At 37.9% G+C, this 72,089-nt stretch overlaps 1 protein-coding gene and 1 pseudogene across 1 annotated transcript; both read right to left on the reverse strand.

The window, feature by feature from the left end:
* Window positions 1-2,681: 2,681 nt before the first annotated feature.
* Window positions 2,682-3,500, reverse strand: LOC111888063 (putative coatomer subunit beta'-3). Its single transcript, XM_023884172.3, has 3 exons — window positions 3,375-3,500; window positions 3,035-3,103; window positions 2,682-2,937 (listed from the first exon to the last, which is right to left on the reverse strand). The coding sequence occupies exons 1-3, from the start codon at window positions 3,425-3,427 to the stop codon at window positions 2,682-2,684; spliced, it is 378 nt and encodes a 125-aa protein (XP_023739940.2). The 5' UTR covers window positions 3,428-3,500.
* Window positions 3,501-17,875: 14,375 nt separating this feature from the next.
* LOC111891084 (1-aminocyclopropane-1-carboxylate oxidase homolog 1-like) lies at window positions 17,876-20,544 on the reverse strand (annotated as a pseudogene).
* Between the last annotated feature and the right edge of the window lie 51,545 nt (window positions 20,545-72,089).

A 72,089-nucleotide genomic window follows, 5' to 3' on the forward strand; every position in this document is an offset into this window, starting at 1 on the left:
AAAGCTATCAACAATGATATTCACAATGACAATCTTTGATCATATAAAGTAGAGAGTATATCATCACAATTCCATCTAACACCACCCATTAGAACACGTAAAGCTACTCAACCAACATATCATGTCATGTAATGTATTTTTTGTCAGTATATCTTCACATAGAAAACAAAAGTGAAATAAATAAAAATAACAACCTTCTCATTTACTGAAAATGGATATTGTTCACAAATATGGGAGCCATTTTCAGAATTACCATCCCCATTTACCTGAAATCATTCATGCCATTTTAACTCAAATAATTTATTTATAGTAAAAAAAAATATTTATAATTATAGTGTTTTGATTATATAATATATACCCATCTGTCATTGACTCCTCATTCGTCATAAGAATGAACAAATATTTTAATTAATTACCTTGAAATGATAATAATATAAATACTATAACACCATGGCATGGTATATTTGAATAATACCTAGTGTAGCATCCAAGATAAGACGTTGACTTGTTGCTTGAGCATATTTTGCAGTGTATGCTTTAAGGGCATCATCCCACCGTTGCAGCTTTTCATACCTTGTATTTGGAAGCAACATAAACAATTAATATTTTGAGAAAATAAGACAATGTAAATGATTTCAGGGTCCTGGAAATATACCATGATTCCTTCAGTTGTAAATCCAAACAGCATCCCATATATAGTTATATACTTAAGAGAGTGAAAAAAGGAAAGTGAGCTAGTTTCTATATATGCTTACCCTCCAAAAAGATAGAAGTGAAAGTATCCAAAAGAAAGCACTTATCCACCTTGATTCCTTATATGCAATCCACACCTGATCAAAAGAAACAATCAAACATTATTGTTATAACAAAAGTCGAAAAATCTCCTTTTCACTATATTTGGAAAGTATATAATAAACAAAGACTTACTGCTACAATGACAGTACAAAAATAGAAATCGGTTGTTGCTATCATGCACCTGTGAGCATTTACAACTATGTATGAGCATTTACTATTACACTTTTTTACATAAATTAAATAAAAGGGAAATTTTAAATGGTACCTTGATAATACATTGGCATTGAATGTAGATCCATCAACGATAAGCACATAAATAAAAGTTCCCAGCATCAAGTAGCCTAGTGCAGAAATGATTATTTTTGCAATTAAAACAAAATGTCCCCTTTTGTATCCCATGGCATCCCTATATAAGCCAAATATATAATAAAATTACAAGCATTTTAGCAAACATTTTTACTTGATTTTAGTTTTTGTTATCGTTAATGGACATGTCCCTCAAAAGATATAATGGATCCTTTGATGATTCTTCTGGTGACAACTTAAAGAACTGCAGAGCCATGTATCATTTGTAATAGGGCTGTAGAAGGAATGAAAATTTACTTAAAACATGTTACACTTGTAATTAATAGTAATAATAATAATAATAAAGTTTAATTACCTTCCCGCAAAAAGTACAACAGGTATCAATACAGCTGCCTTGATCCATCATGATTCCTTGTAGACTAGCCAAGCCTAAGATTGCAAGTATATACACAACCACATATAACTCCATTTGATTCAACAAGCTTGTAACACCATGGTCAAGATCAGTTCCAAAATCCCCAGTAAACACGCCACCTGAATAGAACTGGAAACCCATGCCACTGGCATCAATGGCAACTGATACGGGTTGATTAGCGACTGCCTGTAACAATGCGGATTCACTGTTGGCTGGCACTTTTTCATACCCAGTAATGGTGGCAGCATGGACAGCTTCTTCCTTGGTGTTGCAGGTTCCATCTGTTGCCTGATATGGGTAAGCCACCTCGGTGTTGATGCCTTTGTTTTTAACGATAAACTCAAAGCCATCTTCCATCTCGCCACCATCACATCCTCCGTTTTGTTTTTGGGGGGTTTTGATTGGTGTTTGTTCCTTTAGGGTTCCGTTTTCAGAATGGTTTCCTGTAATCAAAGATTTTGATATTAGTATGGAATTGAGTTCCAAATATTCAAATTGCAGTAGAATAAATGATCTTACTGTTACCGTTTTCCGTAGAGCGACCATTTAAAGGAGGGGAAGAAGCAAACCCAGTGTAATCACCTGAATTCAAATAAAAAAATGAGATAAAAATGATTATTTTTATTTTTAAGGTAGCAGCAAAAAATTAGTTTACCGTTTGTTTGTGCTGGAGAAGATGCGTTTTTTAATTTTTCAGCAGATGATTTGCCAGGCCATTGTTTAAGAGGGCGAATAACCAGAGCTCTTGGATTCTCCCTTGGAATAAAAAGAGCATCTGCTTTTGGTGTGTTGGTAGTCTCCTCATCATCACTAAAAAACGAAACCTGTAATTGTAAAAAAAATAAATCAAATCCATAAAAAACAATAAGGGCAAAATAGTCAATATAACAACAGATATTACCTTTGGCCCATCGTTTTTTGGGTGATACTTTCTAGCACCCCATGAATTTTTTACCAACCAGTACTTCATGCCAAAGCTGTGTATATGATGTATTCACCATCACCACAGACAACAACATACCTCCTATTTGGGTTGTGCTTCAAGCTCTGTGGAAAAATAGAAAAGTCAAAGTCCATATGGTTGACTATTTTCAGTTTAAAGGAAGGTAGGAACAAGCATAACTCACTTGTGGATAAAGATCACATGTTCCTAGTTCTTTAACTGCTAAAGGCAGCCTCTCTCCATCAGAAACCTGAATAAAAAATAGATTTTTTTTCCCATTTCATTGTTAACATAACATAACATGTATATGGGCTTTAAAGTCCAAACCTCATGATCAGCTCCCACACTCTTGATGTTAATAGTTTGAATTTCATTATGTTTAGCCCATATAATTTTTCCACTATTGTCCATGCTGGCTACAGGCTCTTCACGTCCAATTTTCACCATTATGGTTCCTTCATCATAGCCAATAACAATCCTGTAAAAACAGTAATTAAAATAAATCCAGATGAATGAAGAAGCATCAAGATTCAAGACCCACAAAACAAAAAACAAAAAGTGCTATACAAACTTACCGACGTGAACCTTTCATGTATCCAACAGCCCAAACCCTTTCAAGTCCATAGTTCAAGGTGTTCTCAAGTCTGAATAAAAAAAAAAAGAGTAGCATAAAGTCAAAAAGTTTACATTTTTAACATATGTATAACGAGGGTATTTTGGTCTTTTGATAGGAAATGAAGAAAGAAATGGAATTCCTTCCATCCATCAAACATGGAATTTGAAGGAATCCAACAAAAATTGAATTCCATCCATTTGGAAACCAAACACACCATGGAATGGAATCTAGCATTCCGATTCTTTTAGAATCTACAAAACAAACACACCCTTAAAGGTAAAAAAAAAACAAGAGCTCACCTGTAAGTGGTTGAATGCCATATACGGACAGTACCATCTTCTGAACCTGTCATTATTATTGGAAGCTCAGGATGGAAACATACAGCAGAAACATTGTGTGTGTGACCTTCTAGAGTTTGGACACAGGTTTTAGTTAGCAACTTAACAGTAACAGATCACAGTTGTGACCGTATTGTTGGATTCTCATATTGAGATAGTAAAGGGAATCAAATCAGTTTAGAAATTGTAAGTAAATGAGATTCAATTCCTATTACATAAATTAAATTCCAACTCCTAAACACTAAATTGATTTTTTTTATCGTTATCAAAACACAATTGGCTGATTACTACTCATGTGTATGTATAATAATAGTAAATTGAATCTAATAGGAATACATAAATTTTTATTTACCTGTGAGGTTGTCACTGTGGCAGGTTGCTTTGAACCTTGTTCATTAATCTTTGGACAATCCCCTTTTGGTTCAAACATTTAGTCAAACACCTAGTGTGCATAAAAAAATCAGGTACTTATATCATAAAATATTAACAATTCCATAAAAATATATGAGAGAGGGTAAAAAGGCACAAAAAATCGTCCAAAAAGAAGGACCAGTAGGACATGAAACAGGTAACTATGGTTGAAAAAGGAAGAATTACCTTTGAAATAGGCATACTACGCAGATGAAATAGGCAACAGTGGTGGTATAGTGGTGGTTCTGGGCTGTTGCGAAGGCAGTGTGGTGGTGGCTCAGGGCTGGTGTTGTGGTGCGATGTTGTAACGGTGGAGTCTGAAAGCAAACACAAATTGTGATGGAAGCTATTGTTGTTGGTGATGTCCGATTCATCAAAAGAAAATCATTCTTCGATCAATCTTCTATTTTGTGAAAGAAGATATTACTATTTCAAATGTGTTATGTTTGATTAGGGTTTGCACATAGAAGGAAGTGAAAGTCGATCAGAGAGGAAGGGGTTTGCAGAGAGAAAGAAGGGAGAGAAAGAAGTCGATTTTGGCGGGTGTAGAGAGTAGAGAGGAAGAGGAAGCGGGTGTTCAAAATTTTGGGGGATTTAGTTTCCCCCCTTACCTATCAAGGAGTCCCAGAAACGCGCGTTTATTAAAATTATAAAGCGACATTTGTAGAGGACGCCCGTTTTATTATAGGTGCCCTCCGTGTTTTTAGTATTTTTACATGAGACACTAATTTAAGGGCACTCAGTAATGCGCGACCTAAATCCTTAAAATTTTTGAAGAGATGACACTTTTTTAATGTCGCTCTCTAATGCGTAACATAAATCAAAGAGCGTCGTGTTTTGCGCGTCGTAAAAGGCCTTTTTTCTAGTAGTGATTTTATTTATGATCGACGTGTAAATCTCCTTATCACTCCAAAAAGTTACATGCCACTTCTAATACCGTAACTAAACGTTTAGAAATCTAAACACATAAAGTTTCCAGATCCGGTCGGCAACAGACCATAGATCCAATCATACATTTAGCATCGTAAATCATTTAGCACATAAAAGCATGTTAGGCATTTTCCCTAAATATGCGAGTGCTTGTGTCTATTCAGGTGTATTACCTAAGACACACTCCTCACAATCATTGCTTAGCATTCTAAGTTTAAGTCTATAATAAATCCATATTCCTAGTTCGCTTAAACTAATGTTCTTTACCAGCTGTGACATCCCCATTTTCACGGCCAGAAAAGACCAATTTTGTTTATGCTTTATAAAAGTCAGACTACCTCTTTTAATAAAAATGTTGCGGAATTTGTTCCCAGTAAAATGTGATAAATATGTTATCAAAGCATTTCCAAAGAAAAGTATTTTTATTCATTTTAAAACATTTGGGATGTCATCGTCAATACAGAAACATAAGCATAAACAGAACTTACATTCATTATCACTAGTGATTTATATCTCCTTAATCTCTCAGTGTAATGTGACTTCATATCAACACCTCTGATATAAATAAACTGAGTGGGTCAGGTTGGGAAACCTGGTGAGTACATAGGGATTTCAATCCCACAATGTTATACCATATATATAGTTTAAAACTCACAAAATATACAATTTCACCATATATATATATATATATATATATATATATATATATATATATATATATATATATATATATATATATATAAACAACTCTTATTCCACCCCGTCGATCCTCACAACGAGACTATCCATACTCTCGGATCTAAGATTAGCCGTTTTACCTAATCCATACTCCCGTATCAGAAATGAACGAGTTTACCTAATCCATACTCTCGGACTAGGGACGAATGACTAATCCATACTCTCAGATTAATGATGAATGATTATGCCTAATCCATACTCTCAGACTAGGGACAATGAGTATGTCTAATCCATGCTTCCGGATCAATGACATATACTAAGGTTTTATTCTCTAAGTATAATTCACTTGTACTCGTAAGAAAACACTACCTAATATTCCTCATAATTAATTTAGGTTTACTCTTTATCCTAAATGTTCATATATAATCAGGTATGTTCTTTAACAAGTATCCCAGCCAACATCAAATAATTCGCACATAAACATATATTTAATACTTCAATCGATACTTGTATTAAAATCATGTTCATGAAAGGGACTACGCACTCACACAAAAACTCGTCAACAAATATTTAACTCTTTAACATATATTTAATACTTTAATTAATACTTGTATTAAAATCATGTTCATGAAAGAGACTATGCACTCACACATAAACTCTTCAACAAATATTTAACTCTTTAACATATATTTAATACTTTAATTAATACTTGTATTAAAATCATGTTCATGAAAGGGACTATGCACTCACTTGAAAAGGTGGTGATTTCAAACTCAGGCAGCGCTTCGCTTCTTAAAAATAATTTCCTTCGACGAAACCTAATATTATTACCACTAGAGTTTAGTCTATTATTTGTCGAGACTAATTAATAGTCTAGCTATTATTACTATTATATAAGCGTTAAATAAATACTAATATAACCCATAATAATAGCCCAAGTACTTATTATAAGTTCCTAATAATGTTACTATAATTAAATAAACGATATATTAAAACTGGGCTTTGCTTGGAGCAGCGTTCCCGAGCCGAAAAGCTCTTCTTCTTGGAGCTGTCGAGCACTCCGGGGCTTCCGCCTCGTGCTAGGGAGGTTCCCTAGCTTTTTCGGGGGGTTTTGGGGCTAGAGAGAGGTTCTAGAGAGAGAATAAAGAGAAGAAAGAATGAGAAAGGTGTGAAGAAAACGAGAGTGGGAGAGGTTTTATTTATAGGGTGAAAATGGCTGAACTTGGTACCACATGTCACCATTTAGTGGTAAGACCTGGGGAGAAAGCAATGGCCAAGATTGTGCCACATCACCCATATTCGCACAGCACACTTCCGAATTCTAAGATCTACAACTTTCATTTTGACTCTGTTGGCTAATTCTCGACCGATCTTAAATTTAACAATACGAGGAGATTATACTGTTAAATATCCGCGAAAAATTCATAACTTCTACATACGGACTCGGTTTTTGTCTGTCTTTTGACCGCTGAGTTCATATTAATGAGATCTTCAATTCTCATTTAGGTCGCGTAGGCCAGAAACTGCTCGAACTAAACGTTTCAGGGCGTGCACTGCTATGCCAAATCTTAGAAAATTCATAACTTCGTCATACGACGTCAGATTTGGGCGTTCTTTTTTTGTATGTTCTCGGTTTAACATATACTACAAATTTTATTTGGATCGATAAGGCTAAAAAGTCCCTTATCAAAAATTCACTATTTACGTCTCCCGGTGTTGTGCCGGTTTTACCGTAAAACTTCGACGGGCCATAACTTGTTCGTTATAACTCGGATGTCGGCGTTCTTTATATGTGCGGAACCCTTGTGACATATACTATAACTTGGTTATTATTAATCCTTCTAAATAATATTCCATCAAAAACTCATTTTTGACGCTCATTGTCTCTAACTTGACTAGCCCGAATCTGCGGGCGTTACATGAACTCACCAGCTTTATTGCTAATCTACTCTTTCAAAATAACTTGTATTCTCAGGTCACCAGTAGACAGGTACCGATGACCAGTTTTTTTAAAAAGACGGAGCTTTCAAGACTTGTCTTTATTTTGATTATTCATTTTTGGTGTCTTATAAACTATGCGCAGAACACACTTATATTAAAATCATATTATTAATTCAATGGATGATGTTGTTGCTTGTTTACTATTATGCATTGTTGTGATACTGTACATGACGTCCTCCGCCCCAGAATGTTTCCGCCGTTCCGGTTTTGGGGTGCGACAGATTGGTATCAGATCTTTGTTTATAGTGAATGGAGTATATCAACCCATAAAAGATATACAAACTATAAACACAAAGGGATTAAAATACTCTGACCAAGAGTTTATACTTTTAAATATTAAAATATTTAACCGAAGTATACATACCTGTATTCATACTAAAATCAGTGTCACTAGGACAGAACAAAAGTATTGTGGTTGTTGGACAACACAAGTAGGCTTGGGGACATATAATCAGATCTGGGAGTGATATAGCCTGATCAACTATATCTTTCCGAGAAGTGATTATCATGTGCCTAGGAATGGTTGTGGTGTCGCAACAAGTCTAAAAACTTACCAACACTACTACAATGAAAACATTAGAACATAACATAAACTTAAAATACTATAGGAGTATTTTGTGTTAATATAATTAGTTATTTGGGAACTAAAGGTCTTTATTAGTAGGTCAATAGTTGCTAGGTGGATACGCTAAGGTTATATGTGACTAAGGTGTCACAGACTTAGAATCTATGATCTTTGCTTTATTTCCTGTTCCTTATTTGGTTGTGGATTTGGAGTTAGGGTCACTTATTCGATGGTCTATCCTACTTTGATTTCATGTAATTGGTATGCACTATGCAAGTATTGAAGTAACTGATAACGATCATCTTATAATTATCTTAATTAGTGCGTCTATTAATTAATTCTTTTACTCCTATTCTCGCGTAGATAATATGGTTGGATTCAATCTACCTGGCGACCCGTACTTCCCCAACCAAGGCAATGATGGATGGCTCGATGAAGAGCCATAAGAGAATCATCCAATCCCTTTGGATGATGACTTCATAGAGAACTTTCCGGAGGATTCTGACTCCGAGCCAAAAGTCAATGATTTGTCTTTGGTGGCTCCAATCCCGAATCCTAACCCTCGTCCGTTTTTTCAAGGCCTGACGCCTCTGTGGGCGGAATACTTGGGTGCATGGAGTCAGGAGCAGGGTCAGACTATGCCATACAATGGAGACTGAAGCTTCTACAACTTGAGAGAGGGAGGCTCAGCAGACAGAGTCCTGCCCATTCTGGTCCATAGGGTTGCTCGTAATGAAGAGCAGGGTAGGACATCCATCCACCGAATCATGGAGGCTGATGCCAATGTGGCAGTTGGTACAATCCGCATTCGTCGTTTGGAAGATGCTCGTGAGAGAGCTGAAAGATACAATGAGGTTCTACAACAACAATTGGCAGCAACTCGGGCTAAAGTCATAGAGCTCCGGGTACGCCAAAGGGTTTATGAGCGACACCTCCTTCATGTGGAGTGTCATCTGGCTGACTTGAGGGTTCGCCCGAGGGGTACCCGTTGCCGGTAGAAGACGCTTTACCCGTCCTTTCTTTCGGTTTAAGGAATAGCCTTCGTTTCTATGCTCTATGTAGCACTTGTGCCTGTAAATATTCCTATTTATCTAGTATTGTTGCTAGGTCTCTATGCTGTCAAAATTTTCTTATTGTGCTTTGAACTTTAACCGTAGGGTCCTTGCTATTTCTGTTAGGTCTCCTTTCAATTTCTTGTCCGTTACTTCTGTTTTAAGTATCGTGCATTGTCCGGTGTCGAGTGTTTTGCTTTTGTAGGATTCGCAGTATTTGCTTTTTTCCTTCTCCGTTCGCTATAGGGTTTTTTCTACGGCATGTACTTCTGAACTGTGGCTCCTAGGATCGTCTCTGACGAATAGGCAGAATCTACGGGAGGAATGTCCCGAATGTCTAATCTGTTTGTCGTGGTTTCCATCATTACGCTCTTTATGGTTGTGGCGGCAGTAGGAGTTGGCTGATTCTTGTTTAATATAGGTGTTCGCTACGGCCTTCAAATTTGCTTGTTTGCATTCTTCTTCTTCGACCTGTCGGAGGTATTTCTCGACCCTATATTTAAGCTCGTCTCAAGATTTTAGTACTATGCCTTGCATTTTTCTTGACCGGGGGGCTGGGAGTAGCCCCTAGGCGAAGATGCCTGTGACTAAGAATTCTTCATGGCTTGGGATGCTTAAAGTTGCTAAGGTGAACCGGTCATAATATACTCAGATGGAATCTCCCTCCTTTTGCTTGCATTCCATGATCGATTTGGCATCTCCTTTGACTTTTCTCAACTGCATGAAAATTGTGGAGGAAGATGTCTCAATTGTTCGAAGCTGGAGATACTTCCCGATCGTAACGCCTTGAACTACTTGCTAGCGTTTCCTGATAGTTTGATCGGGAAGTAGGTACAGGTGAACCTCTTGTCCATCCAGAGCGATGTCATCGTCCATTCATAAGTGTTTATATGTTCGTTGGGATCTGTTGTGCCGTTATATTTTGGGATATTTGGGATCATGGATGAATGTGGTATTTCGTATCGTAGGACCTCATGGCAAAATGTCAAGCTAATTCTTCGTACCTAGTCCTACATGTATGGATATGCAGGTGCTCCACTGGCCATTGCGTGCTGCATGTGATAGGGGCTGGCGTACCAATGACCATATTCGTAATGGTATCTGTGGTTGTACCCCGACGTTTGTGGCACCGTCCCAAATGATAATGCCAAAGATAATACTTAGATGACAAAGGACTCAAACGAAAAGAAGACAAATCAATGTTGGAGGTAGCAATAGCATATACTTCAAGAACCTCCAAGACATACGTGTAACATCGTGATTTTTACCAATTTTTTTTCTTTTTAAAACAATTATTTAACAGAATACGTTAGCAGAAGACTTAGTTTTTTTTTTTATCAAAACATTTTCAATACCACAACGTTACTTCAAAAATTCAAACATAATTCCAAACCATTAAACTGTAAACAAAAGTATTTTTAAAGTAAACAATCAAAAACGTGTCCAAGAGTGGTATCGCTAATATAAATCTACTACCCATAGGAACACCTCTCACCAAGGCCAACCTTCTAAACTGCTTGTACCAATCGTAAGACACAAAAAATAAAAGATACAAGTATCAAGACCTGCTGAGTGAGTTCATAAAGTTGCACATAAAACATACAAACCCTAAATGGGTCAATCATTCATTTTATGATGAAGCATAAAAATCATAGACAAATACCACTTAGAAAACAACCGCATATCATAACTATACAACGGCATATATGCATATATGTTTAATCACAATTCTACCACATAACATATATGATCAATCAAATACCACATAAGCAACTGCATAGGATATAATTAATCACATTTCATATACAAGCAACCTTCAAATGTTCAACCTTTTATTAATAAGAAACCTTTGATATATATTCAACTTTTTAATATGCAACCAACCTTTTGTTACATGTTCAACCTTTTGTTAATAATCAACCTTGTTATATATTCAACCTTTTAATATGCAGCCAACCGTTTGTTACATGTTCAACCTTTTATTATATCTATCTAACCGATTGATAGAAAAGTGTCTTTTAGTACTACCTAACCTAAGAGAAACACCCCGTTCACTACTTGTGTGCACGGCCAACCGAATGCTCTAAGTGGCTCATGACTTCCACTCGAAACACCAACCCCGTGACTCCACTTTCGCTACTCCGACTTTGCAAAGTACAAGTACCCCACGGTGTCGTTCAGGATCGGTACAAACGGTGCCAATTCCAAAGATACACCTCCCGATTCCCACGTGATGTTTGCGCTGGCTGCGAACGAGGGACCAACATCACTCTAGCCCACGAACACCAAAGTGCCCGCAAACCATGTGTCACACGGTCATCTAGGAAGATCGGCAACTAATCACCGTTGTGGCTATAGCTCTTCCTATAGGTACTCTTTCAACCTAGTAGGCACCCTCAATGATCCGGACAAGGTTTTAGGCAAAGATCATGAACTACCTAAACCATCTACGTATAACCCCGCAATGTCATTTATAAATTAAGCAAGTCATATAATGCATACCATATGAATGTGTATTAAACATGCAATGTATTCATAACCATCACATCAAAACGTAACCATGCATCATATTTCAAGCAACTTAAGCTAGCATGTCATATACATCAAGTACATCAAAGTGTAAGCAACATAGAAATTACGTCATATCATGGCATTAGCACAAAGCATATATTAGCATCACAAATATCATATCCTCATCAAGCACAAGTAATGACATGGTCGTCCTAAAGTGAATCAAATCACCATCTACGGATTGCACGTTTCAATAATGCAACCTTAGTGAGTTAAAACTATGAACTCACCTTTAGCCTTGATGAAATCCTCCTTCTATTCCAAGTATTGAACTTGATTGAAGTTCTCAAGTCCCCACCTAAACACCAAACATAACAAGCAATTAACAAACAAAGTATATGTTTCAAAATTACTACTTTATTCTAACTTTTATATTATTCTTATAATTTCCCATCCCGACCCCTATTCCGTGATTTGGGCATAAAACTTAATTTGTAACTCCGATTGACCTGAATCTGGACTTTCCGAAAACCAGACTCGATTTTCTACATTTTATACAGAGAGGGGTATCGGCCAATTCTGCTTATATTAGCAGATACAGCCCTCACAAGATGGGGAAAAGTTTATGTTCAGATTTCCAATAATTGCCAAAAATCACCATATGATTCATGACCTTGGACAAAGGATTAAAGCCACACGATTCGACACACCAGAAGCTTGAATGAAGGTATTTTGAAATCAATTATTTGGTTTAAGAAATGACCAAGAATTGACTAAAAGATTATTGAAATTAGGATGCCCTTATACACCAAACACCAAAAATCTACATACACCAATAAAGACTTTTATTAGTGCAAGATCAAGATACATGTAGGGATGAACTTTGAGTGAACTTTAGACACACATTAAGTAGTATTCAAAGTTGTTATTTCAGCCTCCAAGTCATGGTTTTGAAGACCAAAAATAAAAACAATACTATCAAGAGTTGTGAGGGCTTTCAAGCTAGACTTTTGACACAATCTTTGCTAGTCACAAACAACATCATAATTACCCACATATCAAGGCCTCTATGGGCTATTTTGAGGGTTATAAAGGGTGCTCAAAACATGAATTCTATGCAGGAAATTATTCTCAAAACTTGAGGATAAGAAAAGCAAGATTCACCCCAAAGCAATTCAATTAGTCTCCAAGATTGAAATCAATTCATGGATACCAATTCCAATATATGAGGGAACATTATTAGATATTCAGCAAAAATCAATTAGAGATAAAATCACAGTGGTTGAAAATCGATCATACAGTACACTATGATTGAGATTATGTACAAGAAGAGAATTTTTGTCAATTGAGAAGAAATTCAACCCAAAATCAAAATCAATTGCAACCCATTTGAGGAATGAACATAATAGAAAGGAGATACAAGAAATTACCAAGATGTGTGACCGATCCAACAAATTTGAAACAAAAATCGGAGCCCACAACCCCTAGCATAGATGTATCAATAGCATACATAACCGAAATAGATAACACATGTCACAAAGAAGTAAATGATGACAAACGAGGAGTCATGTGATAGGTTGCACCAGAATCTAAAATCCACAACGATGAAGGAATACCTGATGTACTGGATGAAGTAGAACAAAAATGAGACATAGATGCAGACATGGTAGTGGGATTAGAGGCCAAATACTGTTTAAAACTCTCAAAAACCTTGGGATCCATTGCAGATGGTGGCATACTTCCAACATATTTTGTGTCAACTGGAGATGTAGCAACATTAACAAACTATCGAGGACGAGGTGTCCAAGGAGGTGTACCAGAAGAACGTAACTGAAACTTCTGTTGAACAAACCTATTTTGTTGTCCTGACTGAGGCTGACTAGATTTACCCTTGTTGACTAACAATGGACACTGAGCTTTCTAATGATTTTTTTGTTTGCAGAATGCACACTCATCATAAGCAATTCTTGAAGTATGTCGAGACTGATTAGAGGAAACAACAAGCACAATAGGAGTGGAAGTAGGAATGGGGGTTACTTTAAACCCTTTATCCGCATGAGACTTGATACGAGTCTCCTCAACAATCAATTCATGAACAATAGAATCCACTGAAGTAAGGGAGAGCGATGAAGAATCGTTCCGACCTTCAAAATCAGAATGCAAGGTCATCAAGAAATGGACCAAACGTTGTTCTCCCTTCTTAGCAATGTAAGGCTCAAAATCTTTTAACTCTTTAGATTCAGTAAGAGCCAATTGATCCTACACATCAGACATAACAACATAGAAATCTTGAATGCTCTGGTCATTTTGTTGAAAAGCACGAATATCATATTGTAACTAATATTGTTTAGCAAAGTTGGACTAAGTATACAGTCTCTCCAAGTGATTCTAAACTTCCTTTGCTTTTTCATATTTAGCCAACTACATACCAATATATCGAGTAACAGACATATTAATCCAAGTAATGACCTTGGAGTTATCAGTCTCACAAGTATCAACCAACAAATCGAAATTCTCAGCTTGAGGTACTGAGGGTTTGGCTTTAGTCCCAGTGACATAGCCCCACATATTCTTCCCACGAAGGAAGTTCTTCATAACATAACTCCAATACATATAACTCTTTCCATCTAGACGAGGACTGATAGACTGAAGGGAATCATCCTTTCCAGTCATGTTAGCAATGAATAAGTAACCACAATAATAGTATAGTCATATGAGAATGAAAGGAGTAACAAACCAAGGGAAGAAATCAATCGAACAACAAGAAATCGAACAACAAAAACAACAAACGAATACCAACGAACAAAAGAATATCACCAACGAAGAAACATCAATCCATGCCACAGTTGGCTGCTACAAAGTCTTCTAACAACATATCAACCCTACGCTCTTATGTCATGAAAACACCATTTTCGCTGGATCAGATCTTCCTTGATTCCTTCAAGGTTGATGATTGGAAGACTGTGACCTGGTGGCGAATTTTGGTCGGAGTTTGGGTTTTCAGGTGAAGGTATATAGAAGATCTGAGACACCTCTGTTATGCCAACATCTACAAGTCCTTTGACACCGGATTTAGTTTCATCAAAGGCTATAAGCTAAGCTTTCCTGTCGTAGTCAAGTGTGCATGTAGCCAGATTATCATCTATAACGACCACCTTTTCTTTTAAGGTATCAACAACATCGGTCTTTTCTTTCAAGTTATCGACAACTTCCATTTTCGCTTGAAGTTATCGACAACGTCAGTCTTTCCTGTCAAGATATTGGTAACGATTTTTTCTGTGTTCTTTTGGAGGCTACACTGCCTCAATAAATACCAGAATATACAAATCAATTAATGAAAGAGATAACATGCAATATATATATATATATATATATATATATATATATATATATATATATATATATATATAACAATTAACAACAAATATTTCAATGTTAAGTGTGAATGCAAATGTGAAAATGAAATTATTAATTAAGTGCTAAGAGATCATTCAAATTGTGGGAACAAGATTTTACACGAAGAGTCAGGCGTGGGAGGTGATACACGAAGGTGAAGGCAACAAAGGTCGAGACAAGAAGAAGCGGAGAAGTGAGATTTTTTAAAGTGATATTTAGTTTGAAGAGAGGTAAGCGTTTTATAGTTGCAGGGAGCTTGTTTTAGTGATTTGTCCCATGTGCGAAAACTAGAAATCTCATGATTTTTTTTCAACATGGTTCCAGTAGGCGATTAAGCTAGACAATTTTTTTAAGTATAAAACAAGAGTTAGGTGGTGCATATGTATCCACCCAAACAAAGAGCTCGGTTTATGTATCCACCAAACAAGTCTCCAATCCATTAGTGGATGCTAGTCATTCACTGTAAGGAGATATTTTCAAACTCGTAAGTCTTGTATTAGATAAGACTTCAAAGGAGAAGCAAATCCAACCGCAAAATGCAGGCAAGAAGAAACAATAGAGGAGATGGGAGGGCTTTGAGTTACTCTTGACTTTTGTTCTTCAAGAAAGTAAAACCTAGCATTGGTCTCCCATGACTCTTTGCTTATATTACATAAGATAAGACAAAATCCATGCTTTTATTTAAGGGAATGGCTAAATAAACACCCCAAATTACTATAAACACCCCAAATTATTATTAATTAAGTGCTAAGAGATCATTCAAATTGTGGGAACAAGATTTTACACGAAGAGTCAGGCGTGGGAGGTGATACACGAAGGTGAAGGCAACAAAGGTCGAGACAAGAAGAAGCGGAGAAGTGAGATTTTTTAAAGTGATATTTAGTTTGAAGAGAGGTAAGCGTTTTATAGTTGCAGGGAGCTTGTTTTAGTGATTTGTCCCATGTGCGAAAACTAGAAATCTCATGATTTTTTTTCAACATGGTTCCAGTAGGCGATTAAGCTAGACAATTTTTTTAAGTATAAAACAAGAGTTAGGTGGTGCATATGTATCCACCCAAACAAAGAGCTCGGTTTATGTATCCACCAAACAAGTCTCCAATCCATTAGTGGATGCTAGTCATTCACTGTAAGGAGATATTTTCAAACTCGTAAGTCTTGTATTAGATAAGACTTCAAAGGAGAAGCAAATCCAACCGCAAAATGCAGGCAAGAAGAAACAATAGAGGAGATGGGAGGGCTTTGAGTTACTCTTGACTTTTGTTCTTCAAGAAAGTAAAACCTAGCATTGGTCTCCCATGACTCTTTGCTTATATTACATAAGATAAGACAAAATCCATGCTTTTATTTAAGGGAATGGCTAAATAAACACCCCAAATTACTATAAACACAACCTTTACTAAAAAAACACTCCTATTAATTAGGGAATGATTAGTCTATTTATATCCATCACAAAGTCTAATCATATCTCCCGATTTTAATATTATATAAAGTTATTTATTTTATATTATTATAACAAATAAAAGCTATATTTATTATTATTATTATTTATTATACTTATTATATTTATCATTTATTGTTGTTTAACAGTTATTATTATTATTTTTATTATTATTAATATTACTTCAATTTGCAGAAAAAATATACTTATTATATTTATCATTTATTGTTGTTTAACAGTTATTATTATTATTATTATTATTATTATTATTATTATTATTATTTATAGGTATATAATAATATAATATAAGTTTTGTTATTCTTATTAAATAAAAACGTATGCATGTATATTACTTTATTATAATAAAAACAAGATAAATTTTATTTTATAGCAAATAAAATATTTTAGTATTAATTGTTGAAACAACGTGACAAAATATATACTGCAAAAAAATGTTAATATTCAAGCATAAAATAAAAAAGAAAATATAAATAAAAAATAAAGAAAATCAAAATCAAAAGAAGAGGGACGTGAATTAAAAAAAAAAAATCAAAAAATTGGGTTAGTGTTTTGATTTGTACAGGGGATAGCCTTTATTGAATTAGGAGTATACGGACTTCAAGAGAAACACAGTGTTCAATGTAAAAAAGTGTTCAATTTAAAAAAGTACTGTTGACTTTTTTATTAGGGTGTTTATGATATTTTTAGAGTGTTTATTTAGTAGCTACCTTATTTAATTTCTCGTGTATTTACAAGCAACAAAGAATGGGCAAGTAAAGTCAAAGCAAACAAACTATCTCCCACACCATGTGGTTGACGATTTGATGATGTAGAGGGTGGAGTGCCTAGCACTCCATCTTATTAATATTATGTACACAAGTAGTTATTAGTCTACTATATGTCTAATATTTTGTATATAACATATTAATCATACTATATAATTAAAATATAACTACTTGTACTTTGTATTATTGTTTTTCCCAAAAACAGTAATTTCCTAATTAAATACAAGTTATGATTTAATTAATTTATAATCATATTACTTAATAAATAATCAATTATTGTTTATTTGTTATATGGTGTAATTTTATAAAATCATATGTTATTAGTAAATATCATTTCATAATAATCATTTAGCATAAACAACTTTCAGTAAGTTCTTAAAAATTAATTGGATTCTTATCTTTTAATAAAAAAAGCTGTTGAAGTTGTTTATCTTTGAGTTTTTTAAGAAATAGACTTTATAATATGTTTTTGAACACTAGGTCACCAAAAGATTAAAGATTGTAGGATTCAAAATTAAAACTCACTATATTTTGAAATGTTTAATATAATATATATTTGTATTGATTAAGTTATAGTTTTGCGTGACTTCTCTAACATTTAGGAAATTTTTGTTGTTATTAGTGGTTTCTTACAAATAAGCACTTCAAAATACATTTCTTATACTAGTATTCTTTATACGAGGGAGGAAAAACCGTACACAAAAACAAATATATAACAGAGTTCAACAAGTAATTTCACCTTTACGGTACTTGGAAAGAGTTTAACGTTTGACATTACATTTGATTGCGTAGTGAAGCACATACAATATAGCAACTAAAATTTTTTCTGAGCTTCTTATTATAACATAATACTTTATTATAATGCAAAGAAACAATTTTATAGACAGATTAGGTGACCACAAGTAGAACAAGAAAAGGAGACCTTCATATTTGAGCCAATTCAAAGTCATATAATTGAGCTAGATCTTGAAATGCATCAAAGCAGAAATTTTAGTAAGTCCTTTCTGATGGTAGTGACTCGAAAATTCTTTTTCTGTTGTTTCTCTATACTTTGCTGGATTATCTTCGGAAAGCAACTCCTTAATTGGTCCCAACACCTTTCCTGTATCAGTCAGGTAACTTATAAAGAACGATGCCATTGATATCCTTGGACCAACCTTGTTTGCCATCACTTTGTGTCGTGAACTTACAAAGTTGTCATTTGTAACTAGCTATAAAATTTCAAGGAATGCTACATATTAGTACACGGTACACTTAACGATTTAAGGACAATAAACTATATTGGAGAGAGAGAGAGAGAGAGAGAGAGAGAGAGAGAGAGATGCCTGTAAAAGATCTCCAGCATTCACTACAAAGGCTCCCGGTATAGTTGGAACATCGGTCCATTCGTTCTGATAAAAGACCTTAAGGCCACTGATATGATCTTGTTGAAGAATGGTGATGAAACCGGCATCGGTGTGTTCAAGGGTGCCAATCGTTAGCTCAGGTTGTGGGCAAGGAGGATAGTAATGGTTACCGATAGAAAGCCCTTCTGCACATCCCAGATCTAAAAGGTAATTTGAGTCCAACCCTAGAGCCTCGGACATCAATTCGAGAACAGAACGTCCGAGTTTCATTACATGGTTTGAGTACTCCAACAAAATATCTCTGCAAGTGTACATATCTCCCAATCAAACAAAAAATGCATATCATGCGAAAATCCATGTGTAGATATGAATTTGAATCGATCCAGAAATATGCTCAAAATGGATCCTTAAAAGATTTCAAGACCGATGGACTGTTTGGCTACATATGGTTTGGCCGTTTAAATAAAGCTTATACACTTACGGTTAATCATTACTTTTTATATATTTGTAGAAGTATTAAACATTGAAAATGTAGAAGAAACAAACGACAAGTTGAATATATGTTAATTATCATCGACTAAAATTTATAAAAAAAGAAATTACAAATAAAAGATCTGAAGCGATCATATTCTTAAAAGCTTGGACCGCTATCTCGGACTTTGTTAATTAATGCCATCGTTGTCAACAATAATGATTAATAGTTTAGTTGACAAAAATTAAAAATAAACCAAAGGTCACCTAGGGTTTTATTTATTAGAAATATGGTTGAAAAAATAATTATAATCAAAATTAGCCGTCCTGGCAATGGTGACCAATAATTTATGAAAGTACAAATATTGCTACATAACCCAAAATTTAACTCTTTGTTTTTACATTTTAAATTGTTTTATTCATAAAAGTTATATAATGTTTTTTGTAATTAATAATGACTACTTTTAAAGGATTTTGAAGAAATAACATACCCAAAAAATGTGGTTGAGATCAGAAAAACTCGACTTTACATGTCTTTTATAAAAGCGTTACTTTGATCCATTGAATTTGAATGATGAAATTTTTTTATTGAAATAAATATATTGAAAGTCAAAACCTGCATTGAGGAGGCAACTCGTCTGGCTGAGGAGGATTAGGATACACGGTGCACAAGAAAGTGTCTCGCCAGTTTGTCACCGGAGCAGAATACAAGTCGAAATTGCTGTTATACACCACCCTCGTTTTCCCACTGCTGTCTCTTGTATACCACTGCTTCTTCACCTCATTATCCTGTTCAAAAAACCCTAAAACTCCTTTTTTCATTTCCTCCATTACGCTAATCGGAACTCCATGATTCACCATTTGAAAGAACCCCCAACTCCCCAACGCATCCTTGATTTCCTTCACTACCTCCTTTCGCCGGATCGGATCTTTCTTGATTCCTTCAAGGTTGATGACCGGAAGACTGTGCTCTGGTGGCGGCTTTTGGTCGGAGTTTGGTTTTCAGGTGAAGGTAGACGGAAGATCCGAGGCACCTCTGTTATGCCAGCATCTACAAGTCCTTTGACACCGGATTTGGTTTCATCAAATGCTATAAGCTCAGCTTTCCTGTCGTAGTCAAGTGTGCATGCAGACAGATTGTCATCGATAGCGACTGCCTTTTCTTTCAAGGTATCAACAGCATCGGTCTTTTCTTTCAAGTTATCGACAACGTCGGTCTTTCCTGTTAATTTATTGGCAACCATTTTTCCTGTGTTTTTTTGGAGGCTACACTGCGTCAATAAATACCAGAATAAATAAACCGATTAATGATAGAGATACCATGCAGAGTATATATACAACAATTAACAACAAATATTTCAACGTTAAGTGTGAATGCAAATGTGAAAATGAAATTATTGATTAAGTGCTAAGAGATCATTCAAGCTGTGGGAATGAGATATTTTACACGAAGGGTTAGGCGTGGGAGGTGAAATACGAAGGTGAAGGCAGCAGCGATTGAGACAAGAGGAAGTGGAGAAATGAAATTTTTGAAGAGTGAGATTGAGATTGAGGAGAGGTAAGCATTTTATAGTTGCGAGTGATTTGTCCCAAGTGCGAAAACAAGAAATGTCAATGATTTTTTTTTTCTTTTTCAACATGGGTCCAGCAGGCTTAAGCGTAGACAGTTTTTTAAGTATAAAACAAGAGTTAGAGTTGGGTGGCGCATATGAATGTAGCCCTGTGGAAAATACCCGATACTCGAATTACCGTCCGATTTTTTTGGGTATCGGGTTGTAAATCGGGTATCGGGTAAATTTTTCCGGGTAATCGGGTTACCCGATTTTTTTCGGATCGGGTAAAGGATACATTTTTTGGGTTTCGGGTATACCCGAATTACCCAAATTATTTTAAAAATTTATTTTGTTTTGTAGAGCTTGTACTATATAGCAGATATTTGATCACGCTTAAACTAACTATCATTATTGTAAAACATAAATATATTTATTATGACAATACAACACTAACAACATTAAAAATAATTTTTATATATCATCATGTTCTTTAAAACTTAACTGTTTTCTATATTATAGTTTTTATTGCAACTAACAAACTCATTATCTTGACGAAACTTCAGAACATGGCAAAACTTATGGCTACATTTATCTTAAACATTTTAAACTTTTAAATTAAGATCTTTAGGTATTTGTTTTTTTAACATCTTATTAGATTAGATTAAGTTGTTAAAAAATTACTAGATATCTTATGTATTATTGACTAAAAAATTTCAATGTTCAAAGCTTGAGTAACATCGTTTATGTCTCGTTTGTTTATATAAACAAGACTAATAAAGCACGACGTATTTATTTCATTAAATTTATTTTCAAGTGAAATTCAAAAAAAAAATTATATATTTCAGGTAATACCCGAATTACCCAAACCCGACCCGATACCCGAATTACCCGAATTTAGTTTGGGTAGGGTAACGGGTAATTTTTCTAACATGAAAAACCCGAATTACCCGAAACCCGAAAAAATTACCCGTTCAACACCCTTATATGAATGCGGAGCCAGCCAAAACTTATAGTATCTAGAAACAAATTTTTTTAGTTTGTTTTATTTTATTTATTATTATTATTATTATTTTTGAACAGCACAATTTCATTAACAAACAAAAACAAGACTAGATGTAATTATTGTCGGAAAATACTCCACGGGCTTGTAGCCCACCGGTATCAGGTGGTGCCCTCCCTCTTTGAGGTCGAGGGTTCAAGTCCCGTCGTGGACATTGGTGGAATAGGTGTTGTTAGCTTAGGAGTAGATTAGATTTGCTGGTTCAAAAAAAAAAGACCCCAATTCGAGCGAGATGGGCGAGAGAAACGGTGAATGGACGGAGATCCGACGAAGAAAACCATCACGACACTCACACCCCAACAACATCATCACAAACCTCTATATCTTAGGTTTTCCAGAAGATACCGGGATGGAGGAACTTAGGAAGCCCTTCACTAGATTCGGAAAAGTCGTCGACGTATACATGGGGAGGAAGAAAGAGTCTCACCGGAAAAACTTTGCTTTCGTCAGGTACACTAATGTCCAGGATGAGAAGATGTTGGAGAATGAACTATAGGGCATAATGATGCGTGATATAGTTCTATCGGTGAACCTAGAGAAATTCAAAAGAAAACCCCTTAAAACGCAATTCCAATATATAGGTCGTCACAAACCTAACTTTGTCGGTCGGGATTCTCCTCTACCCCCGCCCCTCCACCTCCACCCCTCTACAATAGAGATCAAATATCATTCGCCCAAGTAACTGTTGGAGTTAACCTCAGAAACACTAATAACTCACCCCCGACAATTCACCTAAACTCACAGACCTCACTAGGAGTATGGATTCAGAAAAAGGTATTAATTGGTGAAGCTCACAGCCTAGATCATATTGGCAACCTTCCAACATCACCAATAAGATACATGGACACTAAGTACCTGGGATGTCCAAGAATTGCTCTATGCTTTGATAACTCTTTGGAAGCTAAGGAATTTCTTAATAAAAAAGAAAGGTGGAGCGATTGGTTTAAATGGTTGACAAAAGGGGACCAAACGGACATCAAAGATGAACGAACTATTGGATTAGTGTCTAAGGTTGTAACTATATTTGGTAAGTACTTGACCCGGTTGTGCATGGTCCTTTTGTGTTGCCTTCACCATAGCAAATTGATAAGGTGATTTAGAGAGAAGAGATATTATTATTAATATATTATAAGAATAATATATTAAAGGAATAATAATATTATTTGATTAATATAAGTCATAAATTAATTAGGAATTAATTTGGTGACATAAAGAGATTAATTGAATAAAGAGGTATAAACTGTCAAATGTGTGAAAGTTGTATTTTGAGCTGATAATCCTTATGGATATAGGGTTGGACGATTTTAGGGATATGGATCACCTAGAAATCGTCCAAGGCCTTATCTAGGAAGGGACTTGGATTGCTTTGAGGCTAAGTTATCCAATTAGGGTTTAAGGGTGAAACCCTAGGAGCTCACAGTATAAATAGACCCATAGGGTTGAGGAAATCGGCCACCATTATGATTGGAGAAACCCTAGAGCCGATTTCCCTCTTCCTCATCTCTCTCAAATCATCTTCTTGCTAGTTGGTGTTTGTAAGCCATTAGAGGAGTGACATTTGTGACTCTAAGCTCCAAGAAGAAGAAGGTTTTCAAGCAAGTAACTCAAGGTATCATTCTAGATCTGTTTTCATATGCTTTGATTGTTTGTTTACATTAGATCTAGCCATGAAAGTCTTGGATATGTTGCATGTTCAATTAGTGAAACCTAGATCCAAGCTATAGGGTTGTATGTGCACATAGGTAAAGTTCTTATGTCCAAAACCCATCAGTGGTATTAGAGCCTTGATTGGTTTCAATTGAATATGATGCTTTACTGTTTTACTTGCTGAAAATCGTTTTTCTTTCCCTCTGTCGACCTAACTCGGTGAGTCAGTGTTTGGACTCGGCGAGTTGGCCCTACTCGGCGAGTCTAAAGCTTGACTCGGCGAGTTCAAGCGTCAGACAGAGGATAATTCGGGATTTTGTTGCTGTTTGGTCTTGGATTGATACCTAAATCGTTTTATTATGTAAAAATCCGAATTTTAACTTAATTTAATGATTATCGTTGACATAAATATAGATAATTTCAAATCCTTTAAATATTGATTATTTATATGATAAATATTGGACTATTTAAGATTATTTGGTAATTATCTAATGGCCAAAAGTTAATAAGGTCAAATATAGATAATTATGAAATTAATTGTTTAATTTGAATTATTTGTTACTTGATCCCTATTGTTTGAAAAGTTCAATTTATATCCCGAAGTTTTGAAATTTGAATTTTGTGATTAATAGTTTAATTTAGAAGAATTTAAATTTCAACCCCTAGAGTTTTACAAGTTTAAAATTCAACCCTATACTATTATATTATTAAAAGCTTAATAAATATATAAGTAAAATTAAAATGCTAGTCTTACCATTAGTAGCCTCATTCACGAAGCCGGTCTATAAGGTAAGTATAAGGTTGCTGCCTATAAAATGACGCTTAATGGGTGTACACTTACACCCACCGCTTGCTTGACCGGTGGAGAGTCGTTAGCCGAACGGGTAAGATAGGGCAACTCTCTCTCCTCATTAATAAGTATAATGAAACTATAAAGTAACTAAACTATTTTATAAAATTCCCAATCTTAGTTACGTTAGGAAAAGCGAATTGATGCAATCCCATGAAATTGCACTTTGCACCCTTGCTAAGAAGTTAGTGGAGCGTGTGTGGTTTACCGGCACACTAATTGGTTCCAAGCAAAGGTGACGAAGGGTGATTCATTGTTTATCATAGTTCGATGGAGCGTGTGTGGTTTACTGGCACATTGAATAGAAGATTGTAACAATGAAGGCACCATGTAGATTTGCATGGTAATTCACACCCGCTTTGTGATCCTCGGTATCCCAATCACAAACTAGAGGGGCATATTGAGATTTAAAAATGCCATTGAAAAGTTCAATGAATCTCTAAAATCTAGGAATTCTCAATAAAACTTAAGGTTATGTTTTTGTGGTGAAGAATTAGTCAATCATCATTCACTTACCTCCAAATTATTTGCATGATTGGATTACGGCATCCCTTTTCTAATATGTAAATAATGTTGTTGGGTCCTAGCCCTAATTTTTCATTTTGGGTGTTTAATTAGGGATCCAAATTCTAATCAAACTTTGTCCTTTCTATTTGTAGATGTCAAACGCAAACAACGCTGCTGCGAACTTATTCACCTTAATGAGCCTTTGCCAAAAGGTGACATTCGATGGTACCAACTTTAGCGAATGGATAAGATACATTCGCACCATTGCACGCTACGAGGAAAAAGAGTATGTCCTCGACGAAAAGCTCGAGAAGGTCAACCCGGAAATCGCTACTCCCGAAGAGATGAATGTCTCTGAGACACACGAACGTGATGCAACGAAAGTTCATTGCATCATGATAGCCACTATGAACCAAGAATTCCAAAAGTCTTATGAGGACATATATCCGTATGAAATGCATCAAGACTTGATGGAGAGGTACCACCAAAGCACGAGGCAAGAGCGCTACGAGATCATCACTAATATGATCACCGCTAAGATGGGAAATGGAGAATCGTTGACTGTGCACTTGCAAAAGATGCAACGATATGTTGATCGTCTTCGCAAGTTAAATGTTAACTTTAGGGAGGATTTGGCCATCAACATTGTTCTTCATTCCTTGCCTTCATGCTACAACCAATTTAGGATGACCTACCACATGAACAAGGAAGAGGTCACCCTAAGCAAACTCCAAGGACTGCTAAGAGCAACCTAAAACACAAGTCTGTTGCACCAACTCCCGCACCAACCGCTGTTCCTGTTTTGGCTATAGGGCATGGAAGGGGCTAGAAGAGGAAGGCTTCTTCAAAGAGCCACCGCAAGGGAAAGTCCCAAGATGGTTCCTCTTCTAGTGGGACCAAAGTTGATCCCGCTAAGCCCAACCCTAACCAAAAAGAGGCAGAGTGCCATCATTACCACAAGATAGGGCATTGGAAGAGAAGCTACCCGGAATATCTGCAAGCCATCAAGGATGGAAAGATCAATCCATCTTTTGCAGGTATATACACAATTAAATCTAGTAATTCTTCTCACACTACTTCTTGGGTTCTTGACACAGGATGTGGTTACCACATTTGTTCTAACTTGCAGGGACCAAGAAGAGATAGAGATGTGGAGCAAGGAAGAATAAATCTAATCATGGGTGTGACAACCTGAAATTTCCATTCTGAACAAACCACTTGAAGCCAATAGAAGTAGAACAGTTACAGTGAAAACTCAGATTTCGAGTATAAGTTTGATAGTTTTCAGGATTTTACACTTAAGGAGATATTAGGAGAGTGGATGCACTAGGGTTTTGTGCAACACTGTTATTCCAATACTCTAGGACATTAGAATTCGTTTCAGGAATAAAAATATTTTCTGCCAAAATATCTCAGGACTATAAATAGAATTCTGAACCAAATTGGTTCATTAGTTGAATTCCAATTAGAGAAAAGCCAAAATTCTCTCTCACGGATCTTCGGGTTTTTATCCCAAATTGTGAGTAACTCTTTCTAGTAGTGTTAGAAAGCTTTAAATGTGTTCATAACATAGATTACATAGCTAAATCATTCGATTTAGGAGTTTACTCCCCAAGGTGTTCTTGGGCGGTAAACTCCCGAAACCAAGCCTAGATTGTCCCCCGTGATTTGTAACTACCTTGGACTTGTATAGGAGTGTGTTAGGGACATGAAATCAACCAAGAATCACCCAAGTTTGGGAGTTCACGGCCCAAGAATATCTTAGGCCGTAAACTCCAAAAAGAATACTCAAAATGGTGCTTTTAAGGCACCTATGGCTTAGACTTGATTTTAGACATGTACCCTAAAGTGTTTAAAGCCTAGAAAACATAAGGAATCACAAGTATTGAGGAGTTTACGGCCAAGACAAGTTCTTGGGCCGTAAACCCCTATAAAGGGGTCAAATGACACCCTAACTCCTTCCTTATGCCTAGAACCCAACATAGATCTTAACCTTGAAATGTTAGAGACTTGAAAACACCATAAACACCCTCCCAAGGGAGTTTACGGCCGTAAAATCCAAGGGGATATGGTCCCAGGGCCGTAAAATCCTTAAAAGAGTTATTAGGAAGCCCAAACACTTGATTTAGCCTTGAAACAATTCACCACTAGAGTTGTAGTAATTCTAAGATTCATTTAGTGACCCTAAGGAGAGTTTACGGCCAGGCGTTTACTCCCCTGGGCCGTAAACTCCAAGACAAATGGTCATTAGACCTTAAACTCCCATTAGAGGCCTTGCACTCCTTTGTTGCAACCCATTAGCCTCCTAGCACTTGACCAAAAGTGTTTTCCTCGCGTTAAAATGTTTATACTTGTATAATTAGTGTTTAAATCACTAATTATTTATATACATATGTCTTCATATGTAATTAGGATCATTGTGTGTGGCTAAAGTCTTCACTTGACACCAAAAACTTGCCCGATCCTTCCTTACGATAACAGTTCGTTCAATTCCAGTCACTTACTGCAGGTGAGTTCATACCCCTTAATCAATGTTTTAAACTGTTTTAAATATTTTATGGGGGGGGGGGGGGTGGTACAAGTAGAATTATGCTAGTTATTATGTCAATCACATGTGATTAATAAGTAGAATTACGCTAGTTATTATATCAATCACATGTGATTAATATGCAGCATTCAAATGATTTACTACACATTAGCCGTTTTACCAAACAGTTCCCTTCCAATGATTTTTATAAATATTTTATATGTTTTAAACTCCTTATTACACTGTACATTTTACTCTGTATATCACATTTGAAACTTATTTACAATTGTGTTCCAAACAAATGTTTCCTTATACTTAAACTGTTTTATCAAACCTATGCCTTCAAACTGTTTTATTGGTTGACATCAAGTCGATCTTTTCTGAAAATAATAATTATATTCAAATGTTTTACAAAACTTATTTATGCTTTTATATTATAAATTGCATGCCTCTATATGTATAGTTATATAAGAAATGTTTAAAAGACTTAGGAAGGCTATCCACCCTATTTCATTTTCGCGCTTGAGATGTGGTCTGGTGGGATATCGGGTACTCGTCCGAAGGTCGTTTAAATATTAGTTATATATCATGTGTACATATATAGTCATAAAAGGTCCTTCCAGTTCATCCCATGCCCTTGGGTAGCAACGGTATACATCCATGTCCATACGTACGAGTTAGATTACTAGTAAACTACCATATGGGTAGTTTAGGAAGATACTAGAATAATTACTAGAACGCGATATCATACAATGAGTCAGTTCATTCATGAGTCAATACTTTCTTGAACATTACAGTACATTACATATACTACGATACTAGGAACATAACATATACGACGATACTAGAACGATTACATTACTATACTTGCTAGATAGAGAAAGAACACACATTACAGCTAGCACACGTAGAACATTTCCGCACATTACACTTACATGAATACGTTAATAAAATTGTGATCCACTGTATCGGAGCATGCCTTAAATTTTATGGCCCGAGTTGTATCCAGAGTCTCTTGAAGGGAAAGCGTGAGTTTGCATATAGATCTATACTGGATTGACTATCCTACACCTTGCTGCTAGCTACAGCGGGACCTGCAGGTCTGCGGGTGCCAAACGTCATTCCATTATTACGACCATTCTTATGTCGTTGTTACCAGTCAATAGTATGGTACAATTAATCACATGATGCCTTAATATAAATCCGGTTTAAGGTAAATAGTACTGTAGTAGTTCTGATAGCGCTAGGTTTTAGTATTACATTAATTTTCCGTGTACACATATTTAGTGATCTTTTCACTTAAACTATAAATGTAAAAACTATATTTTGTTAAATAATAGTTACACTTGGGAAAATTACACACTTTTACATGACACGAACATTTAGAATAGTTAAGTCTTGGTAGAAGACTACATTGAGAACAGTTAGGTCTTGGTAGAAGACACTCTTATATAATAGTAGGAATCATAGGGATTTCTAGAGTTTTTCAAACGTTTACAGTTCATTTACAAACATTTTTATACTTACAATTCATTTACATTTTCCATACTTACAGTTCATAAACTTACAAATTCTTACATACAAATTAAGACACTAAAATACTTATGATCTCACCAGCTTCAAAGCTGATACTCGCTTTCAAAATTACTTGTATCCTCAGGTCATCATAGACAGGTACCGATGCAAGGAGAAAGGAAGATGGAGCTTGTTCAAGACTCATCTTTCATTTTGATTTATGATTTAGTGTTTATCAAAATTTGACAGAACACTTGTATAATAATTATATTATTAATGCAATGGATGATGTTGTTGGTTGTTTACTACTTTTCATTGCTATGATACTGTACATGACGTCCTCCGCCGCAGAACGTTTTTCCGCCGTTCTTGGTTTTGGGGTGTGACAGATTGGTATCAGAGCATTGTTTATAGTGAATTAAGTATATCAACCCATAAAAGATATACTAACTATAAATACATAAGGGATTAAAAATACTCTGACCAAGAGTTTATAGTTTAAATAATAAAATATTTAAGTAAGTATACGTGCCTGCATTCATACTAAAATCAGTGTCACTAGGACAATACAAAAGAATTATGATTGTTGGGCAACACAGGTGGGCTTAGAGACATATGGTCAAAACTGGGAAGATATAGCCTGATCACCTATATTATCTGAGGTTTGACTAGGATGTGCCTAAGTTTAATTGTGTTGTTGCAACAATGCTAAAATCTTACCAACCCTACCACAATGAGAACAATAGAACATAACATTAAAATTTAAAATACTATAGGAGTATTTGGTGTTACTATAAGTACGTTATACTTGAGAACTAAAACGGGATCTTCATTTCTAAGTTGATAGTTGCTAAGTGGATACACTAAGGATATATGTAATGAGGATGTTATAGACTTAGAATCTGTGAAATTTTACTTTACCCCGATTCTGTGTGAATTTGGAGTTAAGATCACTTATTTGAAGGTCTATCCTGTTTAGATTACACATAGCTGGTATGCACTTCACAAATAGCGATGTAACTAATGAAGGTTTTCTAAATAATTATCTAGATAGTTCGTCTAATAATTATTCTCTTACTCTAAATTCTCGCATAGAAAATATAGCTGGACTCCGTCCCCACGGCAACCAGTATCTTCCGAACGAAGTCATAGCTGGTTGGTTTGGAGAAGAACCAGAGAATAATCATCCTATCCCCTTGAATGATCACCATGATGAAGACCTTTCGTACGATGCTAATTCCGAACCAGAGGTTGAGAACCTACCCCAAGCAGCTCCCTTTCCAATTCCTAACCCTCGTCCGACTTTTCATGGCCCGACCCTGAGTGAGTGGAATGCTTGGAAACATGGAGCCAAGGACAAGATCAGCCCATGCCATTTAATGGCGACCGAAGCTTTTACAACTTGAGCAATGGGGGCTCAGCAGATAGAGTCTTGCCAATCTTGGTCCGCAGAGTGGCCTAAAATGAGATTCAAGGCTGGACAGCCTTACATCAGATTACCGAAGTTGTCGCCGATGCGAGAATGCATACCCTCCGCACCATTCGTCTAGAAGATACTCGCGAGGGATTAGAGAGAAACCATGAAACCCTGCTGCAAGCACTAGTTGAATCACGAGCCGAAGTCATAGAGCTCCGAGTACACCAGAGGGTGTATGAAAGACACCTACTTGATGTAGAACATCAACTGGCTGAACTGAGAGTTCACCAGAGGGATGACCGCCACCGGTAGTAGACGTTTTACTTTACTTCCCTTGTTAGAAAGTAATCGTTTTCTGTCTTTGACTGATGTGGCATTTTCTATGAAATTATCTTGTACTGTAAGTACTTTTAGTTTGGTCCCTATGCTGTCAAGAACTATCTTCTCTGGATATGATGTAAGACCTTTACAAGGTCATTTTCCTGAATCTTTACGTCATAAATATCAAAGATATTGACAGCCGGCTAACTTCTGTGTCATTCTTCATTCAAGTACTTTTATCATACTTTAATTGGAGTCTATCTGAATCATGATTTAGTCAAGTCATTAGACTATAGTAATTTAGCTCCGGATCCAAGTCTTTTTCAGTGGTTGGATCTTGTTATTCACCAATCCACGGTACCTCGGCTTGAACGACAAATGCCTTGAGACCATTCTACGAACTTACTTCTACCCATTACTAGTACTGCATCATAGGGATGTAGGTGAACCTTCGCGAACATACTTCCATTCCGTGCTAGGACTGCATCATAGGGATGTAGGTCAAACTTTCGAGAACATACTCTTACTCTTTTCTTGAACAATCTAAGTACATCTAGGGTCAACCAGAAGCGCTCACAAAATCCTTATCTTTCGTGTTACAGAATCATGTCATCATCAGTAAACAATCAGTCGGACAACGAAACCTCTACCTTTCCTATGGATGCCGCTACCTTCCAAACCGCAGTTACAACTGCCGTGACAGTTGTCCTTGCGCACCGCAGCGCTATCAGCACAAGCAATGCTGATGTTGGGATTGAAGATTCCAATCGTAGTATCAATCCAGGAAGTCGCCAAACAGTAACAGTTACAGGCTCGCAAAGCCGAAAGACAGAGAACAAGAAACGAAAGCGTCAAGCTCAGAAAGAACGTAAGAAATCCCAAAGGCTGGCTATGCAACAACAACAAGTGGAAACCCCTGCCAACCCAAAAGCGAGCAGGCCATACGAGGGAAAACTCCCGAAGTGTGATAAGTGTAGTTTCCATCATCATGGGGCTTGCCATGAGATGCAGTGTTGCAATTGCCTAAAAATAGGGCACCATGCTCGTGGCTGTGGAGCACCGGCACGACCCATCACTCAAGTCCCTTTCATCGGGACTAACCCTACACACGAGAGTAGTTATAACGCCGAACGCTTTAGGAAGCAATTTTCAAAGTGGAGTAACGAGGAAGGCACTCGTGTCCACATAGCATTGGCTAAACAACGCAATCCCGTCGCCAAAGCTAGTACTAGCCAGTCATGCCACCAATGCAGGGAGATAGGGCACTTCAAGAAGGATTGCCCTATAGCAAAGAACTCTGGCGCAGACGGGAAGATTCTCAGGATCACAGCTGCAGGAGAGCCTACGCCGGAACCCTCGTTAATGTAACTTAGGCGTGTTGTTGTAACAGATTTATAAACTATCCAGAACTAGTGCAACTCGAGTCTTACCTCTTGCGAGATCCTACCTGTATAGGGATTCTCGTGCTGCGTATACTTGTCTTTTGTAGTATATCTTATTCCCAGCAATAGTCTTGTGGTAAATCTAAAGTACTGTAACTCTGTTCATGGTTGCACGGTTGTGTTTTGTCTGTAAACGTCTTATGTTCAAATCTAATGTCTTTAAGTTTCAGTATGATTCCGACATTATCATACGACTCGATTCAATTTGATCCTCACAAAAACAGCTTTTTACGTACATCTGTTTCTTCTAGATCACTTTTCCAGCAAAGCCGTCATATCAGAACACTGAAGTACTCATGCCAGGAGTACCTCTTAGTTATTTTTCCAAAGAAACCCTGAAGTACCACTCATGCACTATGTCAAGTTCAATCCAAGGATTTATACGATTGATCTATCACTGAGGAATGTATGCATAAGAGTGATATATAATCAAGGTTCTACAGGTTTAGAATTGATGATTCCACTTTAACTTCTTTTTCCCCCAGGGGATGTGAGCTTAAAGAGGAATCAGTTATTCGACTACCTTTTCAATCTTAATTATATACGAATCGTATACACATAAAAAAAAGGAAGTGATTGTGAAACCAGGTATGAATTCTAATATGAACTTCAGGACGGAGAACTGCCTAAGCCTACGAGAAATTGCATCGTCATGTGAACAAACTTAGAACCCAGTACGACTCGTGTAAACAGATCGCCCTATAGTTTAAACACCTACGGAGATACAAGAACAGTCCGGACAACTTAGCGGACTACACAGAAATAGAATTAGAAGACTAGGTTTCTCACCCTAGAGAACCCCGGTCATATTCTTCCAGGGATCGACGGATCGCATTGTATGTACCTCGGTTATTGAGGACTCCGTTAAGATTTTTCATTTGGAATCATTATCTCTGCCTCTCATAAATGAAATGGTTGAGCAAACGCAAGGAAAGAATTTCTTTCAAAAATGGATCTGAGATCCGAATATCACCAGTTCGAGTGTTAGGGAAGGATGTCCGGAAGACTATCTTCCGAATTCGATGTGGACACTTCGAGCCCGTAGTGATACCCATCGGATAGGACCAATACGCCCATAGCTTTCATGAGCTAAATGAGTAGGGTACGTCTTTCTTACTTGGATCAGTTCGTCATTCCTCCATGTAATGACTTACTTATCTACCCTCGTAGTAAGAAGAAAACCCATGGAAACATTTCCTACAGAGGAACTTTTAGCGAAGTTCTCTAGGAACGAGTTTTGAAATTGAAGAGTCGAATTTCTATGACACACTGTTAGTAATGTGGGAAATTATGAGTACTCTTTCAATTTGTCAAAACCGTTTAGCATTTATCGACACCAGAGACGCCGACCGTCTTTCGCCAAATTCTAGGTCTTACCGACCTACTATCATAGTTCATTCAAAACTCCTCGCAAACTATAAAAACCCGTACGACTTTGACCCAACAAGGGGTGGCCTTTGACTGGGAAGTTAAGCAAGAAAAGGAACCCTTGGAATTCCAAGTGAGTGACCAAGTTCTTTAGGAGAACTCACTCTGGGAATGGCTTAATACGCTTCGTATCGCGTGGAAAGCTAAATCCAATATAGTTAGGACCCCCGAGATTCTTATCAGAATCGGTCCTGTGCCTCGCACAAACTAGACCTACTCCGCGAACTCAGTAACGTACATCATACTCTTCGCGTCTCGATCGTGAAACCATACCTTTCCGTTAGGACTCTTGTATGTCCACTCGTCGAGATCCTCGCCTTTGTATTTGAACCGTAGTGACCCTCGACCAAGAGGTCAAGCGGACGAAGCAGCGCCATCGCCCGATAGTGAAGGTTCGTTGGGATTCCAACCGAGAACCCGATTTCATTTAAGTGCGCTAGAACCAATCGATTAGGAAGTTTCCTCCTCACGACTCGATCATTCGTACATACTTCCTTGCCTAAATTCTAATTTCGGGACGAAATTCCCTTCAACAGGGGAATGATGTGACAACCCGAAATTTCCATTCTGAACAAACCACTTGAAGCCAATAGAAGTAGAACAGTTACAGTGAAAACTCAGATTTCGAGTATAAGTTTGGCAGTTTTCAGGATTTTACACTTAAGGAGATATTAGGAGAGTGGATTCACTAGGGTTTTGTGCAACACTGTTATTCCAATACTCTAGGACATTAGAATTCGTTTCAGGAATAAAAATATTTTCTGCCAAAATATCTCAGGACTATAAATAGAATTCTGAACCAAATTGGTTCATTAGTTGAATTCCAATTAGAGAAAAGCCAAAATTCTCTCTCACGGATCTTCGGGTTTTTATCCCAAATTGTGAGTAACTCTTTCTAGTAGTGTTAGAAAGCTTTAAATGTGTTCATAACATAGATTACATAGCTAAATCATTCGATTTAGGAGTTTACTCCCCAAGGTGTTCTTGGGCGGTAAACTCCCGAAACCAAGCCTAGATTGTCCCCCGTGATTTGTAACTACCTTGGACTTGTATAAGAGTGTGTTAGGGACATGAAATCAACCAAGAATCACCCAAGTTTGGGAGTTCACGGCCCAAGAATATCTTAGGCCATAAACTCCAAAAAGAATACTCAAAATGGTGCTTTTAAGGCACCTAAGGCTTAGACTTGATTTTATACATGTACCCTAAAGTGTTTAAAGCCTAGAAAACATAAGGAATCACAAGTATTGAGGAGTTTACGGCCAAGACAAGTTCTTGGGCCGTAAACCCCTATAAAGGGGTCAAATGACACCCTAACTCCTTCCTTATGCCTAGAACCCAACATAGATCTTAACCTTGAAATGTTAGAGACTTGAAAACACCATAAACACCCTCCCAAGGGAGTTTACGGCCGTAAAATCCAAGGGGATATGGTCCTAGGTCCGTAAACTCCTTAAAAGAGTTAATAGGAAGCCCAAACACTTGATTTAGCCTTGAAACAATTCACCACTAGAGTTGTAGTAATTCTAAGCTTCATTTAGTGACCCTAAGGAGAGTTTACTCTCCTGGGCCGTAAACTCCAAAACAAATGGTCATTAGACCTTAAACTCCCATTAGAGGCCTTGCACTCCTTTGTTGCAACCCATTAGCCTCCTAGCACTTGACCAAAAGTGTTTTCCTCGCGTTAAAATGTTTATACTTGTATAATTAGTGTTTAAATCACTAATTATTTATATACATATGTCTTCATATGCAATTAGGATCATTGTGTGTGGCTAAAGTCTTCACTTGACACCAAACACTTGCCCGATCCTTCCTTACGATAACAGTCCGTTCAATTCCAGTCATTTGCTGCAGGTGACTTCATACCCCTTAATCAATGTTTTAAACTGTTTTAAATATTTTATGGGGGGGGGGGGGTACAAGTAGAATTATGCTAGTTATTATATCAATCACATGTGATTAATAAGTAGAATTACGCTCGTTATTATATCAATCACATGTGATTAATATGCAGCATTCAAATGATTTACTACATATTAGCCGTTTTACCAAACAGTTTCCTTCCAATGATTTTTACAAACATTTTATATGTTTTAAACTCCTTATTACACTGTACATTTTACTCTGTATATCACATTTGAAACTTATTTGCAATTGTGTTCCAAACAAATGTTTCCTTATACTTAAACTGTTTTATCAAACCTATGCATTCAAACTGTTTTATTGGTTGACATCAAGTCGATCTTTTCTGAAAATAATAATTATATTCAAATGTTTTACAAAACTTATTTATGCTTTTATATTATAAATTGCATGCCTCTATATGTATAGTTATATAAGAAATGTTTAAAAGACTTAGGAAGGCTATCCACCCTATTTCATTTTCGCGCTTGAGATGTGGTCTTGTGACAACCCAAGTTGTTCCGTTTCATTTCCCCGTTACCGTTAACGGAATATTCCAGTTTATAATGTTCCGTTAATTAGAGGTCGTCAAATTTAATAAACATTCCATTTGTTTACATTTAATATGCCGTTAAGTCGTGATAAAAAGAAATAAAAACACATAACACCCATTTCCATTTATTTGGAAAATGTTAAGTTTTGTTGTTACGACCCCTAAATCGGGTGTGAGCAAAAGCCCCGTTTAACGGCAGTATCGGGTATAATTCCACTGAGCCCGGACTCGGAACCCTATATAAAGGTGAGTGGAGTCCATTGGACACTTTTTACACTCCCTAAACACTCTCTCTCTATACTCTTTCTCTCTAGACTCGTTTTCGCCCCAAATCCGCAACCAAACGCTTCCAAATTGTAAGTCCGCTTACCCTAGCCTATTCTAAACATTATGATTTGTGTGTATAGCATAGAATTGGACTTGGAACATGTGTTTATGGCCAAGGAACATGCTTGGGCCGTAAACACTTAATAAGTGGGTTTTTAAGCAATTTAACCCCTCCAAACCAACATTGGGACTTAGATACAACCTTATGGCTTGCAAATCCGGACTTAGAACACCCTAATCATAAGTTTTGAGGAGCAAATAAGAGTTCACGGGCAAGGAAGGTGCTTGGGCCGTAAACCCCTCAAACATGGGGAGTAAACTCATTTTTACATGTTTAAAAGCCATAGAACTCCACCAATAGCCTTGGAATGAATCCTAGAATCATCTAAAAATAGTTTGGGGACCTTAAACATGTCAAACACCCTCCATTTAGGAGTTTACGGCCAAAGCTTCCCAAGAAATAGCTCCAGGGCCGTAAACACATAAAAACTTGTGGAAAGGTGCCCTAAATTCATACCAAGGCTTAAGACATAAATTATGGGCTTGTCCTTTTGGGTTAGATCAATTAAACTCAAGAAAATGAAGGAGTAAAAGGAGTTTACGGCCCATACATGTGTCAAGGCCTTAAACACCCTTAAACATCCCCAAAACAATAATTTTGTCCCCCAAATGGCCTTGGACTAATTCTATAAAATGCTAGGAAGGTAATAGGGGCTTCAAACTTCACAAAACCCAAAGATGAGAGTTTACGGCCGTAAACTCCCTTAGGAGTGTCCCTAGGCTGTAAACTCCCTAATGAAGCCCTTAGAAGCCTTAAACTCACTCATGCCTTTTTGGAAAAGTACTTAGAATAATCCCATGAACAAGTAGAAGCCTTAAAACACACTAGATACCCTCACCACGAGTTTACGGCCGTAAACTCATGGTGAGTAGTCCCTGGGTCATAAACTAAGTGTTAAGGGTTTACTCTCGGAGAGTAAACTCCATTCCTTAGTCATACACACCCTTAAACGCTACCCGGGACACCGAAACACTTAACCAAAGTGTTTTCCACTCCTGTGAGCGCGTATATTTGTTTAATTAGTATTAAATATACTAATTGTATGTGAACATATGTTATCATATGTTAAATAGGTCATTGTGTGTGTGTTCAAGTCCTTGCGTGACACCGAACGCCCAAACGACACTTTCGTTGGACATACTTACACCAGGTGAGTTCATACCCCTGAATGAACCTTTTAAATGTTTTAACATGTTTTATAAGGGGGGGGGGGAATACAAGTTAAACATGACAGTTATCATATCAATGACATGTGATTGATAACCCGCATGCACAAGATTTTACCACTGTACACTGTTTTACCGAGTAGGACACTACAATGGTTTTCTAAAAGGTTTTCATTGTTCCAAAACTCTTACTTATACAGTTTTGTCTAAATTCATTCTAAACTGATTTATGAAAGATTTCCACAGGTTTTCAAACACGTTTTTTACAAAAGAATACAAATTGTGATTTTCTCCGAATATAAAGGTTTTTCATCAAAGTTTCTCTTACACGACGTATACTTTTACTTATTAGATACTGCTGCTTCGCTTATACTTATTTTATACTCCTACTTAGTAACGCTTTCACTTATACTTGTAGTCGCTTATACCGATAGAGACACTTACTTCACTTATTGTCGTCTCTACTTCGAGATACGCTTATACTTGATCAACACTCCTACTTCACTTGCGACCGTTTCTACTTCACTTGTTCGGCACTCTTACTTCACTTGCGACCGCTCCTACTTCACTTATTAGACATTCCTACTTCACAAGAATCACTTCTACTTGATACACACTCAGTCCTAGTTAGATATATGTCTGTGCTTATATAGGTACATATAAGTAATGATTGAAAGACTTAGGAAGGCTTGTCCGCCCTATTTTCTTTTCTTCGTTGAGATGTGGTCTGGTGGGATCTGATGGCCGTCCGAAGGTCGTTTGCCTCATTAGTTATATATTATATATATGAGTATGGACATATAGGAATTCTTTAGTCAGTTTAGTTAAGAGTCTCTACCTCTAGTCTACACTTATATTAGAAACCCACTATTGTGAAGTCTCTACCTCTAGTTCAGCACTTACACACTACCCACTATTTGGAAGTCTCTACCCACTATTTGGGATGCATCTTCAGGACACGGCTTTCTCCGTCGTCTAGTTGGTAACCAGAGTCTCCTGTAGGGAGAGCGGACATTGTGTGTATAGATCTATACGGGATTGATGTCACACCCCCAAACCAGAACGGCGGAAACGTTCGGGGGCGGAGGACGTCATATTCAGTATCATAACAGTTCATAGAAAGGAAAGTACACACCACCATATATATTAATGTTTCCAAAATGTTTACATAATCGTATTCGTTACTTGTTCAAAAGATAAATACATAAACATCCTTCAAAGAAGTAATTAACGTCAGCACATTAATCCCCAAAAGTTGATTTCCAAACCTGCTTAGCGGTTCCCTGGGAATACAAGTTATTTCAAAGAAAAAGTGTCAACAATTAAGTTGGTGAGTTCATAAGTAGTGTTTTGAGAAAATGTACGCCATTCGAAAGTTCGTGTATGTTTTCCAGAAAACGCAGTATTTCAATTGTAAAGAGTTATGATTCGTTGTGTTGAAAATGAATGTATTAGATCCAGAAAATCCCATATTTTCCCTAATAGTTGAGATATGATTTGTTGTGTTTTCCAAGAAAAACCCTTATTTTCTTATAAAAGTATGAAATGCATATGAATGTTCGTGATATAAGTTGCAACTAATTGTACCGAGAAAATCCCTTATTTTCCTATTAGTTGTTTGGTTTGTATACAGGAAAAACCCTTATTTTCCTGATATATCTGGCAGTCTCTAAGACCGAAAATCGCAAGCAACCGACGTGCTTGTAAGTTGTGTCATAGTTTTACATAGTAAAGCTATACGAAGATCGCACTTGTTAGATGAAGAATAGTTTTAATAGCTACTCGTTCATAAAAGCATAATACCATAATAATTGTATATCCGATGAGTTTTATAACCATACTAAACATAATATGCCTGTAGCGATGGTCTTCAGGCGACGTAGCGTTATGACAACTGTCACCCCAAAAGACAGACTGTAGCTAATAGTCAGGGCGCGGGATCATGACTTCCCGTATAGATCTATACACATTTGACACGTTCTCTGAACGGGAGACTCTGGTTATAGACAGGACTTGCAACATTATTTTCTAATAAAGAAAGTAACGTTTGAAGATATACACGACTCATGGATTCTCAACTAAGTTTGTATTAAAGTAGTAGTTTGTATGCAAAGTTTAACTTCTTTCACAATGTTTGACAAAGCATAAATCATAAGTTCTTTGAATGCATAAAATGATTTAGTAAAGAATGTTACCCTTGATATGATGTATTAGTATGTAAACGTATAAATAAAACATATTTCTATATATAAACATATTGTATCCCAAGAGGGTAAAGCTGTGTTGTGAGGTGTTTTGCATCATAATAACTTCATAAGATAGTTAAAACAACAGTATGAAAAGTATATCAAAAGGTTGATGCTTCACACGATTTTAGTCGTGTGTTTACTTGTATTCCCCCCCTTAAAAGTGTTTCAAAAGCATTTAAAAAGCATTTAAAGTGTGGTTGTAGGGGTATGAACTCACTTGATTGAAGTGGTTGATTTGAAGTAGTCGAGAAGAGAATCGAGCAGAACTTCGACAGGAAGAGTTTGAAACGCGGGAAAATATCGGGATTCTCGGGAATCTCGGGAATCTCGAGAACACAAAACCTTCCTTCGGGACTTGAAGGTGAAAACTGGGGCTTTGGGAGGGTCTCGGGGGCTTAAACGCAGAGTTTCGGCGCGAGAAAGAAAGGAACTGAACAATGGAACTCGGAGCCCTTGAAATCTACTTATAGGGGCATTTTTGGGGTGTGCCACGTCGTGGCAAGTGATGGCCACGTCGTGGGGAGTCAAACCTATCCTCTTCCATTGATTGGATGCCCTCAGTCACTTGCCGGGTCGCGGCAAGCTTGTGCCACGTCGTGGGGCCTGACAACCTCGAATTTTGGACCCCGAACTTGTAAAATCCATAACTTTCGCATACGAGATCCGTTTTCGACGTTCTTTATATGCACGCGTAGCTAAAAATATGATCTACAACTCTCGTTTAGACTTCATCGGCAAATTTTGACTTTATTTTTAATTATTTATTTTTAACGGGCCGGGACACGAAAAGTCCGTTAAAATTCCATAACTTCTTCATCCGATGTCCGTTTTCGTCAGACTTTTCGCCGTTGCGCTACTAATGTTGAGACCTTCGATTCTCATTTAGGTTGTTTTGGTCAAAAGTATCTCGAGCTCTATTTCGAGTTTTTAGCTGTCTACTGCTATACCCGAACCTTGGAAAAATCATAACTTCCTCATACGAAGTCAGATTTGGACGTTCTTTTTATGTACGCTCACGGTTTGATGTTATCTATAACATTCATTTAGATACTTAAGGCTATAAACTATTGTATTGAAACTTCGCGTTTTTCGTTTAATCGGTGTTGTCGGTTTTGCCGAGAATCTTCGGTTGGTCATAACTTCTTCGTTATAACTCGGATTTTAGGGTTCTTTATATGTACGAAAACCTTGATACGATTCCTACTACTTTATTTAACCCAAATAAGATTTTAGGAAAGTTATATTTTGACCTAAATTTGATTGGTTTTACATTACATTGTCTCGAAATATCGGGTTGTCACATCATCCCCCCGTTAGAAGGAATTTCGTCCCGAAATTAGAATTTAAGCAAGGAAGTATGCATGAATGATCGAGTCGTGAGGAGGAAACTTCCTAATCGATTGGTTCTAGTGCACCTAAGTGATCACGGGTTCTCGGTTGGCATTCCAACGAACCTTCACTAACTGGCAATGACGTTTCTTCGTCCGCTTGACCTCTCGGTCGAGGGTCACTACGATTCTTAATACGAAGACGAGGATCTCGACGAGTGGACTTGGAAGAGTCCTAACGGAAAGGTATGGTTTCACGATCGAGATGCGAAGAGTAGAAAGTATGTTACTGAGTTCGCGGAGTAGGTCTTGTTTGTGTGAGGCACAGGACCGATTCTGATAAGAATCTCGGAGGTCCTGTCTAACTTGGATTTAGCTTTCCACGCTTTACGAAGCGTATTAAGCCATTCCCAGAGTGAGTTATCCTAAAGAACTTGGTCACTCACTTGGAATCTCAAAGGTTCCTTTTCTTACGTAACTTCCCAGTCAAAGGCCACCCCTTGCTGGGTCAAAGTCGTACGAGTTTCTGTAGCTTGCGAGGAGTTCTGAATGAGCTAAGGCGGTAGGTCGGTAAGACCTAGAATCTGGCGAAAAACTGTCGGCGTCTCTGGTGTCGATAAATGCTCAACGGTTTTGACAAATTGAAAGAGTACTCATAATTTCTCACATTACTGACAGTGTGTCCTATCCGAAAGGTATCACTACGAACTCGAAGTGTCCGCATCGAGTTCAGGAGATAGTCTTCCGGACGTCCTCACCAAACACTCGAACTGGTGATATTCGGATTCCAGATCCATTCCTGGAAGTAGTTTCTTTCCTTGCGTTTGCTCAACCATTTTGACTATGTGAGGCAGAGATAACGATTTCTATGAAAATCTTGACAGAGTCCTCGATATCCAAGGCACATACGTTGCAATCCGTCGATCCCCGCGAGAATATGACCGGGGTTCTCTAGGGTGAGAAGCCTAGTCTTCTAATTCTCTTTCTGTGTAGTTCGTCAAGTGGTTTGTACTGTTCTGGTATCTCTGAGGGTGTTTAAACTATAGGGCGATCTGTTTTCGGGAGTCGTACTGGGTTCTAAGTTTGTTCCCATGACGATGTGATTACTCGTATACTTAGGCAGTTCTCCGTCCTGAAGTCCATTTTAGAATTTATATAGGGCTTCACGATCACAATCTCGTGTATACGAGTCGTATATAATTAAGATTGACAAGGTAGTCGAATAACTGATTCTTCCTTACCCTCACATCCCATCCGGGAAAAGAAGTTAAAGTGGAATCATCAATTCTAAACCTGTAGAACCTTGATTATATATCACTCTTATACATACATTTCTCAGTGATAGATCAATCGTATAAATCCTTGGATTGAACTTGACGTACTGCACGAGTGGTACTTCGGGGATTTCTTTGGAATGAAAATAACTAAGTGGTACTCCTGGCATGAGTACTACGGTGTTCTGATATGACGGCTTCGCTGGAAAAGTGATCTAGAAGAAAGAGATGTACGTGTGAAGCTGTTTTGGCGTCGATCAAATTAAATCTGATTGTATGATAATGTCGGAATCATACAGAAACTTTAAAGACATTAGAATTAAACATAGACGATTACAGACAAAACACAAATGTGCAACCATGAACAGAGTTACAGTACTTTAGATTTACCACAAGACTATTGCTTCGAATAAGATATACTACAAAAGAAAAGTATACGCAGCACGAGAATTCCTATACAAACAGGATCTCGCAACAGATAAGACTCTAGTTGCACTAGTTCTAGATAGTTTATAAGTCTGTTACAACGAAACGCCCAAATTACATTTAACGTGGTTCCGGAGTAGGCTCTCCTGTAGCTGTGATCCTGAGAATTTAGATTGTTCATGTAAAGAGTACGACAATGTTCTCGAAAGTTTGACCTACATCCCTATGATGCAGTCCTAGTAATGATTAGAGGTAAGTTCGTAGAATGGTCTCAAGACGTTTGTTGTACAAGTTGAGGTATCATGGGTTGGTGAATAACAAAATCCAACCACTGAAAGAAACTTGGAAATGTCTCCGTATCTAACTTGCTATGGTCCAATGACTTAACTAACACAGGTTTCAGATAGACTCCAATGAGAGTATGATAAGAGTACTTGAAGGAAGGAAATGACACAAAAGTTAGCCGGCTGTCAATATCTTGGATATTCATGACGTAAAGGTTCAGGAAAATGACCCTGTAAAGGTCTTACATCATATCCATAGGAGATAGTTCCTGACAGTATAAAGACCTAACTGAAGTACTTACGGTACAAGATAATTTCATAGAAAATGCCACATCAGGCATAGACAGAAAAATACGATTCCTCTTTTTATAAGGGAAATAAAGTAAAGCGTCTACTACTGGCGACGGTCATTCCTCTGGTGAACTCTTAGTTCAACCAATTGACGTTCCATGTCAAGTAGGTGTCTTTCGCACCCCATCTGGCGTACTCGGAGCCCTATGACTTTGGCTTGTGATTCAGTCAGTGCTTGCAGTAGGGTTTCATGGTTTCTATCTGATCTCTCGTGAGCATCTTCTAGATGAATGGTGTGGAGGGTATGCATTCTAGCATAGGCGCCTACTTCTACAATCTGATGTAGGGCTGTCTTGCCTTGAATCTCATTTCGGGCCTCTCTGCGGACCAAGATTGGCAAGACTCTATCTGCTGAGCCCCCATTGCTCAAGTCGTAAAAGCTTCGGTCACCATCAAATAGCATAAACTGATCTTGTCCTTGGCTCCCTGTTCCCAAGCATTCCACTCACTCAGGGTCGGGCCATGAAAAGTCGGACGAGGGTTAGGAATTGGAAAGGAGCTGCTTGGGGTAGGTTCTCAACCTCTGGTTCGGAGTTAGCATCATACGAAAAGTCTTCATCACGGTGATCATTCAAGGGGATAGGATGATCATTCTCTGGTTCTTCTCTAAACCAACCAGCTATGACTTCATTCGGAAGATACTAGTTGTCAAGGGGATGGAGTCCAGCTATGATTTCTATGCGAGAATTTAGGGTAAGTGGATAATTATTAGACGAACTATCTAGATAATTATTTAGAAAACCCTCATTAGTTACATCGCTATTTGTGAAGTGCTTACCAGCTATGTGTAATCTAAACAGGATAGACCTTCGAATAAGTGACCTTATTTCCAAATTCACACAGAATAGGGGTAAGGCAAAATTATCACTGATTCTAAGTCTATAACATCCTAATTACATGTAGCCTTAGTGTATCCACTTAGCAACTATCAACTTAGTAATGAGGATCCCGTTTTAATTCTCAAGTATAAAGTACTTATAGTAACACCAAAATACACCTATAGTATTTTAAATTTATTGTTATGTTCTATTGTTCTCATTGTGGTAGGGTTGGCAAGATTTTAGCATTGTTGCAACCACCCAATTAAAACTTAGGCACATGCTAGTCAACCCTCGGATAATATAGGTGATCAGGCTATATCTTCCCAGTTTTGACCATATGTCTCTAAGCCCACTTGTGTTGCCCAACAATCGTAATTCTTTTGTACTGTCCTAGTGACACTGATTTTAGTATGAATGCAGCACGTATACTTACTTAGATATTTTACTATTTAAAGTATAAACTCTTGGTCAGAGTATTTTTAATCCCTTATGTATTTATAGTTAGTATATCTTTTTATGGTTTTGATATACTTAATTCACTATAAACAATGCTCTGATACCAATCTGTCACACCCCCAAACCAGAACGGCGGAAACGTTCGGGGGCGGAGGACGTCATCTTCAGTATCATAACAGTTCATAGAAAGGAAAGTACACACCACCATATATATTAATGTTTCCAAAATGTTTACATAATCGTATTCGTTACTTGTTCAAAAGATAAATACATAAACATCCTTCAAAGAAGTAATTAACGTCAGCACATTAATCCCCAAAAGTTGATTTCCAAACCTGCTTAGCGGTTCCCTGAGAATACAAGTTATTTCAAAGAAAAAGTGTCAACAATTAAGTTGGTGAGTTCATAAGTAGTGTTTTGAGAAAATGTACGCCATTCGAAAGTTCGTGTATGTTTTCCAGAAAACGCAGTATTTCAATTGTAAAGAGTTATGATTCGTTGAGTTGAAAATGAATGTATTAGATCCAGAAAATCCCATATTTTCCCTAATAGTTGAGATATGATTTGTTGTGTTTTCCAAGAAAAACCCTTATTTTCTTATAAAAGTATGAAATGCATATGAATGTTCGTGATATAAGTTGCAACTAATTGTACCGAGAAAATCCCTTATTTTCCTATTAGTTGTTTGGTTTGTATACAAGAAAAACCCTTATTTTCCTGATATATCTGGCAGTCTCTAAGACCGAAAATCGCAAGCAGCCGACGTGCTTGTAAGTTGTGTCATAGTTTTACATAGTAAAGCTATACGAAGATCGCATTTGTTAGATGAAGAATAGTTTTAATAGCTACTCGTTCATAAAAGCATAATACCATAATAATTGTATATCCGATGTGTTTTATAACCATACTAAATATAATATGCCTGTAGCGACGTTCTTCAGGCGTCGTAGCGTTATGACAACTGTCACCCCAAAAGACGGACTGTAGCTAACAGTCAGGGCGCGGGATCATGACTTCCCGTATAGATCTATACACATTTGACACGTTCTCCGAACGGGAGACTCTGGTTATAGACAGGACTTGCAGCATTATTTTCTAATAAAGAAAGTAACGTTTGAAGATATACACGACTCATGGATTCTCAACTAAGTCTGTATTAAAGTAGTAGTTTGTATGCAAAGTTTAACTTCTTTCACAATGTTTGACAAAGCATAAATCATAAGTTCTTTGAATGCATAAAATGATTTAGTAAAGAATGTTACCCTTGATATGATGTATTAGTATGTAAACGTATAAATAAAACATATTTCTATATATAAACATATTGTATCCCAAGAGGGTAAAGCTGTGTTGTGAGGTGTTTTGCATCATAATAACTTCATAAGATAGTTAAAACAACAGTATGAAAAGTATATCAAAAGGTTGATGCTTCACACGATTTTAGTCATGTGTTTACTTGTATTCCCCCCCTTAAAAGTGTTTCAAAAGCATTTAAAAAGCATTTAAAGTGTGGTTGTAGGGGTATGAACTCACTTGATTGAAGTGGTTGATTTGAAGTAGTCGAGAAGAGAATCGAGCAGAACTTCGACAGGAAGAGTTTGAAACGCGGGAAAATATCGGGATTCTCGGGAATCTCGGGAATCTCGAGAACACAAAACCTTCCTTCGGGACTTGAAGGTGAAAACCGGGGCTTTGGGAGGGTCTCGGGGGCTTAAACGCAGAGTTTCGGCGCGAGAAAGAAAGGAACTGAAAAATGGAACTCGGAGCCCTTGAAATCTACTTATAGGGGCATTTTTGGGGTGTGCCACGTCGTGGAAAGTGATGGCCACGTCGTGGGGAGTCAAACCTATCCTCTTCCATTGATTGGACGCCCTCAGTCACTTGCCGGGTCGCGGCAAGCTTGTGCCACGTCGTGGGGCCTGAAAGCCTCGAATTTTGGACCCCGAACTTGTAAAATCCATAACTTTCGCATACGAGATCCGTTTTCGACGTTCTTTATATGCACGCATAGCTAAAAATATGATCTACAACTCTCGTTTAGACTTCATCGGCAAATTTTGACTTTATTTTTAATTATTTATTTTTAACGGGCCGGGACACGAAAAGTCCGTTAAAATTCCATAACTTCTTCATCCGATGTCCGTTTTCGTCAGACTTTTCGCCGTTGCGCTACTAATGTTGAGACCTTCGATTCTCATTTAGGTTGTTTTGGTCAAAAGTATCTCGAGCTCTATTTCGAGTTTTTAGCTGTCTACTGCTATACCCGAACCTTGGAAAAATCATAACTTCCTCATACGAAATCAGATTTGGACGTTCTTTTTATGTACGCTCACGGTTTGATGTTATCTATAACTTTCATTTAGATACTTAAGGCTATAAACTATTGTATTGAAACTTCGCGTTTTTCGTTTAATCGGTGTTGCCGGTTTTGCCGAGAATCTTCGGTTGGTCATAACTTCTTCGTTATAACTCGGATTTTAGGGTTCTTTATATGTACGAAAACCTTGATATGATTCCTACTACTTTATTTAACCCAAATAAGATTTTAGGAAAGTTATATTTTGACCTAAATTTGATTGGTTTTACATTACATTGTCTCGAAATATCGGGTTGTCACAATTGACAACCCCGCACCCAGACTGCTAGCTACAGTCCCGGCCTACGAAGCTAACGGGTGACAAATTTCACATTTTAGCCGCTTGTAGGGCGTCTGGTACTCTAGTCAGTATGGTTACGAGTATCCCGGGTTACCTTATAATTCATTGGCTTTAAGGTAACGGTATTTCTCCAGCAATTTACACTGTATGCTGGTAACTCATGTTCAGAGTCACACTGTTTTGACCTTACAAGACGTATCTTTCATTTGATACTGTCTGGGGTCTGTCTCCTTTATTTTGACCTTACAAGACATATTTCTCATTGATGCTGTCTGGGGTCTGTATCCACTGTATTCACTGTATTCATTGTATTCACTGTTTTAGACCTTGCTAGACATATCTTTCATTTGATATTGTCTGCGGTCTGTATTCACTGTTTTTGACCTTACCAGCTGTACCTTCCATTTGGTACCTTCTGGGGTCTGTGTCTCTATTTGTTAGACTGAACCAGGGGTGTCGTTCGTTCGATACTCTCCTGGAGTCTATGATCCCTTGCCTTAGGCAGCAGTCCTCATTGCTGAGGCATATGTTATTCCCTGATGTCATTTGCTTTCCTCGATAATCAAATTCAGTATTTTTATAATGATAGCAATTAAGGGAAAACCACTTTTATCCACATAACACTAACCAGCCTTGGTAGAAGGCTGCTTTATTAAAGAAAATATAGGATTTTCTGGAAAGAACTCTAATGCACTGTAAACACTTAAACTACTACTTTATAAAGTTATTTGACTAAATGACACTAAATACTTATGAACTCTCCAGCATTTTTAAAAATGCTGATACTTGCTTTTCAAATAACTTGTATTCTCAGGTTAGCATTAGACAGGTACACCTATGGAGCTGTTGATGAAGATGGCTTAGTACCTTGCTGTACTTATTATATTTGTTTTTATACTTTGAATTGTTGTAATGTAAACCGTGTAAAACTATTACTATTAATGCAATGTTTTGTTGTACTTTGATTACTATAATGCATGTGATGTGATACTTGACATGACGTCATCCACCCCAGAACGTTTCTGCCGTTCCGGTTTTGGGGTGTGACAGGTCTGGTGGGATATCGGGTACTCGTCCGAAGGTCGTTTAAATATTAGTTATATATCATGTGTACATATATAGTCATAAAAGGTCCTTCCATTTCATCCCATGCCCTTGGGTAGCACGGGTATACATCCATGTCCATAAGTACCAGTTAGATTACTAGTAAACTACCATATGGGTAGTTTAGGAAGATACTAGAACAATTAGTAGAACGCAATATCATACAATGAGTCAGTTCATTCATGAGTCAATACTTTCTAGAACATTACAGTACAATACATATACTACGATACTAGGAACAAAACATATACGGCGATACTAGAACGATTACATTACTATACTTGCTAGATAGAGAAAGAACACACATTACAGCTAGCACACATAGAACATTTCCGTACATTACACTTACATGAATACGTTAATAAAATTGTGATCCACTGTATCGGAGCATGCCTTAAATGTCATGGCCCGAGTTGTAGCCAGAGTCTCTTGAAGGGAGAGCGTGAGTTTGCGTATAGATCTATACTAGATTGACTATCCTACACCTTGCTGCTAGCTACAGCGGGACCTGCAGGTTTGTGGGTGCCAAACGTCATTCCATTATTACGACCATTCTTATGTCGTTGTTACCAGTCAATAGTATGGTACAATTAATCACATGATGCCTTAATATAAATCCGGTTTAAGGTAAATAGTACAGTAGTAGTTCTGATAGCGCTATGTTTTAGTACTACATTAATTTTCCCTGTACACATATTTAGTGATCTTGTCACTTAAACTATAAATATAAAAACTATATTTTGTTAAATAATAGTTACACTTGGGAAAATTACACACTTTTACATGACACGAACATTTAGAACAGTTAAGTCTTGGTAGAAGACTACATTGAGAACAGTTAGGTCTTGGTAGAAGACACCCTTATATAATAGTAGGAATCATAGGGATTTCTAGAGTTTTTCAAACGTTTACAGTTCATTTACAAACATTTTTATACTTACAGTTCATTTACATTTTCCATACTTACAGTTCATAAACTTACAAATTCTTACATACAAATTAAGACACTAAAATACTTATGATCTCACCAGCTTCAAAGCTGATACTCGCTTTCAAAATTACTTGTATCCTCAGGTCATCATAGATAGGTACCGATGCAAGGAGAAAGGAAGATGGAGCTTGTTCAAGACTCATCTTTCATTTTGATTTATGATTTAGTGTTTATCAAAATTTGACAGAACACTTGTATAATAATTATATTATCAATGCAATGGATGATGTTGTTGCATGTTTACTACTTTTCATTGTTGTGATACTGTACATGATGTCCTCCACCCCAGAACGTTTCTGCCGTTCTTGGTTTTGGGGTGTGACAATGGGAAACAGAAGATCGTCGCTTGACACCAAGATTGGAGTGTATTCTTTAGTGCTTAGTAATGGATTAGGTCTAGATTTAAATAATTGTTGCTACTCGCCAGAAATGGAAAGAAACATCATTTCATTTCATGGTTTGTTTAGATAAGGATTTAGATATTCGTTTAATAATATGAATGGTTCTATTTATGCTTATCTAAATGGTGTTTTATACTTTGAAGCTATGCCTTGTAATGGAATTTATGAAACTGTTATGGTTGTAGATAACCTAGGAAATGATGTGTTGTGTATAGATTCTTCCAATAGTATGGATAAAGCGTCTTTGTGGCATTGTCGTCTGGGACATGTCAACAAGAAGCGCATAGCCCAACTCCAAAAGGATGGAGTGTTGGAGTCATTCGACCTTAGGGAAGATGACACGTGCGAATCTTGTTTACATGGAAAGATGACCAATTCACCCTTCACTGGCACATGTGAGAGGGGTGAGGGTTTATTGGATCTCATACATACCGATGTATGTGGACCCTTTAGATCCACCAGAAAGGATGGAAACCGCTTCTACGTGACTTTCACCGATGATTATAGTAGATATCGGTATATTTACTTAATCAAGCACAAGTCTGAAACGTTTGAAAAGTTCAAAGAGTTCAAGAATGAAGTGGAGAATCAATTGGGCAGGAAAATCAAGATGCTTCGATCCGATCGAGGAGTAGAGTACCTAAGTCTTGAATTCCACGACTATCTCAAGGAATGTGGAATAGTTTCACAATTGACGCCACCTATGACACTGCAGTTGAATGGTGTGGCAGAAAGGCGCAATCGAACCCTGTTGGACATGGTTCGTTCTATGATGATTCGTGCTTCGCTACCTATCTCATTTTGGGGGTATGCCTTAGAGACTGCCGCCCATATCCTTAACCGAGTCCCTACAAAGAAGGTTGCCAAAAAACCTCACGAGATGTGGACAGGGAAACCTCCCTCGTTGGCACATATCAAGGTTTGGGGTTGTGAAGTTTTCGTAAGACGAGAAACTCATGACAAGCTCGAACCTCGTATTGAGCGATGTATTTTCATCGGCTACCCACATAAATCCTTTGGATATCTCTTCTATAGACCGAGTGACAATGTAGTCTTTGTTGTGAGGAGAGGGGTTTTCCAAGAGAGAGAACTCATAAGCCAAGGAGATAGTGGGAGGCAAATCGATCTTGAAGAGATTCAAGAGTCGAGTGATGAAGAATCTCTACCGCTGGCGTTCAACCCGAGGAGGAAACTCCGGTTGAACCAATTGACGAGTCATTATCTCTTAGACGTTCTGAAAGAGTTAGAGTTCAACCCCAGTTGTATGTTTTTCATATTACTACCGAAGGGGACACGTATATTAGTGATAGTACACTAATAAATCTAGATGAACCTAATTGCTATAAGGAAGCCATGGCAGGCCTGGAGTCTGTAAAATGGAAAGAGGCAATGGACAGCGAGATTTAGTCCATGTATGACAACCAAGTTTGGAATTTGGTTGACAATGTGCCCGGACGTAAGACGATTGGGTGCAAATGGATATTCAATAAGAAGACCGACATGGATGGAAACGTCCACACGTACAAGGCGCGATTGGTTGCGAAGGGCTTTACTCAAACTCCTGGAGTTGACTATGATGACACCTTCTTACCAGTTGCGAAGATAAAGTCTATTAGAGTGATGCTAGCTATTGCCGCATTTCATGATTATGAGATATGACAAATGGATGTCAAGACCGCTTTCCTTAATGGGAAGTTGGCTGAAGATGTTTACATGGCTCAGCCAGAGGGTTTTGTCGATCCGAAGCATCCAAATAGAGTATGCAAGCTTTAGAAGTCCATTTGTGGACTTAAGCAAGCGTCTCGCAGATGGAATCTTTGCTTTGATGAGAAAGTCAAAGAGTTTGGATTTGTACGAAGCGAAGATGAATCATGTGTATATGTCAAATCCAGTGGGAGCATAGTTGGCTTTCTCGTTTTGTATGTCGCTGTCACACCCCAAAACCGGAATGGCGGAAACGTTTTGGGGTGGATGACGTCATGTCAAGTATCACAACACATGCATTATAGTAATCAAAGTACAACAAAATATTGCATTAATAGTAATAGTTTTACATAGTTACATTAATACAACAAAGTAGTACAAGTAATAGAATAAATACTGCGCGATACTAAGCTATCTTCATCAACAGCTCCGGGATGTACCTGTCTAACGCTAACCTGAGAATACAAGTTATTTGAAAAGCAAGTATCAGCATTTTTACAAATGTTGGTGAGTTCATAAGCATTTAGTGACATTTATCCAAATAACTTTATAAAGTAGTAGTTTAAGTGTTTACTGTGTATTAGAGTTCTTTCCAGAAAATCCTATATTTTCTTTTATCAAAGCAGTCTTCTACCAAGACTGGTCAGTGTTATGTGATAAAAAGTAGTTTTCCCTTAATTGCTATCATTATCAAAATACTGAATTTGATTATTAAAGAAAGCAAGAGACAACAGGGAATTAACATATGCCTCAGCAGTGAGGACTGCTGACCAAGGCAAAGGAATCATAAACTCCAGGAGAGTATCGAACGAACGACACGCCTGGTTCAGTCTAACAAATAGAGACGCAGACCCCAGAAGGTACCAAATGAAAGGTACAGCTGGTAAGGTCCAAAACAGTGAATACAGACCGCAAACAATATCAAATGAAAGATACGTCTAGCAAGGTCTAAAACAGTGAATGCAGTAAATACAGTGAATATAGTGGATACTGTGAATACAGTGGATACAGACCCCAGACAACATCAAATGAGAGATACGTCTTGTAAGGTCAAAACAGAGGAGACAGACCCCAGACAGTATCAAATGAAAGATACGTCTTGTAAGGTCAAAACAGTGTGACTCTGAAATTGAATTACTAGCATACAGTGTAAATTGATGGCGAAATACCGTTACCTTAAAGCCAATGAATTATAAGGTAACCCGGGATACTCGTAACCGTACTGAACTAGAGTACCAGACGCCCTACAAGCATCTAAAATGTGACATTTGTCACCCGTTGGCTTGGTAGGCCGAGACTGTAGCTAGCAGTCTGGGTGCGGGGTTGTCAATCCCGTATAGATCTATACACACAATGTCCGCTCTCCCTACAGGAGACTCTGGTTACCAACTAGACGACGGAGAAGGCCGTGTCATGAAGATGCATCCCAAATAGTGGGTAGAGACTTCCAAATAGTGGGTTTCTAATGTAAGTGTAGACTAGAGGTAGAGACTCTTAACTGAACTGATTGAAGTAAACCCATATGTCTATCCTTGTGTACATAATATATAACTAATGAATCAAATGGCCTTCGGATGGACATCCGATCCCACCAGACCACATCTCAACGAAGAAAAGGAAATAGGGAGGACAAGCCTTCCTAAGTCCTTCAATCATTATTTATATGCATCTATACAAGCACAGACATACATCTAACTACGCTTGAGTGTGTATTAAGTAGGAGTGATCTTTGTGAAGTAGGAGTGTCTAACAAGTGAAGTAGGAGTGATCGCAAGTTAAGTAAGAGTGTCGAAAAAGTATAAGCGTATCACGAAGTAGAGACGACAATAAGTGAAGTATGAGCGTATCGAGTATATGTGAAGTAGAGTCGATATCAAGTATAAGCAAAGTAGAATCGTATCCCTAAGTAAGAGTGTGAATAAGTATAAGCGTCCATCAGGTTTAAGTGACTTCAAGTATAAGTGAAAGCGTTACAGAGTAGGAGTATAAAATAAGTATAAGTGAAGCAGCAGTATTTAACAAGTAAAAGTATACGTCGAAAAAGAGAAACTTTGATGAAAAACCTTTATATCCGGAGAAAATCACAATTTGTATTCTTTTGTAAAATATGTTTGAAAACCTTAGAAAATCTTTCATAAACCAGTTTAGAATGAATTTATATAAAACAGTATAAGTAAGAGTTTTGAAACAATTGAAAACCATTATAGTGTCCTACTCGGTAAAACAGTGTACAGTGGTAAAATCTTGTGCATGCGGGTTATCAATTGTGACAACCCGAAATTTCCATTTCGTACGAAAATTAACTATCCAATAGAAGCTAGTCCAGTTTCAATGAATTTCAGACTTTTCCGAATAAGTTTGTATACATTAGGGTTTACGTTTAAAGAGATATAAGGAGAGTGGATGCTCATGGGTTTGTGAAACTTGAGCATTTCAAAACTTCATAATGTTAGAGTCCAATTCCAGAATAAGAATATTTTCTGCCAAAATATTTCAGGACTATAAATAGATTTCTGAACTAAATTCATTCATTATTCACATTTCCAACTAGAGAAAAGCCATATTCTCTCTCACGGATCTTCGGGTGTTCATCCCAAATCGTGAGTACACTTCTCTAGTTGTGTTATAATGTTTGTTTTATGCTTATTAACATAGATTACATGTCAAATATGTGAGATCCGAGAGTTTACCGCCCAAGAACGTTCTTGGGGAGTAAACTCCAAAATGAAGCTTTAAGGCTATCTAGTCCCATTTCCTTGTTAGGTAGCTAGCTTAGGATAATATGTATGATCATTTGAGACTAGAAACAATCAAGAACACATAGTTTTAGGAGTTTACGGACCAAGAGTTTCTTGGACCGTAAACACCATTTTCAAGGGCTTAAAGTGCCCTAATCACCCCCTAAGGCTTTAGACTTTAACCCTCAATTACTTGTAACTAAAATGGGGACATTAACACATCAAAAACACCCCTAAAAGGGATTTTACGGCCAAGAAATGCTCTTGGGCCGTAAACTCCAAGTAAGGGCACCAAAGTGTGCCTAAAGTCCCCCTTAGCCTTAAACAAAAGCCTAGAAATTATCCTACTTGTGCAAGAGACTTGAAAGAACTAAAACATCCATCCCATGAGAGTTTACGGCCATAAACTCTAAGGGATATGGTCTTTAGGCCGTAAACTCCTCAAAGGAGTATTATCTATGCCCTAAACTACCCAAAGGATTAAACCACCAAGCTAGGCTTATTCTAGAAATCATTTAGCACCTTAAAACACCCAAAACCACCAAGATTGGAGTTCACGGCCGTAAACTCAAGGGTTTACGACCGTAACCACCTTGTGTGGGGTTTATTGGGTAGTAAACTCTTATACAAGGTCCTTGGAAGCTTTAAACCCCTTTAGCCTTGTCCCATAACAACTTAGATGCAACCATTAGGACCTATAACACTTATACAAAGTGTTTACATGTTTCTAAGTGTCCCAACTTATTTCATTAAGTTATTATTTGGCTAATTAGTTATATATATGCTCATTATATGATAACTAGGCTCGTGCGTGTGAACAAGTCTCCGTTTGCCACCTAGCACGGTATCCGACACTACAATCCAATCCACTCACCACAAGTGAGTTCATACCCCTTTAATTAACCTTTGAAATACTTTAAATGTTTTAAATACTTTATGGGGGTGAATACAAGTTAAATGCTTATAGTTATTGTATCAATCACATGTGATTACATTAATCATATGTGATTAATAACTAGAAAACCAATGATTTTATCACTGTTCAAACTGTTTATCAAACTGCTTTACTTCAAAATGTTTTACAAACTCTTTTACTTATCAAATGCTTTTATTTAACTTTGTTTTACTACTTATAAATTGCATGCCCATATATGTATAGATATATAAGTAATGTTTAAAGGGCTTAGGAAGGCCATCCGCCTTATTTCCTTTTTCTCGATTTGGATGTGGTCTGGTGGGATTTCGGGTGACCGTCCGAAGGTCGTTTCAATATTAGTTATATATAAATTATACATATATAGACATAAAAGTACTTCCATATTCGTGCATACTAAACACATCATTAGTGAGTTACCATCGGGGTAACACAGGATCATACTACTACAACTTCTAGATCAATGAGTCAGTTCATTCATGAGTCTATACATTACATTACTATGAGAACATATACATTACATTACTACGAGAACATATACAATTATACTAGAAAGAGAACATATACAACTATACTAGGAGGAGAACATATACAACTATACTAGGAGGAGAACATATACAACTATACTAGAACGAGAAACATTACACTACATATACAAGAATACGTTAACAATTGTGATCCACTGTATCGGAGCATGCCTTAAATGTCATGGCCCGAGTTGTAGCCAGAATTCTCTTGGAGGGAGAGCGTGAGTTTGCATATAGATCTATACCGGATTGACTATCCTACACCTTGCTGCTAGCTACAGCCGGACCTGCAGGTCTGCGGGTGCCAAACGTCATTCCGTTATTATGACCATTCGTATGTCGTTGTTACCAGTCGATAGTATGGTGCAATTATCACATTATACCTTAATATAAATCTGGTTTAAGGTAGTTAGTACAGCAGTAGTTCCTATAATACAAAACTACAGTACTACAATGATTTACCCATTACATATTTTTAGTGATTATTTCACTTAAACATTAATGTACAAACTATATTTGTTAAATGATAGTTACACTTGGGAAATTACACACTTTTACAACAAACGAGCATACAAACCAGTTAAGCCTTGGTAGAAGGCTACTTTAATAGAAAATATAGGTTTTTCTGAGAGATTCGAACTTTTACAAACACTTACATACATTTTACAAACTTACACTTGAGACACGTTCAAACATTTTGATAACAAACATCGACACTAAAATACTTATGAACTCACCAGCTTAATGCTGATAAACTCTTTCAAAATAACTTGTATTCTCAGGTCATCAGTAGACAGGTACCGATGCTAGCTTTTGAGAAGATGGAGCGCATTCAAGACTCATCATATTATTTTGATTTACATTATGTTTTTGGTGTCTAAAACTGTACAGAACACGCTTGTATTAAAATTATATATTTAATGCAATGGATGATGTTGTTTGCTTATTTACATTTACTATGTTGTGATACTATACATGACGTCCTTCGCCCCAGAACGTTTCCGCCGTTCTTGGTTTTGGGGTGTGACATCAATCACATGTGATTGATATGATAACTGGCATGTTTAACTTGTATCCCCCCTATAAAACATGTAAAAACATTGAAAGGTTCATTCAGGGGTATGAACTCACCTGGTGTAAGTAGGTCCGATGAAGGTACCGTTTGGGCGTTCGGTGTCACGCAAGGACTTGAACACACACAATGACCTATTTAACATATGACAACATATGTTCACATAAAATTAGTATATTTAATACTAATTAAACAAATATACGCGCTCACAGGAGTGGAAAACACTTTGGATAAGTGTTTGGGTGTCCCGGGTAGCGTCTAGAGGTATGTATGGCTAAGGAATGGAGTTTACTCTCCAAGAGTAAACCCCTAACACTATGTTTACGGCCCAGGGACTACTCACCATGAGTTTACGGCCGTAAACTCATGGTGGAGGGTTCTAGGGTGTTTAAGGCTTCTAGCTTGTTCATGGGATTATTCTAAGTACTTTTCCAAAAAGGCATGAGTGAGTTTAAGGCTTCTACGGGCATTATATTGGAGTTTACGGCCTAGGGAAAACTCCTAAGGGAGTTTACGGCCGTAAACTCTCATCCTTAGAGTATTGTGAAGTTTAAAGCCCCTAATACCTGGCTAGTAATTTATAATGAAGTGTTATGCCAATTTGGGGGATTAAAACTATCATTTTGGCACATTTAGGGGTCTTTACGGCCTTGGTACATACTTGGGCCATAAACTCCATTTTCCCCTTCATTTTGATGTGTTTAATTAATCCAAACCCAAAGGACAAGCCTCTGATTTATGTCTTAAGCCTTGGTATGAATTTAGGGCACCCTTTAACATGTTTTTATGAGTTTACGGCCCTGGAACTATTTCTTGGGAAGCTTTGGCCGTAAACTCCTAAATGGAGGGTGTTTGACATGTTTAAGGTCCCCAAACTATCTTTAGATGATTCTAGGATTTATTCCAAGGCTATTGGTGGAGTTCTATGGCTTTTAAGCATGTAAAAATGAGTTTACACCCCATGTTTGAGGGCTTTACGGCCCAAGCACATTCCTTGGCCGTAAACTCCTATTTGCTCCTCAAAATTCATGAATAGGGTGTTCTAAGTTCGGATTTGCAAGCCATAAGGTCTTATCTAAGTCCCAATGTTGGTTTGGAGGGGTTAAATTGCTTAAAAACCCACTTATTAAGTGTTTACGGCCCAAGCATGATCCTTGGCCGTAAACACATGTCCCAAGTCCAATTCTATGCTATAAACACGAATCATAATGTTTAGAGTAAGCTAGCGTAAGCGGACTTACAATCTGGAAGCATTTGGTTGCAGATTCGGGGCGAAAACGAGTCTAGAGAGAGAGAGTGTTTAGGGAGTGTAAAAAGTCTCCAATGGACTCCACTCACCTTTATATAGGGTTCTGAGTTGGGGCTCAGTGGAATTTTACCCAATACTGCCGTTAAACGGGGCTTTTGGTCGCACCCGATTTAGTGGTCGTAACAATAAAACTTAACATTTTCCAAATAAATGGAAATGGGTGTTATGTGTTTTTTTTTTCCTTTTTATCACGACTTAACGACATGTTAATGTAAACCAATGGAATGTTTATTAAATTGATGCCCTCTAATTAATGGAACTTTTATACAGTGGAATATTCCGTTAACGGTAACGGGGAAATGTAACGGGACAACTTGGTTAGTCACATCATCCCCCCGTTAGAGGGAATTTCGTCCCGAAATTCAGGTCTAGGCAAGGAAGTAGGTATGAATGGCCAAGTAGAGGTAAGCAAGTACTTCCTATACGGTTTGTCCTCGCATTCCCAAGTGATCTATGGTCTGTGTTTGTCATTCCGACAGACCTTCACATACGGGATGCGGATTCCATCTAGTGTAGCTAGTGGGTTCCGACTGGTGTATCTATGAAGTCAAGGTTCTCAATGGTTCCTATCAAGATGAGAGAGGTACGAAGAGTGATGTTGGGAGATCACATATCAATTCTAAGAAGTGGATTGATCGAGTGTGAGTCTTTCGGGGTATCCGAAGGTAGTAGCGGCTTGAAAAGGGTTGGACCAAGTCTCCATGGGAATCCTCATATGGTCCTAAGCTCTCGGAATGGTGGAGCTTTTCAGTACTTAGAACATAGTGTACTTCTATGGAAAGATCATCACTGGCGTGAGTGCCATTCCGAAGTTCCTAACGTTCTCTCCCGTACTGGTAGTGTAGTCCTTCAGGTTGGTTCTTAGAAAGCTCGGGTGGTCTTTGGTCTCGCGTTTCCTGTCATTTGGTTGATAGAGACTTTTAGATCGTCGAGTGGGTTGCGTGACTATGGTTATCGGTTTGCTGAAGAGTGTCTATCTCAAGCTTGTGCAAAATGGACCTGAACTAACGAATCTTGAGATACGGAAACCCTGAGGGTCGGGGAGATAGGGTTTCACCAGACGAGTGTTGGACTATCTCGGGAGGTGGTTCTACTATCTTTGCGTGAGACAGTATTCGTGGAACACCAAATAGTCCAATTAACCTCTTAGACTTTGGTTTGATCTAGTGCGGAAAGCGCAAGCTCCTGCATAATCCCTCGACTAACACCAAGGCTAGTGTCAAGTCTATAATCTCTTCGGGATTCGGGACTTGAGGCTTAACGCAACTACTTTCGCACTTTGATCGAGTATTCTTGGTTGCGAAGATTATCCTGTGGTTCTCAGTATTCTAGTGTTTACTTCAGAAAGTGTGATTCTTCGTCTACCGGGCGACGACGATTTCCTCCTTGCGAGAGGGTGGAGGATGATAAGCACCACTTGTCTATAACTGGGTGGACGAGGTGCCTGAGTAGTGCGAACATCTACTGCAACTACTCTTCCGAAGGTTCTGAGTTTTCTCGGTCTAGGTCAAATCTAGTGGGTATAGGGTTTCATCACTCGAAACTTTACTAGCTCAACCCGCAGTGATTCTCTTGATTTCGGCTCCTATGTTATGGAATAGGGTGAAAGTGTTTTGCGAAGAGGTTCGTAGTAGAGCTCATGCTCGGCTTAACCACCAGTACTTGGTGTATGCAAGCAGTATACAATTGAGGTCGGCAGGATGTTCAGCTATGCGACTCCACCCCAAACCCACAACCCAACGAGGAACAGGGAGTAAGGAGGAAACAAACACCTTAAATCTTTTTGATCTCAATTATATGCCACCTTTACGCATATACCTAGTTATAGTGGTCAGTCTCATGAGTTCTAATCTCTATGCTTACGAACCTGACGTGCGAGGTGCGAAGGGTCTTTTTGGGGAAACTATGAAGTACGCTTCGGATGGTTGTTGTCTTCTGGAGTATCTGCAATGTCGTTCACTTCGGTGTTCATTTGACTACAAGGGGTCGGTCGACGGCACGTGGTACCCTCTCTTGGTTACTTCGGAAGGTTTGAGATAAGAGGGACGATTGACGGATCGCATTAGGTTAGATTATTTGTGTTAGGTTTTAGGTTCGGGAGAACCTTTATTTGCCGACATGGCTATGGACAAAGTTCTTTTTACACATCACTAAGGATGAACACATGGTTGCACAAAGTCAAACCATGATCAATAGAGTCGTCGAAGTTGGCACACTCCGACATGATATAAAGTGAAGATCGATAGAGTCATGTGCCGAACAGGCACACAAGTTCTAGGCGTCTTGGGTTTCATCCTATGTATCACTACCGCGGATACTTGGACCGATAGAGTCGACGCGGAACTATAGAGAGTTCTAAGTGTTTCCGAATAGAGTACCTTTTCGTGAATGGATTCTCACAAGGCATTTCTATAATCGCCTCACATATACTAGTCATGTATATTTAAGGTGGGGAGGACTGTTGACTGAGCGACCCCGCCCTAAATCCACAACCAAACGAGGAACAGGAAATGAGGCGGCATTCGCTCACTCTAGGTCTGTCCATCTTAAATATACATGGTCGTAACGTATATGTTTAGCCATTATAGTTTTACCTAACGAATTTTAAATTTTATAACAGTGCTGTGACTTTCTCCTTACTGGGAAGAATTTACATTTGAATTAGTCTTTTATTGTTCTTAGTTTAGTTATTCAAGATCAAGAGACGTACCAAAATCTAACGAGTTCCTTGCCGCTTCTCCCTAAGCAGTAGTGTCAGGCTCCTTCTGTGTCTTTGTCTTTCCCTTCGGTTGGGCAGTCCTTCTTGAAGTGTCCCATTTCACCACATAGGTGGCAAACTATACGGGTCGCCACATTGGTGGTTGATGTAATGAACTCAACCAGGGTTCTGCAGACACGAGCGATATGCCCCAACTTGTGGCACCTAGCACAATAGAGTTCCCGGCAGGCACCATGATGATGGTAGTTGCACTTGCTGCAGTGGGGAAGGTCTCCTAGGTACGGTCTTCTTGGAGTCGGGAGGGAAGGATTGACAGGGGTATAGACTGCCTCAGCTCGTTGCCCTTCGGGAGGTCCTTGAGCCGAGGTACTTCCCTCCTCTATCTTGAGTTTTCTCTTTAGTGGGTTCAGTGGAGGTTCTTGGGTGGCTGAGTATGGATGTGTTGGTTGCTGCTGTCCATCGCCAGGATTGGAAATCCCGACAGGCCCTTTTCTAATTTTGGCGGTGTTAGCATTCAGGTGAGCCATGACAGCTGCTACGGCTGCGGAGACTGCAGCTTGGAACATAGCTTCATTGAATAAGAGAGTAGGTTTCTTGCTTGTGGATTGGTTACGCTTCTTCGGTGGCATGGCTTTCCTACAAGGAAAGGAATACAAGGTAATGAGAGACGATGGTTAACCCTGGACATTTCTGTCCTGAATGTATTAGGCATAAATTTTTCCCATGCCTTGGGTACTTGTCGTCTGAGTGTCGACCTACATCCCTATGATGTAGTTCTGGTAATCAAGGTAGGAGTATGAGTATCGGAAAAAGCCATAAGATACGAGTTGTTCCTACTAAGTTACCTTTATACTGGGAAAGGTTTCACTCTCCGGCCCGGAGAGATTTGAGAACGGTTCGGAACTAAATTGCGGAAAGAGAGGCTTATGAAGGCTTATGGCTGAATATCCTCAATAGAGGTGCGGGGATCCACCCTAATCGTGTATCTGGCAACGGGAAACGACGATTTACCTAACACATAGCGTGAGTAGTGTAACCACTAACTCACTAAATTGTATTATTTTATGGGTGTATTAGCGTGACGAACACGAGGAAAAGACAATTCTCGGGTTCCATGTACTGGCTCCCTCGGTCTGCCTCGTAGTTTTGACTGGAATCGGCGTTGGTTTCCTTCTGGTAGTTTCCTAGGGTTCTCTCCTCGTATGGACATATTGAATTTCTACTCCGCCTTCCTTCTGATTCCAACTCTGGGTGTCATCACTTCATGATGGATGACTGGGAATCTCCGAATTTAGGCGAATCTCTCACCGATGTTCCTAAAAGAATATAGGCACCTGGTGAATTCAATAGTCTCGACCCAGTTCATTTATTTCCGAATAGGAAATCTTCTCAATGACCTTCTCTGGGTCTGTATCAACTCATGTGCCGAGCACTGAAGTGGATAGGGTTGTCTACAGGGTTCGTGCGAGAATGGAAATGTCTAAAGAATCCTAAGAGATTATTAACATTTCACTGTATGATCCATATCGAGTCCTGCTACGATTACACAGGGTATACAAATCATATATAACTTAGATCCGATAGGCCTTCGAATATGTGATACTACTCGAGATCCACATCCAAACAAGGAAAAGGAAGTAGAGCGAAACCACATATTCTTAGCCTATGGGATCCTTATTATATATAACCTTGGGAGTACACCCTCTGTAGTTGTAGGTATATCAATAAGTATCTTTTTAGTTATTCACACAGGGTTGTTAATGGATTCTAAAATACCCCTATGGTATTTTAATTCTTGTTTGATTCTTATCTTCTGAGTTTCATTTTGGGATTAGTGTGGATCTTTTAGCGTTCTAAAATACTCCCATAGTATTTTAACTTTATGTTTGGCTCTAGCAATCCTAGTTGGTAAGTTTCAGACCTGTTGCACACCACTATCACTCCCGAGCACGCGTTCATCGCATCTCGGATAAATGTAGTTGATCAGGTTACATTTATCCCAGCTTACGATTACATAACTGCCCAGGTTTGACGGCAATGCTCAACATCCGAAGACTTTTCTTATTGTTCTTCTTGTGATACTTTTGTTCGAGTGTTTAGATTTTGGATGTTATTATACTTTGGTAAAATATGGTTATATTTTAAAGTATAATTCTTGGTCAAAGTGTTTTATCCCATTGTGTTTATAGGTTGTATATCTTTTATAAATTGATATACTTAGCTCACTATAAACAATACTCTGATACCAATCTGTCACACCCCAAAACCGGAATGGCGGAAACGTTCTGGGGTGGACGACGTCATGTCAAGTATTACAACACATGCATTATAGTAATCAAAGTACAACAAAACATTGCATTAATAGTAATAGTTTTACATAGTTACATTAATACAACAAAGTAGTACAAGTAATAGAATAAATTCTGCGCGATACTAAGCTATCTTCATCAACAGCTCCGGGATGTACCTGTCTAATGCTAACCTGAGAATACAAGTTATTTGAAAAGCGAGTATCAACATTTTTACAAATGCTGGTGAGTTCATAAGAATTTAGTGACATTTATCCAAATAACTTTATAAAGTAGTAGTTTAAGTGTTTACTGTGTATTAGAGTTCTTTCCATAAAATCCTATATTTTCTTTTATCAAAGCAGTCTTCTAACAAGACTGGTCAGTGTTATGTGATAAAAAGTAGTTTTCCCTTAATTGCTATCATTATCAAAATACTGAATTTGATTATTAAAGAAAGCAAGAGACAACAGGGAATTAACATATGCCTCAGCAGTCAGGACTGCTGACTAAGGCAAAGGTATCATAGACTCCAGGAGAGTATCGAACAAACGACACGCCTGGTTCAGTCTAAAAAATAGAGACGCAGACCCCAGAAGGTACCAAATGAAAGGTACATCTGGTAAGGTCCAAAACAGTGAATACAGACCGCAGACAATATCAAATGAAAGATACGTCTAGCAAGGTCTAAAACAGTGAATACAGTGGATACTGTGAATACAGTGGATACAGACCCCAGACAACATCAAATGAGAGATACGTCTTGTAAGGTCAAAACAGAGGAGACAGACCCCAGACAGTATCAAATGAAAGATACGTCTTGTAAGGTCAAAACAGTGTGACTCTGAAATTGAATTACCAGCATACAGTGTAAATTGCTGGCAAAATACCGTTACCTTAAAGCCAATGAATTATAAGGTAACCCGGGATACTCGTAACCATACTGAACTAGAGTACCAGATGCCCTACAAGCGTCTAAAATATGAAATTTGTCACCCGTTGGCTTGGTAGGCCGGGATTGTAGCTAGCAGTCTGGGTGCGGGGTTGTCAATCCCGTATAGATCTATACACACAATGTCCGATATCGCTATAGGAGAATCTAGTTACCAACTAGACGACAGAGAAGGCCGTGTCCTGAAGATGCATCCCAAATAGTGGGTAAAGACTTCCAAATAGTGGGTTTCTAATGTAAGTGTAGACTAGAGGTAGAGACTCTTAATTGAACTGATTGAAGTAAACCCACATGTCTATGCTTGTGTACATAATATATAACTAATGAATCAAACGACCTTCGGATGGACATCCGATCCCACCAGCCTACATCTCAACGAAGAAAAGGAAATAGGGCGGACAAGCCTTCCTAAGTCCTTCAATCATTATTTATATGCATCTATACAAGCACAAACATACATCTAACTACGCTTGAGTGTGTATTAAGTAGGAGTGATCTTTGTGAAGTAGGAGTGTCTAACAAGTGAAGTAGGAGTGATCGCAAATGAATTAAGAGTGTCGAAAAAGTATAAGCGTATCACGAAGTAGAGACGACAATAAGTGAAGTATGAGCGTATCGAGTATACATGAAGTAGAGTTGATATCAAGTATAAGCGAAGTAGAATCGTATCCCTAAGTAAGAGTGTGAATAAGTATAAGCGTCCATCAGGTATAAGTAATTTCAAGTATAAGTGAAAGTGTTACAGAGTAGGAGTATAAAATAAGTATAAGTGAAGCAGCATTATTTAACAAGTAAAAGTATACGTCGAAAAAGAGAAACTTTCATGAAAAACCTTTATATCCGGAGAAAATCACCATTTGTATTCTTTTGTAAAATATGTTTGAAAACCTTAGAAAATATTTCATAAACCAGTTTAGAATGAATTTAGATAAAACAGTATAAGTAAGAGTTTTGAAACCATTGAAAACCATTATAGTGTCCTACTCGGTAAAACAGTGTACAGTGGTAAAATCTTGTGCATGCGGGTTATCAATCACATGTGATTGATATGATAACTGGCATGTTTAACTTGTATTCCCCCCTATAAAACATGTAAAAACATTGAAAGGTTCATTCAGGGGTATGAACTCACCTGGTGTAAGTAGGTCCGACGAAGGTGTCGTTTGGGCGTTCGGTGTGACGCAAGGACTTGAACACACACAATGACCTATTTAACATATGATAGCATATGTTCACATAAAATTAGTATATTTAATACTAATTAAACAAATATACGCGCTCACAGGAGCGGAAAACACTTTGGATAAGTGTTTGGGTGTCCCGGGTAGCGTCTAAAGGTGTGTATGGCTAAGGAATGGAGTTTACTCTCCAACAGTAAACCCCTAACACTATGTTTACGACCCAGGGACTACTCACCATGAGTTTACGGCCGTAAACTCATGGTGGAGGGTTCTAGGGTGTTTAAGGCTTCTAGCTTGTTCGTGGGATTATTCTAAGTACTTTTCCAAAAAGGCATGAGTGGGTTTAAGTCTTCTAAGGGCATTATATTGGAGTTTACGGCCTAGGGACAACTCCTAAGGGAGTTTACGGCCGTAAACTCTCATCCTTAGAGTATTGTGAAGTTTAAAGCCCCTAATACCTGGCTAGTAATTTATAATGAAGTGTTATGCCAATTTGGGGGATTAAAACTATCATTTTGGCACATTTAGGGGTCTTTACGGCCTTGGTACATACTTGGGCCATAAACTCCATTTTCCCCTTCATTTTGATGTGTTTAATTAATCCAAACCCAAAGGACAAGCCTCTGATTTATGTCTTAAGCCTTGGTATGAATTTAGGGCACCCTTTAACATGTTTTTATGAGTTTACGGCCCTGGAACTATTTCTTGGGAAGCTTTGGCCGTAAACTCCTAAATGGAGGGTGTTTGACATGTTTAAGGTCCCCAAACTATCTTTAGATGATTCTAGGATTTATTCCAAGGCTATTGGTGGAGTTCTATGGCTTTTAAGCATGTAAAAATGAGTTTACACCCCATGTTTGAGGGCTTTACGGCCCAAGCACATTCCTTGGCCGTAAACTCCTATTTGCTCCTCAAAATTCATGAATAGGGTGTTCTAAGTCCGGATTTGCAAGCCATAAGGTCTTATCTAAGTCCCAATGTTGGTTTGGAGGGGTTAAATTGCTTAAAAACCCACTTATTAAGTGTTTACGGCCCAAGCATGCTCCTTGGCCGTAAACACATGTTCCAAGTCCAATTCTATGCTATAAACACGAATCATAATGTTTAGAGTAAGCTAGGGTAAGCGGACTTACAATCTGGAAGCGTTTGGTTGCGGATTCGGGGGGAAAACGAGTCTAGAGAGAGAGAGTATAGAGAGAGAGTGTTTAGGGAGTGTAAAAAGTCTCCAATGGACTCCACTCACCTTTATATAGGGTTCCGAGTCGGGGCTCAATGGAATTTGACCCGATACTGCCGTTAAACGGGGCTTTTGGTCGCACCAGATATAGTGGTCGTAAGAATAAAACTTAACATTTTCCAAATAAATGGAAATGGGTGTTATGTGTTTTTTTTCCTTTTTATCACGACTTAACAGCATGTTAATGTAAAACAATGGAATGTTTATTAAATTGACTCCCTCTAATTAACGGAACTTTTATACAGTGGAGTATTCCGTTAACGGTAACGGGGAAATGTAACGGGACAACTTGGGTTGTCACAGTCGATGACATACTACTCATAGGAAATGACGTCCCGACTCTGCAGGAATTAAAGTCCTGGCTCGGGAAGTGCTTCTCTATGAAGGACCTCGGAAAGGCTTCCTATATTTTGGGAATAAGGATAGTGAGAGAAAAAAGTAAGAGACTATTAGGACTTAGTCAGAATACTTACTTAGATAAGGTACTAAAACGTTTTAGTATGGAAAACTCGAAGAAGGGAGAACTACCGATACAGAGTAATACCAAGTTGAGTAAGACTCAAAGTCCGTGTACCGAATCCGAGATAGCTGAGATGAGCCGAGTACCTTACGCTTCCGCAGTTGGCTCGATCATGTATGCTATGACTTGTACTCGACCCGATGTGGCCTTCGATTTGAGCATGGTCAGTAGATATCAAGGGAATCCTGGTAGAGCACATTGGATTGCGGTCAAGACTATCCTTAAGTACCTTCGGAGGACCAAGGAATGGTTTCTAGTCCTCGGAGGGAGAAATGACTTGAAGGTGTGAGGGTATAGTGACGCCAGTTTCCAGACCGACAGGGACAACTACCGTTCGCATTCGGGATGGGTCTTTACCCTTAATGGAGGAGCAGTAACTTGGAAAAGTTCCAAACATGAAACTGTAGCCGATTCAAGGTGCGAATCAGAGCACATTGCAGCGAGCGAAGCGTCAAAGGAGGCAATATGGTTGAAGAACTTCATTGGCGATCTTGGAGTTGTGCCTTCCATAAAGGAGCCCATGGAAATTTTCTGTGATAATGAAGGAGCAGTTGCCTTGACCAAGGAACCAAGGGATCATGATAGATCTCGGCATATCGACATAAAATATCACTTTATTAGGCATCGAGTAGAAGAAGGACACCTCGTGGTTAAGAGGATATCATCAGAAGATAACCCAGCAGATCCGCTTACGAAGGGACTGAGTAGGATTAAGCACTTGCAGCATGCTAGGAGTATTGGGTTGAAGGATGATATTAGTTTAGATTAGATAGTATTAGAAACGTGTAATAGATAAATGTAATTGACATTTGATGATTAAATAAAGGAGTATTATATATAAGTAATGTTATTGTCTTATGTAAATTGTTTAGCTATTGTTTCACTTTGCATGTTTTGACTTCCAGATGAGTTTATTAAGAATAATCGAATTATTCAGACTATCCATAATCGTTCATGTGTTGGAAGTAGATATGAATGAAGATTGTCGTGAATTGGTGTGTAGATTGTCTAAATGGTATTAGACATAGCAAAGGTTTGCTGCAACGTTCATGAGTGCTTATGAACAAGTTTTGAGCATTGGAATAAACCCACACTTGCTGGAATCACTTTGGAGTGATCGCAAGACGATAATATCATATGTCTTAAAACCTAGATATATGGTTTATTATTTACTAATTGGTTGTACATTGATAATGCGAAACCGCATCAGTAAATTGATGTTATAAAACGCATTGTTGTGTATAGTTGGTTAGTCGATAAGTAAATGCATATAAGTCGAAGTTTATCTGTTACTTTTATTCTAAGAGAGTAAAATCGATATCACGACCGCTCGATGATTTGATTTGACTTATGTTCCGGGCCCGGTCAGGACTAAATTGATGTGTTCAATTAAGTTCTATGTCGAATAAATCTGAGATCGAGAAAATAGTTGCTGGACAATGAGTTTGACAATGTCTTATGAAATCGTTTGCACGATATCAAAACAGAGGACTATATGATCCCTTATGTAAAGGACATGTTACTGATATGAACAGAGTTGACAGCGTCTTTGAGAGCTACAATTGCTAATCGGATTGTGTTTGCGTTTATAGTTACTAGACTTATCCAAGTCAGAGACTGTTGGATTAGTGTCTAAGGATGTAACTATATTTGGTAAGTACTTGACCCGGTTGTGCATGGTCCTTTTGGGTTGCCTTCAGCATAGCAACTTGATAGGGTGATTTAGAGAGAAGAGATATTATTATTAATATATTATAAGAATAATATGTTAAAGGAATAATAATATTATTTGATTAATATAAGTCATAAATTAATTAGGAATTAGTTTGGTGACTTAAAGAGATTAATTGAATAAAGAGGTATAAACTGTCAAATGTGTGAAAGTTGTATTTTGAGCTGATAAACCTTATGGATATAGGGTTGGACGATTTTAGGGATATGGATCACCTAGAAATCGTCCAAGGCCTTATCTAGGAAGGTATTTGGATTGCTTTAAGGCTAAGTTATCCAATTAGGGTTTAAGGGTGAAACCCTAGGAGCTCACAGTATAAATAGACCTATAAGGTTGAGGAAATCGGCCATCATTGTGATTGGAGAAACCCTAGAGCCGATTTCCCTCTTCCTTATCTCTCTCATATCATATTCTTGCTAGTTGGTGTTTGTAAGCCATTAGAGGAGTGACATTTATGACTCTAAGCTCCAAGAACAAGAAGGTTTTCAAGCAAGTAACTCAAGGTATCATTCTAGATCTGTTTTCATATGCTTTGATTGTTTGTTTACATTAGATCTAGCCATGAAAGTCTTGGATATGTTGCATGTTCAATTAGTGAAACCTAGATCCAAGCTATAGGGTTGTATGTGCACATAGGTAAAGTTCTTATGTCCAAAACCCATCACGAACAGCATGGCTAAAAATTCTCTGTCTACCGTTGAGGCTCTGGGACGAAGATAACTTCTCAGCTATTACAAGTCGATATGGCAGAGTAATATGTATGTTCGATGGCATTTATAACCAGAGAGATTATTCCATGGGTAAAATGGGAGTGATGACATCACATATTAGATGGATAAATGAGGACATCATTATCATCGTAGAAGGAAAACATTCAAGGTTGGTGTAGTCGAATATACAAATGATTGGTCCCCATTCAAGCCCCTTCCGTTTGATAAGGTCGAAGGAATAATCAGATGAAGATAATGACGAGGAGGAAGAAGAAGGTATCTCAGATACATGGATTTAGGAAGAAGATAATGGATTTGAGGATGGTGAAATTTGTATGGATGAGAAGCACGCAGATGGAAATGGAGTAGTGGAAAAGATGGACGGAACTGCTAACAATTTTTCGGTGATCGATCCTCCAACTCCAACACAGGACTCAACAGTCGGATTCGAATTAAAAGCGAACCCCCACTTCCCCAATCATCTTCGACGACTAAGAGTCACCAAACTTTGGAGACCACACCATATGGAATGAAGGCGTACCAGGAATTGAATACCCGACATAATGAGCCTTCCATCTTGGATCATAATCCCAAAAAATCATTCACTTTTGAATTTGGTTCCTCGGAACTACTGGTCCCAGCAGGTTGTTTTGGACCTTTTCCTAACTCCATTAGATCCTCACTGGGCTCCACTCCGGCCCAATCCAATACCCTTTATCCAAATTCTAACTTGAATAACGGTGGCCGAAAGACTAACGGAGAAAAAGAAATCGCTCTAAATCTCGACTCTCTCCTCGTCTTCCTTCGATTGACAATAATCTAATGAATTCTTCTGCTCCGCACATGGCCTTCATCACCCAAACCCAAGACATCAATCTGAACGATTCCCCCCTTCTAGTAGTGTTGTGTTGGACGATGCTCATTCCGGATGTGAAGAATGTTCCGCTTCTCATGAGTTGACTCAAGAAGTAGAAATAGGTATTGAGGTTGGTTTTCAGATTGATAAGAGCGATGAGATTCTTGCCCATGTGGTTGGCGATAATGGCGATAAAACAGGTTTCCAATGAACTGTCTCTCTCTGAACGTAAGAGGTATTGGGGAGAATGTAAAGGTCCAATGGATCAGGCGACTTCAATCAAAACATAAAATTAATTTCCTAGGGCTCCAAGAAACTCAATTATCAGACTTTTCATGCATCGACGTCAACAGCTGTTGGAATTCCTTGAACCTTGACTTTGATGGGGTTGACTCATGTGGTAGGTCTGAGGGACTAATTTCTATCTGGAACACAAACTACTTCACGAAGTCAAGTGTTATCAAATCTAAATCCTACCTTATCGTAGTTGGCAACTGGAAGGGCTTATCAGGTAATAACATTTTTGCTAAAATTTACAGTCCTCAATCTATGGTAGAAAAACAATCCTTATGGAATGAATTACTTAAGATTCAGCAAGAAAATAATGGCAGATGGATATACTTTGGTGATTTTAATGTTGTCAGGCGTATTGAGGAGAGATTCAATTCCGTGTTTTTGTTGGAAGAAATTATGGATAAACAAGAAGAAGAAGAAGATGATTTATCACACGTTAATGTTAACTGCTTTATTAATTCACAGAGTTTACATATTTATACATCCCTAACCATCACGTCCATTCATTAGGACGGTTACATAACTGATAACGACTTTTACCAACTAACTAATTATAATTAGATAATATTTACAAAGTATCTAGCTTAATTCTAACATTCCCCTCTTAAGCTAGATTTCAGATACTCCAAGATTCTTCTTCAAACGATTGAAGTTACCCACTTGCAAAGCCTTGGTAAATACATCTGCCAACTGATCCTTTGTTCCACAAAAACAAACTTCCACATCTTTGTTTGCAACAAGTTCACGGATGAAGTGATATTTAATTCGAATATGCTTACTTTTACCATGGAATACGGGGTTTTTTGACAGAGCTACGGCAGATTTGTTATCACAGAAAAGCTTTGTTGCATTGATTTGGTATTTTCCCAGTGTGACCAAAATACCCCTAGGCCACAAAGCTTGGCAGCCAGCCATTGAAAGTGAAATGTACTCCGCCTCAGCAGAAGATAGGGCGACTACATTTTGCTTTTTCGTTTGCCATGATATGGCTCCAGAGCCAAGGTTAAAAACATCGCCTGTGGTGCTTTTACTATCATCTATACACCCACCATAATCACTGTCGCTAAAACCTCTCAAACTTGCATCCTCAGTTCTAGTATAGATAAGCCCATGATTGAGAGTACCATTTATGTAACGCAATATATGCTTACCAGCTTCCCAATGACTTTTCTTGGAATTCTCCATGAAGCGACTAATAACACTTACAGAAAACATGATGTCGGGTCTTGTTGCAGTTAAATACATAAGGCTGCCTACCATACTCCTATATAGACTAGGATTCACATCATCTTCGGAAGTATTTTTTGAGAATTTTGATCCAAACTCCATTGGTGTAGAGACAGGTGACGAACTCACCATGTTGAAGCGTTTAAGAAGTTCCTTAGCATACCTGTGTTGGGAAATTGAGATCATCTTTTGCTCTTGCTTTACCTCTATTCCCAAGAAGTAATGCAATAGTCCCATGTCAGTCATTTCAAATTCTGTTTTCATAGATTCCTTAAATTCACGATCCATTTCCTCTGAGTTTCCTGTAAAAACCAAATCATCAACATACAAACAAATAATTAAGATTTTTTTATTAGCCTCTTTGACAAAGAGGGTATGCTCGAAGGGGCATTTCTTGAAGCCATTTTCCAGGAAGTATTTTTCAATTCTACTATACCAGGCACGGGGTGCCTGCCTTAAACCATACAAGGC

This window comes from Lactuca sativa, chromosome 3, assembly GCF_002870075.4.
Source record: "Lactuca sativa cultivar Salinas chromosome 3, Lsat_Salinas_v11, whole genome shotgun sequence".
In the NCBI taxonomy this organism is placed as follows: domain Eukaryota; kingdom Viridiplantae; phylum Streptophyta; class Magnoliopsida; order Asterales; family Asteraceae; genus Lactuca; species Lactuca sativa.

Coding starts and splice junctions, on each gene's coding strand:
- LOC111888063 (XM_023884172.3), bottom strand. CDS start 3,427: ATGACAGGTTCAGAAGATGGTACTGTCCGTATATGGCATTCAACCACT. Junction 3,104..3,374: donor TGGCATTCAACCACTTACAG/GTGAGCTCTTGT, acceptor TTTTTTATTCAG/ACTTGAGAACACCTTGAACT. Junction 2,938..3,034: donor TACATGAAAGGTTCACGTCG/GTAAGTTTGTAT, acceptor CTGTTTTTACAG/GATTGTTATTGGCTATGATG.